The sequence below is a fragment of the Colias philodice genome, chromosome 7 (assembly GCF_061535455.1).
Source record: "Colias philodice isolate Cphi_HAF_F1 chromosome 7, ilColPhil1 Martin Lab GWU primary, whole genome shotgun sequence".
In the NCBI taxonomy this organism is placed as follows: domain Eukaryota; kingdom Metazoa; phylum Arthropoda; class Insecta; order Lepidoptera; family Pieridae; genus Colias; species Colias philodice.
This window is the reverse complement of record NC_143092.1, coordinates 1,494,782-1,566,870: the sequence shown is the minus strand read 5'-3', so window position 1 is coordinate 1,566,870 and position 72,089 is coordinate 1,494,782. Positions and strand designations below refer to the sequence as shown.

Sequence of the window (72,089 nt, the reverse complement as noted above, 5' to 3'; positions counted from 1 at the left end):
GAAGTTAAATCGGAAATTTATGATGTTCGAACTTCTGCGTGTGTTTACATAATTTAGTGTAAGTAAATGTGACTACGTATTTGATACTAGCTGCGCTCCGCGGCTTCACTCGCGTGACTGCACTTCTGTTGGTCTTCCTCGATATCCTACACCGAAAGAATTTTTCAAATCGGACCAGTAGTTCTTGAGATTAGCGCGTTCAAACAATCAAACTCCTTAGCTTTATAATATTTGTATAGAATATAGATGTGACTATTTGATATTAATTGGAGCTGCTTTTTAATTTTAATTTTAATTTTTATTTTATTAGTTTCCAAACAGCTTATACAACAATATAACAAACAAATTATTCAAGTACAATTAATAACGTTCTATGTATAAGCCTATTCTATGGATACACAAATGTTTAGAGTGTGAAAGATGTAAAAACAATTAAAAATACTGTTACCACAACAATAAAAAAAAATACAATAAAAGATATACTTAGGCTAACAAGATTCGACATAAATCCGTATGCTTCAGGTGCTACGCAGAGCAGTAGGTAAGTACTAAGCGACGAAAACTGGCTAGACTATTTGAAAATATGTCAATAGTGTTATCTTTATTAACTATTTCGTTATATAGTCGGCATAACCTATATACTGGGTTATTATAAGAAATATATAAGCGAATTAACCTTCCTTTGTTAGTTTTTTTTTTATTTTTCCTAAGTTCCATGCATGCTCAGTAGATGTAGGATGTATTTTGTTTGAATTAATTTCATAATAACGATTCAATAGAGCTATTCAAGAGCCAATAATATAAGTTTCAACTTGATTAGGTATATTTCAATAGGTAAGCTTTTTATGGAAAATTTTACGAATATAAAAGTAATATATTTGTGACTTTTTTCACGTGTAGGTACTAGGTACACCTTTTATGGAAAATTTTACAGTCGTAAAAGTATAATAATGATTCATGTATTCGTATGGCTTTATATATAATATTTTTATTATTTGACGTATTCTATATTATAACCTCGCTAAATCTGAAAATAAATCAGACTATAAAAGAAGACCATTATCAAGCTTTTGTCCAGTTTTCTAACAACTAATAAATATATTGTGGAATTTTATGAGATTCTATACTCATTACCATTGTTGAATTTCAAAGGATTTGACAAGATATGAAATTTTAATGGATTCAATACGACATGTTTTACGACGTCGTGAAATTGAGATGAAAACAAACTTGGTTGCCATAGCAACCGTAACGATCTAACTCTTTTCTGAACAGGGTGATTTTGTGACCTCTGCATCCAAATTTTATTATTAATTAGGTATAGTATAGCAAAGAATTTTCTACAATACAGTTTAAATTAAAAATATAGAGCTGATATAAGATACAATAAATATTCTACAATAATTAGTCTTGGTGTCGCAGTGAACATTTTTAGGCGCGTTGAGTGTAAAATTCAAGGTTGTGTCATGGCAAAACCGTCACGTCATGGAGTAAGGCGACGATTTTTATATTTTTGAATCTTGCCAAACAAGTTTCACTTCTGGCACGTGTGCTGCGTGTGCACACACGCTCTCTTTTCTTAGTATTCAACTAGGCAAGGTGTTTAATGATTTTAATAATAATACCGATTACAAACGTATTATTCATGATTCCCTGACCTTTAATTAATATGAACTAACATAAGTTTAAGCCATTAAGCTGATTCCACGCTAAGTTACTGAAGCTATAAACAACGTGCGGTCGCTTGAACGTGTCGTGCATATTTATCGACTGCTCTGACCTAGATTTTGTTTGTTCTTTGTCTAGATTTTTGGAAAAATATAGAAGAATATATGAATAACAAAAGGGGAGGTATTATTTCAGTGTTTGAGATTTAAGGTTTACCTATATTTGTAACTTTCGTCTCTGACGCCTCCTTGGTACAGTGGTTGACGCGTGAGCGTAGAACCGAGGGGTCCTGGGTTCGATTCCCGGTGGAGACGAAGAAAAAAAAAATGTCTCGGTCTGGCAGGACATAGAAGGCTGATCACCTACTTGTCCCTAAATAAAATCGATCAGTGAAACAGATGTATGCATAATGCATCTGCCCCTTACCCCAATTGGGGACATGGGACTTCACTTTTTATATTTGTAAGGTATAAACGCAAATAAATAAATATTTCAGGACAATTTTCACACACGGCCCGATCTGATCCCATACTAAGCTTTCGCTTGTGTTATGGAAACCAGATAGCTGATAAACATACATAGGTATCAACTTTTAAATAAATATACTTTTTACATAATTAACACCCAGGCACAGAGCAAACATCTATTTTCATCACACAAATATGTGCCCCGAGTGGGAATCGAACCCACGACCGCTGGCTTGGAAGGCAGGGCCACTACCAATTATTGTTATAGATGCAGAGAAAGACACACATGACATAAGGTATGGATAGATCGTGGCAAAAATATGTAGTAGGTAAGTATGTAAACTCCATTTTCAATTGAAGAATTTACCTTAAAATAATGAACAGATGCAACCAAATAATTTATAACTCCAACATCCAAGGAAACATTAGCGGATAATAAGTCCATCCTCGCAGTAAGTTAAAACGGCGTTAGAACCATTAAACGAACATTAAAACAAATTTCGGTCGCCATGCTCCTGTCTTGTCGGAAAGTTTGGGAATTTACGACACTGCTTGTGTCAACCGTTGTCTAGTTATTAACGGGATGTAGGACGTTAAAGCTATGAAATGTAAGACCTTTTATTTATATATTATGTATAGTGCTCTGCCCGCGGCTTTGCCCGCTGATGTAGGTGGTCAAAGGAATTCTCCATGGAAATGACAAGTTTCATGGCAGTAAAAAGTAGCTTACCTAGGTATGTCGCTGTTAAGCTGTCTAATGAAAAAAAAGCAAATTTTTCGGGGATAATAATGAAATATATGAAGCCTATGTGACTCAGGAACAATGTAAATGCATAAATAAATTAATAGAGCATCAGCTGAAGGTAAAAGAATTTTAGAAATCGATCCTGTACCTAGTTCTTATGTGAAGACATTCCACACATACAAACAAAACACAAATATTTCCCCATCATAATATCTACTTATATTGACCGCCTCCTCGGTACAGTGGTTGACGCGTGAGCGTAGAACCGAGGGGTCCTAGGTTCGATTCACGGTGGAGACGAAAAAAAAATGTCTCGGTCTGGGAGGACACAGAAGGCTGATCACCTACTTGTCCCTAAAGAAAAATCGATCAGTGAAACAGATGTATGAATAATGCATCTGCCCCCTACCCCACTACGGGGACACGGGACTTCACTTACTATAATACCTACTTATATATTAATTTAGATACTAAGAATTCGTTAATTATAAGGTCCAAGGCTGTAAAAAGTAATTCTTCATCCTGCAAAGTACAATAAACATTTACTAAAGGTTAGGGAAATAGTGGGGAAATAGATCTGTAATGCATTTGTCCCATACCCCACAGAGGGACATGGAATTCCACACATGTGAGACTCGCTTACAAAGGATACCGGGCCAATGAAAAATATTTGTCTACGGTACCAAAAAAAGGAATTGGTAAAAAGAAACTAGGCGGTTTACCATTCGGTTTTGTTTTTTGTTTGTTACCTCAAAACTCTATAAGGTAAACTTTTTATTTAGGTACTGAATGAATGAATGAAAAATACTTTCTTGTACACCTTATTACTGCTTTGTTTCGTGGGGATATTGTTACCGGTACAAAAAGTAAGGATAGATCGTAGCTGTATCCGTAGATTAAAAAAAATACAGATTAAAGAATCATTAGAACTTTCAAAAGCTTATGCTTGTCTTGGATTTTGGATAAAACTTTGTAACAATATAGTTAAAAAATAGTTTGGAAAATCCAAAAGTGCACGCCTCATAATTTTTTTTTAATAATTATTTATTAATTATTATTTTTGTTTATTTAATAACAATTAAACCACATCGAATCAGACCCTGAAAAATAAAAGGGTTCTATTCCTGAGCATACTCAAGCGTAAGAGAAAAAAAAAGACTCGATTAGTAAAGTATTTCGGTCGCTATCGTGTTAACAAGAAAAAGGATCCGCACATACAGACACACGGACGTCCAAGACAGAACTTTTTTAAACTGTTTTTTAACTAGTTTAAATAACAAAAATGACATCAAAAATATCATGAACGTTAAAAATAGTGTTTTTTCTTAATATGTGTGTGTATGTATTATCTTACAAGTGCAATGTATGATACATAAAGACATTTTAAGTTTGAAAAATCAGATGTTTTGCGCGAAGTGACAGTAGTACCCACCTCAACGCTTCGCTTATGAGGCGTGCAAAAATACCGATTAAAGAATCATTAGAACTTTCAAAAGCTTATGCTTGTCTTGGATTTTGGATAAAACTTTGTAACAATATAGTTTTAAAATAGTAAAAGCCAATTATGCACTTCTTATGTACCTATCTATCCTTCTTAAAATTACTAGAAAATTACTCAAAATACAATCTGAAAATACCAGATATAAAATAGAGATACAAAAACAAATTAACGCATTTAACAGAAACAAGGTTGAATTTTCATCTTCTAACAAATTGGAGCACAATCATTTTGTACCAGAACCCATTAATAACCTAAATGAAATCCTTTCTTGACCCCGAACTGTTTAATTAAATTGTATTTTTACTACTCTATACAAATCCTCAATTTGGGGCCTTCCGGACGTTTCATTTATAATCATTAGAAACAGTATTTTTTAGAAATAAGCTCGCTAATTGTTTTTTAGGCCTTTATTAAACTGTTATTCGTTCCTTATTAGATTATTCTGCTGCCAGATTTTTTTTCTTTAGGCGCCTACATTTTGAAGGGAATAAATAAGTTTGGTATACCTACTTTTATACTGACTTCAAAAAGGAGAAGTTTCTCAATTTAGTTTTTTATGTTTGTTACCTCATAACTTTCGTCTTAGCCGATTTTGATGATTCTTCGAAATTAAATTAAAATTCGTTTGTTTCCTTTATTGTTTTCTTTATTTGAAAGATTAAAATGTTGTTCAGTAACTACTGACCATAAGAGTGCGGTCTAAAAATATTTGTAGTAGGTACTAGGTAGGTACCTACCTATATGAAAAAAAGACGTGTGGCACTCGGGGACTGCCGCGGTAAAGCTAGGTATTGCATGCTATGCCTTCAAGCCACACCTCCGCGCCCGTCGGAGTGGGGAGCGTGAGGTTTTTTCGTTACGCAATTTCTAGATTCGGTCCCCGCGCTCAAGGCCCGCGATAGAAGCTATGCAATAGCTTAAAAATGTTCTGGTGGCATATTTCCAGTGTTAGTGATCTTTGGTAAATTTTTGTCTGTTTCTCATTTATGTAGGTACCTATATTATGTTTGTTTGGTGGGAACAGATACACTTGTCTCATAAATATTCAATTCTGAGACGAACTAGTCAGGATCTCTATTGTAGATAGATATATTATATAAAACTGAAAATTTATGCGTTTTCAGTATCTAGTTATTATGATTTATGACTGAGTGTAGATACATACTAGCTATCCGCCCGCGGCTTCGCCCGCGTTTTCAAATAAAATCTCGCATAGTTCCCGTTCCCGTGGGATTTCCGGGATAAAACCTATAGGTACTATGTGTTAATCCTAGTAACCCTCTATATGTGTGCTTTGCATTGTAATCGATTCAGAACTATTTGCGTGAAAGAGTAACAAACATACACGCATACACATCCATCCTCACAAACTTTCGCATTCATAGTATTAGTCTAGGATAGGATAGGATTATACCTACAGTCGAATTGTTTGAACTTTGTTTGTATGTTTAGTTGATTGAACGTGCTAACCTCAAAACGATGGGTCCTATTTGAAAACTTCTTTCTTTGGTAGATAACGCATTTATCGAAAAGACTACATAATTATATTGTCATCACGCTAAGACCACTAGCACTTCTAGCAGAAACAAGTAACCTAGATAAATACGAGTAAAACCACCAGTCAAAGTAAGTTCTCATGAAAACTATGAAGTTACAATACCCGAATACTCTATATTTACTTACTTTACCTTTTCACTGCTTTAATAATACGATTTCTATTATTACGATTCCCTTTACGGAAGTAACGAGCCCGAAATGGTCCCTAAATTTCAATTAAATTTCGGCATATTAATTCAAAATCAATTGACATGTTGAATTAATTACCGGTCTGTCAGTGGGATAGTCTGTGGTAGTTTATCAACGTCACACGCAAGCATGTGTTAATGTGTGCTATGTGTAAATATAGGGATGTCACGCACACATGTATTGTATTGTTAGAAAATTATTATGCTGGTTATTATCGAAACCAATTGGTTACGTATAAGACCAAAGAGTATGTAGAAAAAAAAGACGTGTGGCACTCGGGGACTGCCGCGGTAAAGCTATTGCATGCTATGCCTTCAAGCCACACCTCCGCACCCGTCAATTAGTACAAGTTTTATAAGTCACATTGACATCAAATTTCCTGAAAAACTGTAATAGGTACATATTACCTATAGATACCTCCATTTACTACAAAATTCTTAGTACGTCCCAATTTCTTTCAGTTTACAAGTATGAAGTAACCTATAGGTACACGGCAACAAAACAATAGCATATTTTATTGTGATTTAAATGTAGGTACCTACTTTTAAAAAAATTAAAAAGTTTTTTAACAGTTTCAAAGGTATCCAATCTGTTTGCGTTGTTCCTAAAGCCATACTTAATATCATAATATAACTTAGGCTTCCGCATATTCTTAAAAGACTTAAAAACACAAAAGAACACCTTAACGAGATGATACAGCAAAACACCATTATCATGACGCTACAATAAAAGCACATCGAACATAAATCATTATTAAAATTATATCAAGCGACATTTTTTCACAAAGTCGCAACTTGTCGTCACATTAATCACGTAAAATGTACGAAATAGCCATTGAGCGAAATACGGAAGGAAAATTAAAAATGAATACAATGAAATGGCTTCGTATTATGGACAATTTTTTTAATAATACCTACACTTATATGGTCATACTCTACATAATTATCAATGATACAATAATATAAATAATTTATTAAGTTTTAGACAAAGCGGTCGAAGCCACGGGCGGAAAGCTAGTTTACCTAGTAATATTGTCATGTGGTTAGGTTAAATTTTAAAGAATAATATGTACTACCTACTAAAATATTAATTCAATAGCTTTGTTAATTACAGACCTTAGGTATTGAAAAGAATCTTTCTTATAGGTAGAAGTCTTTTATTGTTAAACTAGCGGTCCGCCCCGACTTCGCCTGTGCTACATGTTTCGCAATAAAACGTAGCCTATGTTCTTTCTCAGGGTCTAAAGATTGTCTGTGCCAAATTTCATCAAAATTGGTCCAGTAGTTTATGCGTGAAAACCATACATACATACAAACAAACCTTTCCTCTTTATAATATTAGTACCTAATACCTGTAGAAGATACCTACCTACCTACTGCACATAGAATATGTTTATTTTACAAACTAATTGTGAAAATAGACCTTAAGTTTAAAACCAACAGCATTTATTAATTTAGAAGAGGTCTTAAGATAAGTTTTAATTAAATTCTGTATAATATCTACCAATCCTTTAGCAATCAAGCTTAGAAATGTAACTTTCCAAGTAGACACTAACTTCATAATCCTAAATTCCTAATGTCCGCTAAGTTAAACTTGTACCTAACTATAAAATCTATATAAAGATAAAAAACATGAGATAACAAAGTCAAAATATTATAATAGTCTAGGTAATTGAGAACCTCTTTTTTTAAGTCGCCAAAAATATAGCTCATTTCCCACTCTTTTTTTACCATTTAAAATTAAAAAAAACTAGAGTATTAAATCAATATAAAACAAATTATTTATTGTACCTACTTACACTAATAACCAAATCTGCTATAAGTATCCTTAAGCAAAATTAAAATACAGCCAGCCATAAATATTTTTTCCAAGATTCAGCTTACATTTGCGAAAACTGTCCAATATTTCATTATAATAAACTCCACCTAGCGGAACGAATTATTATAGCCCGATCTTATTATTTTAGGAAAGTATCAAAATACTTCATTCCCTTCCAATTTCGCTACTAATTACTTTGGAATATTCGAGAACATTTATTATTATGGAACTATCTTTTAGATGGTATCCTACCCTTTTCGTTACAACCCTTCTGATCACTAAATTATAATAATTATAAGTTATATTAAAAAGTCAACAAAATCGATAAAGAAACAGTATCCAGGTATAAGCCATAAATCTACATAATAATATGTAACGAACTGGATTGGATAAGGTAAAAGTAGCCAATAATATTTATATATAACTACCTAGGTATTATTTGCTCATAATTAAAAAGAAATTATTATGTTCCATTCAAACCATAAATTATTATCTCACTCCACACAAACGGGGTTTCAATACAATGTATTATTTTCCAATACGAAAAATAAAGAAAGCACAAGGCAATTTATTAGCAATTGATTGGTGAATTAGCATGAAAACCTCGTTAAGGTCGAATGAATTGTAACTACAGTCGACTCAGGCTAACGACACAATAATTACTCATGAAAAATTGATGAAAAATTCATCAGAATGTAATTAATACCTTCCGTTCAAATAGTTACTTTTCTTGTTATTGGATTTCTGATTAATGTTCAAATTCTCATAGTTCAAAGTCTCTTAAAATTGTTTTGCTAAATTTCAATGATAAGAGGATATTTACATGCAGTCTGTAGGTAGGTACACAAAGTTATGAATTCAAAACACGTGAGTGCATGAATGTTGCTCTAATTGAACATTTTGAGCAGAAATTATGTTTATTATTAATTGTATCTAAAAATTATAACAGCATTTTACCTCGATTAACGGCTCAATTCACATTTCTAAATTCTCATTGCTACGCCGCACACAAGAGGCAAGCTACCGACATTTTTCCAATTTTCCTCCATACAATATGCAGCAGGTTATAATATGCAATGCATTACATCCATTATAACTTTTATCACGCAAGGTGCATGCTCGTTTTGTCTTTAAAATTGCTAGCACACGGTAAATTACGATGCTATGAAACATACGCTTTGTGCTTAAACAAAACACACGGCGCCTTGAAATTTAATTTAGCAATGTCGCCGTGCCGCGCGGGAAATAATAAGCGACAAAAGGCGTTGTAAAACCTTATCTGTGCTATCAGAATTCCTAGAAAGGTGTTATTAAATTGACTATGGAACTATTAATGAGTATATGTTAAATTTCTTTTAAAGGTACTATTTGTAGGAGCTTTTAAATTGACATTATATATCCTATACCTAGGTAGGTATAGTACCTATACAGGATCTAAATTTTGGTCATGTTCTTGTATGTTAGTTCAGTAGGTAAATCTATAACTATAAGAGTTATAAATAACTAGCTTTCTACCCGCGGCATCGCCCGCGCAGTCAAAGAAGTTTAAACCGCATAGTTCCCGTTCCTGTGGGATTTCCGGGATAAAACCTATCCTATGTCCTTTCTCGGGTATCAAAATATCTCTATACCAAATTTCATGCAAATTGGTTCAGTAGTTAAGGCGTGATTGAGTAACAGACAGACAGACAGACAGAGTTACTTTTGCATTTATAATATTAGTAAGTACTTTATATTCCCGTCGGTATGAACTATAAACAATTATTTTAACAGTTTCATTCCAATAAATTAAGATTATAGTCCACTTAAAATAAGTAAGCACTAAGCAGCCGCGCAAATTAGCAACAATTTCCAAGCCCCTACTTTACGTTAAAATCAGAATGAGCTCAGTAAATAAGCCAAATAAAGTGAAACCTCGTAGTTGGGTCGAATGCGCTAATTTTTCGCTCGCTAAATCAAATAATAGAGCTACCGTTAAAGTGTGGATAACAATGTTGGCTGTGAACTTCAATTATGAGGAAATACCGGTGGAGCGTTTATTTTCAGTTTCAAGATGTTCATGGTTGGAGCTGTGGGTTGGAGATTTATCAGTGGTAGGTATTGTGGTTTCTATATATACTAATATTATAAAGCGGAAATATTTGTTTGTTTGTTTGAACGCGCTAATCTCAAGAACCACTGGTCCTATTTGAAAAATTCTTTCGGTGTTGGATAGCCCATTTATCGAGGAAGGCTATATAATATAGGCTATATTATAATACATATCATCACGCTAAGACCAACAGAAGCGGAGCCACTGACGCAGGTGAAACCGCGGAGCGCAGCTAGTAGTATCTAGTTTGAAATATGGGTATTTTAAAGAGTTAGGTATAATATTATAATTTTTCAACCGACTTCCAAAAAAGGAGGTAGGTGTAGGTACTTAATTCGACTAGGTATTCCTTTTTTGGGTTTGTTACCTCAGAAATATCGACTCATTCTGATTATTCTTTTTCTATTTGATTGCTTTTCCGTTGATCGAATTTTCATTGTGTCAAGTTGTTATTTCCAGGTCTAAAGGTCCTGGTTTTTCTGTGAAAACTAAAAATCCTAGAATTAACATTATGCACACTGAAGACTGAAGTTCGTATAAAAATTTCGAATATTTTATACCCATTATACTTAGGTAAGTATTGTATACAAGAAAGTACTAAACTAAACTATACAATCTGGAAAATTCGACCCGATTGTATCGCGCAGCTATTTGTGTAAATTGTACCTATAAGTAGTAGTATTAGTACGTGATCTTATTTTTGTTAACAATTTCATATTTATTCTGTTTTCTAGTAGGAATTCCGGAATATGAAAGAAATCGTAAGGTATTCTGATTAAATAACAGGGAAATATTATTAAATGTAGGTCCTGGATAAAGATTTTCACGCTTATGCAGCACTTTTTAATAAGGGCGTCTGTAATACATTTTCTCGTCCATTTTTATCAACGATATGAAATTATCAAGTATCATTCGCTCTTATTAAATCATAGGTTTTTCTATAAAAATAATGTACCTACCTTGAAAACAGCGTAGGTACCCTAGCCTATTAAAGAAGCCTTTCTGAATAAATCGAGTTGTAGGTAGCAGTTCCTGAGATTAGCGTGTTCAACCAAAGAAACAAAAATCACATCGGGTTTTTTTATATTAGTTGACCTCTTACAATGGCCCTCTATACGTAACAATGTGGTAACAATAGAAACTATACCTATGTATAAAAATATTATAAGACCTTTTTGTCCATTAATCTGCAGCTTAGATAATTTTAGTAGGTAGGTAGGTAAATAAAAATCTTTCTCAATTCACAAGAGAATTTGTTTCACAATCTAGTGTCTCGTTAGTATAAAATTGTGAAATTAAATTCACTTTATCTGCATTAAAATAGATTGGAATAAATGAAATGAAAATCTTGGAATCGACAAGGCCAAAGTAGGGTGAAATTTGCGAAATTTTCAACAGGAATATTTGGAATTACTTACATGTCTATTGCTGTTTTATGTAATAAAGTGTCCTTAGTTCCACAACGTTCCCATAGTTTATTTTTCTCGTCTATATATACATAATATTATAAAGCTGAAGAGTTTGTTTGTTTGTTTGTTTGAACGCGCTAATCTCGGGAACTACTGGTCCGATTTGAAAAATTCTTTCGGTGTTAGATATAAGTACCCCTTCATCGAGGAAGGCTATAGTCCTATAGATGCTATAATATATCATCTCGCTAAGACCAACAGGTGCGGAGCCCTGCGGGTAAAACCGCGGAGCACAGCTAGTTTCAAATCAATATCTACTTATTACAACAAGCGTTTTCCGCACATCATAGGTATCTACCTAGAAGTCTAGTAGGTATGTATTTCTGAAAATAGTAAAACGATTATAGGTAACTTCACTATATCCTAAGTAACCCTAAAGTATCCTTCTATTTCAGTCCTTATTCCCTAAATAAATCAAAGATAAGAAACTCAATTTTTCCCCGTCAAGCCGAGGGGCAGCTATTGATGCGTTTGCCTCATTGCCCCTCATCCACTCCGCGGAGCAGGATAATTTATTCACGATTTTAATTTGATGCCCCGAAGCATTTTTGCGAATACTTTGGCTTTTTTATCTGTGATGAAATTCTGGTATTAACCTCTATTGAAAACCTAAAGGTTAGTGCGTGAGCAATGGATTAATTTCCGGATTTAGTAATAAAGTCTAAGAGCCCCTGTTTATGTACATATTTAGATATCTACTTGTAAATTTTTAACATATTTGAAGCATAGGTTGGTTGTTGTGCCTACTGCCTTCTAGACTGTTTTATATCACAAGAATATTAATAATTTGAATCGCGCCATCTAGGTTCCATTACCTGAACTAATTATAATGTGCTGTTACAAATTTTGTGACTTCGCTGCAGCAGTTGTTGATCATTTAATTAATGCTTACCACGATGTTCTTTCACAATTTTAAATTTAAAACCACAATTAACAAATGAAACCAATAACGCTAATGAGATTATATTATATTCAAAGTTGTAGTTCAAATTGTAAAATACAGATGGCGCTTTTATAAATAACAATAATATTAGAAGCAGCGGACATAATCTGTTGCAGGCAGCTATAAAATGGCGCTTTATGCTTACTTTAATATTAAACATAAAAATTCAAAACAATAGCTTTAAAAAAGAGTTAATTAATTTTTAGATAGGACTCAAATGGAAATACAATTTTACCTAGAGTAGACTCTAGAGAAATGGTAAATCTTTATCTATACAAATATTATAAAGAGGAAAGGTTTGATTTTTTGTTTGTTTGTTTGTTTGTATGAATTGAATAGGCTCCGAAACTACTTGGCAGATTTGAAAAATTCTTTCACTGTTGGAAAGCTACATCATTTCTGAGTGACATAGGCTAGGTTTTATCCCGGAAATCCCACGGGAACGGGAACTATGCGGGTTTTTTTTTGGAAACGCGGGCGAAGCCGCAGGCGGAAAGCTAGTAATTTATACGGAAAAAAATAAAAATAGACACGTTCCTTCTCTTTGGGGACGTCACGTACATTGCGCACCCTAATAACTAGATAGGTAGCTAGTAACTAGTATTTTACAGGCTGAGGTAACAAAATCATGAAAATACAGAGAAGACGGCTAAAATACTTATATTAAAATAAGTAAGATTTGAAAACCAAATGAAAACTCAAAACACACAATTAGATACTTAATCTTTCTAAAATTCCGCGCAAAAGTAAAATAAAACATACTGTAGGTACTTTAATAAAAATATATTTCAGTATTTACACAAAATATCATACCTTTCTAATAACTGATGAAAGTATAAATAGTACAAATATTATAATTAATGAGATATTGATAACACGCGGTTACCATAATATATTATACATAGGTACATAATTAGACCTCTTATTATAAATCTATAAAAATAGTTATATAGAAAAAATCAGTTCGAGAAACATTAAATGTATAAAACATTACATATATAATCAGCAGATTTCCCTCAACCCTGAATCGAGGATAACATCCTGAAAATATATCAATATACGAAAAAATCGCTTTTAACATACATGAAGATGCGCCAAATTTTCTTAGAACTACGTAAGAGTCGAGACATACAGAAACAACATAACATACCACAATAAAAATGATATTGTGAAGTAACTAAGTGTTTTAAAAAAATTTGATAGCAGTAAAAAATCGTCTATACATACATACTATTTAAAATTCTATTTCTTGCTTAAGATATCCTCCAAAATTGATAAACAGACAACAATGCCAAAGTATGCAATCTATGTTTTAAGGTAAATTTCGTAAAAGGCGGGTTTCCTCTCCAAAACCTTACACACTATAGAAGATCTAATTGAATTAGAAAAAAATACGACCTAATATAAATGCAGTTCCATAGGTAGAGTTCATTAGTCTAGTGGGATTTTTTAGTTGCTCTCTGTAGTGTTTCTTCCATACTTCGCAAATATCTATTCAAGGAATCGGATGTGTTTTGAAGAATATGTAATCCTAGCCTATATTTAAAATCTACGAGTCGTTGTAAAAAGTCAAAGAATCCGGAACCATTGGACGGAGGTGGGTAAGTTAATATTTCTGGGAAGAGAGTTGGTCGTGCGCTTGTAGTTTGTGATTTTGTTGGTGTACGTGTTGAGACATCAGATTTAAATTCAGTAGTTGTTTCTGTGTTAAATGTACTCTCGGTTTCGTCATTGGAAACTTCGTTTGTTAAAGCAGCACTTTTATCTGTTGAATATACTTCATATATTCTGAATTTGTCATTTTTTGCATCATCTACAGGCATAGTTGATACGCTCTCTACAATATCATTTCTCATTGTAGTCGTATCTGCTTCTGTTTCTTTTGGATCAACTGAAACAGCGTAAATTGGTACTACCTTTTCTTCTTCTTTTGGTACGTACTGTAATGATGGCAGATTCATTGGGATCATATTTAGAGAATCATCAATTTCATTGCTTAGGAAAGCATCCTTTTCCTTTTCCTTTGCTTCTTCTAAAACTTCCTCGATGGCAATACCTCTTCGCTTTCTATTCAACTTTCTTGGTCCATGCTCAGGAACAACGGCCGGTGTTGCAGAATCGGATAATTCTTTAGGCACATTACCTACTACAAATTTGTTATCACCATTTTCTGAGTCTTCTTCGGTCTCATCTGCATATTGATTATTATTGGATTCCTCTGCCTCATTGTTCGAACCTAGATACATCGATGTTGGTGAATGCGTTACAGCACTACTTGTAGTTTCGCTATAGAATTGATTATCGTACGGATAGACTGGTTTAAAATCAGTATCAGCAGCAGGTTTTACACCGTACACAACAGATCCAGAGGTATCGCTTCCATATGAAGATATATCTGATGGTCCTGTCTGTGGCGCAGCATAAATAGGCTCAACGGCGGGATATGATGTAGTGTAAGCGTGCCTTGTTTCATATTGAGGCGTTGTATAAGCGTGTCTTGTGTCATACTGGGGACGTTGGTGGTAATTCAGAGGTTCATTATAAACGGCGCCATGTGCAATTCCTGTTTTTTGTTGAGGATAGTGGGCATTGTAATTTGGTTCATACTTTGGTGCGACGTGCCTGTATCGAATATCTTGTTGTTCTTTTTTAACTGGATACCTACTTGTGTAAGCGGTTTGTGCGGCATATGGATTTAACTTATGTTTTGCATGCGCAGGCATACCAGCTATTACAGTTGATAACATTTCTTCTTCAGGTTGACCATTTCCCTCGTTAGCATACTCTTCAGCATTATTCCTGTAGATGTCGTCTTTTTTGTCAACTTCGAAGGTTCTTCGTACGGGAGTTGCGAATGGATATAAGAAATAGCTAGCAAGTCCTACTAGTCCAGCTAAACCAATAACTCCAACACCAACAGAAGGCATTACTTCCCTTGAGAAGTAACTGTAAATTTGGCTTGTGAAGGGTCCTGAAGCAGTAGTCGGCTTCTTACTCGTTTTTGTAGATTTCGTTTTATTTGCAGTTTTAAGTTCAGCTGTCACAGCCGTTGCAGCAGTGGGCTTAGGCTTAGACGTTTTGCGTTTCTTTGTTTTAGTCTTCTTCTTCACTGAAGTTCGTTTAGGTTTTTTCGTAGTAGTCGCTGGTGTACTAACTTCCAATTCAATTTCTTGTTCTTTTGGTTCCATGGGTAGCATTGCTGATTCATTTGGAATAGATAACGTCGTACTGGTTTTATGCTTGATTTTTTCCTTCTTTTTGCCAGGTTTAGAAGTTACTTTGATTACAGGAATAACCACACTTGGTTCTTTAGTTACTTCTTTCTTTACAGTTGTTTCAGTCGAAGGAGTCGGAGTTGTAGTTGTGGTTGTGGTTCGAGGTGGACTGCTTTTATTTTTCTGTACATTTGTCATTACTGTGTCTTTAATCTTATTGTATACATTTTCATTTATAGCTGATCCACTTGCAACTAAATCTGACTTATTTGTGCTTCCAACAATAGGTCTTTTAGGTAATGATGGTTTTGTTGGTGGTCTTTTAGTTTTGTTTTTGGTAGGCTTCGGTTTCTTATTGTCTTCAATTTTGGTAGGTTCTGTTGTAGAATTATCCTTATTTGGTGGGTTACTCAATAATATCCAGGTTGAAATACCTTCGTTGGATGTCGATGATTCAACTGCAGGCACTTTATTTTCATTTTCAAGCTCTTCCATAGTGACCGGGACTGCAACACCAGCGTGAGAATATTCATTTTGTTCGCTATCCTCGTTTCTTGTTCTAATCTTTTGCTTTTGAATGAATTGTGTTTTTATTTTAGGTGGGACTCTTGTGTCGGGAACTGCTGTATCAGACGAATCATTTGTTGGTGCTTTATCTAAAAGCTGATTGGCTACTTTTGTGATGGAGTCGCCTATTGGTGGAGATTTAGTCTTAACGTTTCTTGAAGTGCTGATTGCGTCTGGAACAACGGCAGGAAGCTCCACGACTTTGGAAGAATCTTCTGACGTTTCTGGTTCAGCTTGTCTGTAATGAGAAAAATAAATTGACAGCTATTGTACAATTTTATTCACAGAAGTGATGAAAATGATGTTTCAAACAGTGTTTATATTTTATAAGTCACAAGGTACTCATCATTGGAAAACCATTACGTATAAACTAATGAAATTTGAGTGCAAATTTTACAGTCAAATATTGTAAGCAATTGTGAAAACGAAAACAAAAAATATTATTAAATAGGCAAGTCATGAGAAAATATTAAACTAGATTATTATTAACGAATTAACTTTTATTAACATTCTCTTTGTTTGATATGACTATTACTGATTATTATCAAAGATTATCTACTACTGAAGGAATGAAGGAATTAGTAAAAACAAACAACATACAAAAATAAAACAAAGAATAACTTTTTAGATACTTTATTAAATACGAGTGTGCTGAGTAAATACTACTTAAATGAAATAAATTAATAAATAGGTATCTTAAAACTACTTAAATAATATATTTTGTATGTACAGTTTAATTAAATTTTATAATATTTTAATTAGTAATACTGTCACGCTCTTATTCCTAATGAAATCAAAAATATTATATAGGTGTGAAGAAGTTTAGTTATAAAAATATTAATATAAAGATCTAATGAATATTCATTGCTTTCGTATTTGTGTACTTTCATATTAGTGTTGATACTTCTGAATATTTTTATAACTATTGGTCTAGAAATAAATTATTTTTTTAAATTAATAATTTTTATTATTCATAAAAATTAGCTTAGAATAGAATAAATATCATTGATATAAGTATATTTAAAGTTTCCTATTAGCACCTTAGTTTTTGAAACGGTTATTAAAATATCACGTTTTCTGTTTTCCTTCAAATATCTCAGTTAAAACTTTAAACAAATAAAAGTGTCAGTCAACTTCTCTTCATGAATACGATAAATAAATACAACATACGTACGTTTATTTATTCTCAGGTTAGTAAAATTTAAGTACATTGAAATTACGATGAAAGGTTTTTAGGACGAGGAGTTTATATTTTATGTGCGAAGTCGGTATCGATTATTTCTAATGCCTAATCTTGCTAAATGGTAACAAAAGCATGTATATTGTATATCATGTAATACGAGTTTAATGTAGAATATAAATTTTATAAAAAAATAAGCCTCATTTTTTCTTCCTACTTTTGCGATTATTCAATTTAATTTTGTTTGTCACACTAGTTATCCATTGTTGAACTTTATCAACCCAACTTTGTCTCTCATGTAAAGTTGGGCGTCCTATTTTTCTGGTAAGAATAGGAAGATCTGGTCTCCATTTTCTGTGAATACCGTTCGTATTAAGATTCCAAGTTTTATCATATTCATCCCATTCCCACTGAGGTCTATAAAGATTCACATTTGGTGCTTCTCTCGCGTAAGATAACGCCCAAGGCGCAAAGAGGGTAGCAATTCCCGATGTACTAGCTACTATAAAAATTAACGGTGCCAAAAGAAAAGAGAGGATTGGAAAACTCAATGGATTTATGGACGCTAGCCAAGTAAAACCGCTAATTGCTGGACGAAAGAAATCCAGCATACCTGACAAGCCAAAGCCATCATCATCGTCGTTTTCACTTGGCCGGGATAAAGCAGAACTGGGGGAATTTGGTAAACTAGCATAGTTAGCAGATTCAGATTCCGCTTCTAGAGAATTCGCAGCGTTATAATTTGATAGTTCTAAGCTCTCTATCGGAGCACTGTCTTCTTCCGGCTCATCGGACTCAGCGTAATCATTAGCAGCTTCTTCACTTTCGGAATTTTCCTCCGGTAATCCAAAAATATCGGTTAATGTATCCGCGTCGGGGTCTTCATCGGATTCGATAACGTTATTTTTGTTTACGACATTTGTGTTGACCGCAATATTGAGATCTGGACAAGCTTCCTTGCCTTGACCTTGGAATGTGTTATTAAGAGTTAGGAATATAGTGGGACAGTCGTCAGAAGCGCCAGCGTATTCTTCTGGCCTGATGACTATTCTATCAGTGTAACCATTTGTAGGTGGGAAAGTAGTAACTTCAAATATATTACCTGGATATTGTGGGCGATGGTTATTGTATGGATTTTTATACGTTGTTGATTTAATTGGTTTAACAGGCCTTCGATGAGGCGTCTGGCTTTCAGGCCATGGTTGAGGATAACCGACGTTAGTGATTATTGGTGTTGGAGTGGGTGTGTTGAATATGAAGGTTGGTCTTGTCGGTGAATTGAAAGGATGTTTATCTATAATATGTACGTTACTTGAATATACGTGAGTTTCTTCAGAATAATCTGATTGTGGGTGATGATGGTATGTGTAACGCTTATTAGATGATTGTTTTACATCTTCTGTTTCATCGTGATTCTCTTCTGAACTAGAAAAATAGTTATTTGAGTTGGGATAGTTAGCTTTTGTATTACCGATTTCTTCACGAGAAAATTCAGATGTTTCATCTTTTACGTTATCCGTCCATTTTGTTATTATTTTTTTGATGACAGGTTTGTTTTTATTTTGGGTTGATGATATTTTATTATTATTCTTTACTTTATTAGAATTAGAGTTATGTTTTACTTTAAAATTTCTACGAATCAATCTATCAGTACGAAAATTAGGGTTTGTATTATTTGTAACATGTTGGTTTTGATTTGAATAAGGGTTTACTAAACGAAAGAAACTAAAATTACTATTACCGTAATCAGACCTGATATCGTAATAATTATTACTATTATTTATCCTAAATCTATACCTTAGAGGTGAACCTGTAGTTTTTTCTTCGGAACTTAATTCAGTCGGTACAGATTCTTGAGGTCGCGAGTAAACTAACGGACACACAAATAAAACTAAAACTAAAGTCCACTTTGAACACACACTTTTTCGCCGCGTCATGTTGAATACCTGTAAAGAAGAAAAAATATATTAGTTATATTATATTACTTCTCAAACATACAAGTCAACACATAGAAAATTTTCATAAAATCGCTTAAAAATATGGGTAGAACTTTGTAGTTTTGCACGCCTCATAAGCGAAGCGTTGAGGTGGGTACTACTGTCACTTCGCGCAAAACATCTGATTTTTCAAACTTAAAATGTCTTTATGTATCATACATTGCACTTGTAAGATAATATATACACACACATATTAAGAAAAAACACTATTTTTAACGTTCATGATATTTTTGATGTCATTTTTGTTATTTAAACTAGTTAAAAAACAGTTTAAAAAAGTTCTGTCTTGGACGTCCGTGTGTCTGTATGTGCGGATCCTTTTTCTTGTTAACACGATAGCGACCGAAATACTTTACTAATCGAGTCTTTTTTTTTCTCTTACGCTTGAGTATGCTCAGGAATAGAACCCTTTCATTTTTCAGGGTCTGATTCGATGTGGTTTAATTGTTATTAAATAAACAAAGATAATAATTAATAAATATTTATTAAAAAAAAATTATGAGGCGTGCACTTTTGGATTTTCCAAATTATTTACATCTAAAGTCAATTAGATATTTTCTAAGTAAGTAAGGTGGTAAGGTATATTATAATAATAAGATATATTATAATATGTAATAAGATTAGAAAATTTGTAACTGAAAGACAATTCTAGTTGGTAAATATGTATAAATTAGTACCATGTATACCTATGACTTATATTAAAACTTTCAAAGAACTTCATAATTCAAACTTATTTTTATAATATAGAAAGAACAACAACCTTGAAATATTTTAATTCAATAGGAAAATTCCAAAATTCTAGAATATTTTAAATTCAAATTTAGGTAGGTACTTTAAACTTGTTCCAATCGTGAACCGTTATGTTAACGAAATAACAAGTTAAGTTAAAGTTAAACTGGAGCTTACACACGTGTTAATGTTGGCGTAACTTTGACGTCAGAATTAACTTAGCTAACTTTGGCTTTGAATTTTTGTCGAGTGCTGGATTACCTAATATTTTTAGTGTGAAATGTTGTCATAACGAGACCTTTTTTGAAGTCGGTTGATAACCAAGTATTCTCTTTATTTTATCCTTAAATCAAATCCATACAATAATAATGAATCGCCAGATAATAAGCGCAAAACTCGAGAACGACTGAACCGATTTCGTTTATTATTTTTTAATAATATTCCTTGAAGTGCGAGGATGGTTCTTATGGAGAAAAAACTGTGCCTCGCGGTTTTACGCGCATTGCTCCGCTCCTATTTGTCATAGTGTGATGATATATAGCCTTCCTCGATAAATGGGCCATCTAAAACCGAAAGAATTTTCAAATCGGATCAGTAGTTCCTGAGATTAGCGCGTTCAAACAAACAAACAAACTCTTCAGCTTTATAATACCTATTAGGTATAGATTAGTACATACTTAATAAAAATTTAAAACCACAATCAAACAAAACAATACTTTTACATTCCTGTGGTGTTTATTTTCACGTGTAAAAACCACACAGTGAGTCACTTTCTTTGTCACGGATTTATAATAATTTCCTTAGATGCAAAATATATTATTCTTGCATGCGACGAATGATAATCGTCTACAAACAAAGGTAAAATATAATGCCTTCCTATATTATGTTTATACTGATTACTGAAAACCGAATACATAAATGTAAAATGTATTCTGATATAATTCGTCAACCATTTAATATTTAAGTTTTAGAAATTGATTGATAAAATATAAATATGAGTTTAATATTTTAATTCAAAGGTATTTAATGGGAAGAATTCCATATCCCAGATACAAGTTACAACCATCTATTTACGACTTTAAAATAAAAAATTTAACAAAAATAGGTATAATTTGAGTATCATTTTGGGTATTACTTTAATACGAATGTATGTAGAGGTAATTTGAATAAACTAAGTTTTTTTTTTTGGTTTTGTAAACGTCAGCTGAAACCATTCTTAACATAAAAATATATCTCAATATCTATAATTATTAACACTTCCCATAATTAATTACGTAAATATTAACAACCTTTCTATTGGAAGTGATCACAGATACACAAAGGTGAACGCCCTGGCGGCCATGACACAGACCTCAGCGTCACTGACCTACATTACAACCGGTAACCGGTTCGATGTTTTTCCGTTAATTCCTTAAAATCCTCTTGTTGTGTTTAATATTTATTGATTGATGATTTTAAAAAGTATTTGTATAGTAGTATGTATAATCATAATGAAAAATTATGCTCTGCTTTGAGACAAATTAAGTAAAACTAAATTGTAATTAACGAACATATTTTCATGGCATTGTCACAAAATTTAGATGCTTCAGATTAAATTGTATACCTACATATTTTCGTGAAAATATAACGACAACAAATTTAAGCATCAAATCAGTTTTGTAATGGAAAAACAATAAGAAAAATCTTAAGAAAGAACATTTTATTCATAGATAAAAAATATACATTTCATTAAGAATTACCTACATAACTTGTAGAAAAATATTGAAAACTTACATCTTTATTATCTTCGACCTTTAAACTGACTTAACTTTTTGCAACTTTTTTTATAATACCTAAGTACTTACATTTTTTTTTGTAATTTGCAGACCCTAATCATCCGACCTCATCTTAAACAATCCAAAAAATACTTTGACAAAATTATTTTTCCCCATTTCAAAGAATTATTTTTAACCTCTTGAATGTTGTGGGTTTTTTATTAAGGATGTCACATAATAACGGCTATAATTTTATGAATCCATTAACCTACTTTTACTTTCACGAAGTCGTTACCTACATTTTTGGATATTATTCGATCGATTGAGAACGGTTTTTATTCAGACCAGCCTTCACAAAAACTTATGGGAAAAATTCTCAAACTATGAGAAAAAACCGGGCATTGTATTTCTAATGCAGTTCTGCATAATAATATGAATTTTATTTAGTGTGTAGGCAAACGATCCTTACTTATGCGAAACTAGGATCTCTGTTATGCTTTCACGCTTAAATCACTGAACCGATTTTGATGAAATTTGTAATTAGGTGTTCATATGTAACCTCTCAAATATAAAGACAGTTTAAAAATAATTCTTAGTAGGTAAGTAGGACACTTTGTATTAAAATATCGACCCACGAACTTTGTAAACTTATTTCATAAGCATTCATATTATTTTTTAAACAAACTTATGAAATCATTTAAGTAACAACTGCGGCATTTAATTAAGTTTTTGATAATAATTTATGTTTTTGTCCAAATGAAGCAAAATAGTTATAAAAATAAAAAGAAGATTCTTCATTACTTTATCGAGAAAATTTTAATCGTAAAACGGGTATCTTGTTCAGCTCTTGACCGTTGCTACCTTCAATATCAATGTTATAAGTCCAAGTTATAAGCTTTCCAACTTATTTTAATTAATTTCATTACCTATTTTTTCGGTAGCTTTTTAGTGGTAAAGTACAAACGTCAAGTAAATCAGACAGACAGCGGGAAATTACTTTGTTTTATAATAGACATTCTTCACAATCGAGAGCGTTTGCCCAACAATAATTGATGGACGTATTCCAGCCACTTGGTGGTACACCACATCGAACGGCTTGGAGCGAGCCCAATTGAACAATCAGACAACCCAGGATAGGTCATCCTGGCGCATGAAAATAAGAGCCGACCCCAAATAAAGGAATGGGGCAAAAGATAAGAATTACACATTTAGGCCATCTACACTGTTGTGATGGCCTCTACTCGCCCAACGCTGCCGATTTTGAAGAGTTGTAAATTATAGCCTTTGTAATTAGTGTTGATTATATGTAGTGACTAGTGATTGTGTATTCATCCTACTAAATATTATAAATGAGAAAGCTTGTGAGGATAGATGGATGGATGAACTGATTAAAATGAAATTTGGTATGTAGGTTATAGCTAATGACCCAGAATAAGACATTGGCTACTTTTTATCCCGGAGATCCCAGGGAGACGGGAACTATGAGGGTTTTTCCTTGAAAACGCGGGCGAAGCCGCGGGCGGAAAGCTTGTATAGAATAAAATCGTGATCGCCCGTCCCTCAGAGCAACTATTATGTTAATGGCATAACAGTGACGGCATGCGTGCTCCTTTCCACTCGGCCGCATTCTGCTTCCAGACGCGGAGGGAAAACTGCATCGATATTTGTGATACGTATGTTAGTACACTTTGGGTTGGATAGTTTTCCCTATGAATTGTTTGTGGTAGGAATGAATGATTTGGTTTTTGTAGTTTCGTATAATAATAATACCATTAACCAAAATTTTCAGAAATCGTTCAATGTCTACAGCAGTCAGTAGACACAAAAACACGATTTAGGTACTAAAAGGCTGAGTAGAGAGCCTTAGCTCTATGGGAATTGGCTAAATATTATTGCCAGCCAATTATTATTGAGGGACACAGGGAGGGACTCTGAGGGACAGGTGATCATCTAGATGATCACCTAGGTCCCTCAGAGCAATAATTGTTCCCATAGTAATTTAGAGATCCCTTTTATGAACATTTATATGATAACATGACAGTGAACTAAAAATGCAAAACCGAGAATATGCCCATGGTAAAGCAAGTCCCTATTAGCAAACTATTTAGTAATCTGTCCTATCTATTACATAAAATAATAATTCGCACACACACACCAAATCCACGCAATCCTACGCTACACTACACATAGACCTATATAATTTGCGACTTTACCAATATGACATAAAGTGAAATCGGTTTCCGCGATGCACTCTACAATTTTCTAAGACACCATTAAATGTTGCCAGTTGTGATGTTACGTTTTAATGACATGGTAATACTTTGCAAGACTGTATTGTTTATTGATCAAATTGATGTGAAAATGGTGACGAAGTTTTTGGGCGTGGTTAAACCACGGTGGTTGGCGCTTGTGAAAAATATATGAAAATAGGAACATATGTGATGTGGGTTGATCATGATAATTATGATGATGTGAAAAATATATTGCACCTACCTAAATATTATGACCAATTTTACAATGATACATTTTAAATGTTATTTGGGTGTTTCCTAACTTATTGTTTTGACGATATTTTTTTACAGGTAGTTTTTTTTACAATTTTTGCCCTATATTATGGTTTAAAGTCATCCAGCTAATTTTCAAAAGGTTTGTTTCTGGCATTGATTGATTAGGAATTCCTAGGCAGTAAAATATCAAGTAACTTAAAATAAATACGTCTGTATAAAATCTAACAACCACATTATCATTCAGAAAATAATTTTAATTATTTTTCATAATAACATATGAGGAAAACTATTTTTACTCACTTCCGTAGGAATTCTACATGAGCCTACAGGTGACTGAACGCATCTAAGCAAAACCAGATTAGCGGTATTACCTGCTCCACAACATTACAGTCAAGGGATGTTTAAAAACATTATTTTCCAGAAGAAATAACTTTATATGACTCAAAGATTTTCCTCTTTCATATCTAAGATTTGGTTTGTAATAATATATTTCTTATAGAAATATTAAAGTTTGTTTTCCAAACGGAACGTCTAATGTTCTACTTACGGTGTGCATTTACATCAAACGAGTGAATGCTCATTTTAACCCCACTATGTCAAATTATTTTAGTGTAAACAGGCGTGGAGCATTCTTTCGTTGGTCTTAGTGCGTAGTCGTAGTCGAAAAGATTCTATGCAATGTTCTAATACTGAACAACACTGAATACGAGTTTTCGTTTACAGTAAACAATCACGAAATAATGCTCTTGCTCTAGCTCTAGCTCTATGTTCGCTTGATGTAAACGCACCGTTACATTGAAAGATACAATGAATCAATAAATTAAATCCTAAAAATTTAACATTCTAAGTAGGTAATCCTATCAAAAATATCCTTCATCCAAATATTTGGTAGCTTCTGAAAATTTTCAATATAATAAAAAAAATATATAACTAGTATGAATAAATCACTAATTTATGACACTAGTAAATCTAATTGGCCTGCACTAATTTTGATTTCATATCGTTATTAGAAATGATGACCGTAAAATTAAACAAGCGTTGCAAATCATAAACAATGTTAATTACTATGATTTTTAAATTTGTTATTTGTTACGTAATGTTTATGGTATGTTAAAAGGATTAGCTTAAGGGTGCGTATAAAGCAAAATTACCAATCTTCTATTAGATGATACGTGTAATATTCGAGACCAAATCTAAAAAATAAAATATATATCAAACTAGATGATATGTTCAACGATTCTGTTCAATCAAAAACATAAAATATTAAAATTTACTCGATAAAAAAAAATCACCAAGTTAGCTCTAATTTTCACACTTTTACGTTTTCTACTTGACATGGTAATACTTATTATGATTTTTTTTTTCATAAACAATTATATTAAAACATTTGCAAGATATTTGTCAGAGCATTTTGTGTAATTACTTTTAGTTTTGGTTTTATCTGCGATAAACCACTTTTATCGTGACAAAACCAAACGTTTATCTCGAGAAAAAAAGAGCGCCATGATTAATAAACTTTAAAGCGTATTATGTATTTAGTTTTTCTTAAATAGGTAACTACCTATATTTATTATTATATTTTATAGGAACAACTTAGGTACATGTGGTCTACATCTCCTAATTATCTATGGCGCAGCTTTCACTAAAACTGTCAAAGTTAATTCTATTGTTTATGGATAAAAGGTCAAGTGTGATCGTGACGTAAGTACCGTTGCTCGTGTGCCGGTATTTGGGACATGCCTTTGGAGGCTTCGCTTTTGTTTTTTATAGGAAAGTGGGTTGGTTATTTTTTTTCTGTGGTTAAGAATTAAGATGTCTATGGTTTTGAGTTTGTTCTTGGTAATTTATACTCTGTTGTCTACTGTTTAAAGAGTAATTTTAAACTTAATTTTATAAATATTTATGGTCTCTAATTAAGAAATTATAATGAAAAGTTTAAAGTGTGTTGTTTTACCGTATTAATTGCCTAGTTAAAAATATAATTGAGATTATATTCCGTTATTATGCATTCATAATTCATATAAAGTTTATCAAATAATGAACTAGATCTTGGGCACAATGTGTGAGATAGTTTAAATTTTTAATTTATTTTCTCTAGGAAAATTTTAGTTTGGGTTATTGAGACCGAAATTATTACCTATATGAATTCTTATTTGCATGCTAATTAAATCTAATTATTATTTGGCAAAGTGTTGATATGATTTCACGCTAAAAATTATCATCGTGCTGCAATTATTATTATTTTATCCAGCATAGTAAGTATTAAAGAAACACATGTGTATCAATCTACAAAATAAGCCTATAACCCAAAACATTATTAGATAATTTATCTGATATACAATAACTTTCGGAACCACCATCCCAAATCAATCACACCAAAAACACTATTAATAATTCAAAATCTTCTCTCTTCTAATACCTAGAATCCTATGAAACACTATCACGTTATCTGATACCATATAAAACTCAATATCAGGCCAGTGAGAGTGACCTTAATACCCAATTAATGATATACATATAATATAATATCTATAACTAGAAGTATCGGGAAACTGCACAACACTGAGAATGCACTTTCTCCGCCATTTTGTTTAGATGCTCAATATTTGTGTTCTAAAGTAAAGTAAGTACTATATTTTGTTATTAATTAAGGTTAAGACCTATTGTTTATTAATATTTGGTATTACACTAAATCTTGATAATATGTTTCATAGTCTAATTTTTTACAGTATTTTGGCACAGTATTACATATTTACAATATAGGAAATATTGTAATACTGTAATTTTGGTTTCTCGGTATCTTTCATTTATTGGTTTTATATTCATGTTTGCAACATTATTAGGTAGGTATACGGTCTAATTAAAATGTTTGGTTAGTTTTATTTGTGTGTGTTCTGAATTAGGTAATTCAAGTTTATTTCTTTTTAATATTGCAGTTTTAGTAGGTACCTAAGCAGTAATTAGGGTCTCTATGATTGATTGACAAAACGCTTAAAGGTATTTGACATTTGTGTTTTTATTGACACTAGGTAATTAAAAAATATGGTACTATGTACAACAATATACCTACAGTGTTTTAAATAATTGAGTTATGAAACAATTTCTTTATTTGTAGTTATTTATGGACGAATTTCCTTGTTATTTAAATACATTTGAATTCACCTAACAAGTAATTATTGTAAAAAAAATAATTATGCATAAATAAAAAAATTGCATCCGATTTTAATAATCGATTTCAATCAATTATTTACATTTTACATAGATACTTAATTAAATTTATTACCTACTAGCGGTCCGCCCCGGCTTCGCCCGTGGTACATGTTTACGTTTTCTCTACTTAAGAACCATCCTCGTACTTCAAGGAATATAATAAAAAAAGAATTATCGAAATCGGTTCAGCCGTTCTCGAGTTATGCGCTTACCAACACATTTTGCGATTCATTTTTATATATAAGAAGATGTATATCATTTACCATATTTTATAATAATGATTTATGTAGGTTTCAGCTACTAACTACCTAGCTAAGTAGGTTCTATCGTATTCTAAGTAGATCTTTCGTATTTTTCTATGTTTAATACTAACGTGTCTCATATAGGTAATTTACAATTCTTCAATCCTTCTATTGCATCCTTCTAACTCTATCCTACACTACACAATTTTGATCACCTTACACCTATCTACAAAATAACGGTTCCGATACGCATTTTTATTTACCCGATCTTTATTACTAAAAACTATACGTTAAAAAAAACACAAAATTGTCTATTCCATCTACGCATCACACATCAACATTTCACTAAAGAAATGGATCTAAAAACGGTATAAAACTAAAAAAATAAATAGTTCCCGTTACTCACCACTAGATCGCGCTACTATACACACACGCGTCAAACGCAAGAGTTCGAAACAGACTGACCGGCGAACGGTATAGTGTACCACTTTGTGACAGTGGTATAGTGGTTATACCGCTTAGTACGTAGGTTCTTTGGTGGGTAATAGTGTATGGTAATTAAATATGGAATATTTTAAATTAAAGTTTAAAGTACGCTAATTAGTAAAATTACCTACCTATGATAACTTGGACATTTTTTAAAGTGCTTTTTAAAGATATGAATGAAAAATAGTCCTATTGATACTAATTATAACTTAATATTTATCAGTATACTTACTGTAACGATGTCATACTGTACTTATTTATGAAAAAAACTGAAAATAAAAAAAACGTTCAGGCAAACTCTTCGTGTATCTAGGTACCTTATAGTTCATTTTATTATAAGCTATCCTACCTATCTTGCAAAGAACTACACCTAGGCTAAAACTATTTTCAAACGAATGATTTGTAGATAAACTATATAGAGTTACTATGTACTAGGTACGTAGTACATAGTAACTCAATGGTAAACTAGCGCTTATTTCCATAATTATTAAGGAACGTACATAGGTACCGTATGATTTTTTTTTTCTATTCTACCTACTCCATATTTTTAGATTAAAGATTATTCATAATATTATCATGGTACAGGTACTGTAAAAACACACTACAAGTACAAAGTTTGAATTAAAATTTTTCTTGTAAAGTGGGTCAAAAATAAATCGTTATAAATCGTTTATATAAAGAAGTCGGTTACAAACAAAATAAAAATACACACATGATACACCCAGTATTCAATTTTATTCTATCTGCGAAGGCATTTGTGTATAATTTAACAAAAAAAAGAAAATATTCAGAATAAAGTTTTTATAAAAGCGTCATCTATTTGAAAACTTTAGAACAAATGTAATGCTGTATTTTTGCTTTTGTGAAAGTTAATGCTACCGTCGAATAGATGGCGCTTAAAGAGATATCCAAACATAGTACCCAATATATAACAGAGATGGCGCTGTAATAAATAATAGTATTATAATATTTTTGTCCGAAAAAATGTCTTGGATTTTATAGAACTTATAAATCTAATAATTTCTGATATTAATTTCAAATACTTTGTCATACATATAAATAATAAGGTATTTTAATTAAAAAAAATCGTAGTTGAAAATTAACCATATAAAGCTAAGTACCCACGTAGGAAAGCGAGCTTAATCGCATTAAATCGCTCGTCATACTAAATCACGGTAATATCTTTATTTCATAATTCTACATCGGTGAAAGTGAACATAGTTACTTAAACGACAAAAATTCTTTTGAATTTATAGGTCCTTCCTAAAATAAAGAAAATCTTTACCTGCTTACTATTCGAGAATAACTGGAATTCTCATAATAGCCAATAGATACAAGTTTTTAAAAAGTATCTTTCTAGTATGACACGATAAAATAATATTATGTAGGTACGGAAGTATTTTTTGGAACTAGGTACCTACCTTATAAATTGATAAAATTTTCAAATATTATTAAATGCTAAACCGATGTCGTGAAATTTAACCTCATGGCAATTCTATTTAATCTATTGAAATGCTAAGATATTTTTAAGAAGTATTTGTATCTAAAATGACTTCAAAGCGCGATAGGTACTTATGGCATGCTTATGGTCAGTTTTTACTTTACACTTATTTTACCAACATTGCATTGTAACGAACCGTGCAACCGAAGTAGTTACCTAAACAACCACAGATAACAAAAACTCAAAATAACCACAAAGAAAGTGAGGAAAGTAAGATGCTATAAATACCACACTTTTGTGAGACCTATCTCAAAACTGTATTAGTATAGAAAAAGCACTTATATATTTATAAAAAAGCGGAAAAACAATATATTTCAATAAATAAATAAAATATATTTCTGGGTTATAACTTAGTTATAGAAAACCCAAAAACATGGTTCGCATGAAAATGCCTCATACGGCATACCTAACTACATACGGGGCCAAATTCAGCGTTTTATTTTTTTTAAGTGACGTACTTTATAAGAATTGTGAGTGTGAGGTGCATTTCTTAATTTGTAGCAATTTTTTTATTTGTTTAATATTTTGTCATAAGTAAGGAAACTCAAAACTGCTCTCAAGCTCAAAATTATCCTTTTGATCGAATTATAGACACCTATTGAAGGCTTATCTATAAGTAGGTAGGTATAAATTATATCATACCTTACACTTAATACAAATGCTAAAGACAATTAGGTATAATAATTAATTGACAGATTATCAATTTCGTACCTATACGCCTAAAAATTGCAAAAATGTTTACCGCAAAAATAATAAATACTTTACTTTTTGCCGTAAATATTTTTTGTCTTTATCGAGATTCGAACCTGCGATCTCCCAATAAGATACCAATTACGCAAACCACTAAACCGATAACAGTTAAACTGTGACAAGTTAACAGTATTCACATAAAAAAAAAACTAATCATAATGCGTCTCGTGAACAACTGAACAATAAGTGAGAAAATTTCTAACATCCATCAGAGAGATGGAACATGGAACAAACAGGTGTTATTTATATAATGGAGTTTGAGCACAATCATTAGGAGCTAAAATTACTTAATTACGTATTTTAGTTTAATTTTCAAAATTGGTAGTGTTGAGACTTGAGATGGCATCGAAAAATTTTTCGTAATTCATTTAAAGTCTTATTTTGGATTTTCACTTTTGCTTTGTTATTCAAAAATAAATTATAAATAAACGATTTTAATTAGATTAACCCAAATATCATTGGGAAATAGATTAAACTAGCTTTCTGCCCGCGGCTTCACCAGCGTTTTCAAAGAAAAACCCGCGTAGTTCCCGTTCCCGTGGGATTTCCGGGATAAAACTTATTCTATGTGTTAATCCAAGTTACCATCTACATGTGTTCTAAATTTCATTGTAATCGGGTCAGTAGTATTTGCGTGAAAGATTAAAAACACACACACACACATCCTCACAAACTTTTGCATTTATAATATTAGTAAGATAAGATTAATAAGAGATTGTCCGTATTTTTTTTAATCGTAGACTTTTTCCAAGTTAGTTCCACAAAACATAAACAATCACAGATAGTATTATAATATACATATAGTAAGATATTGCAAAGTGCAAATATGACAACTACAAATCTATTGGATAGGTTATGAAAACAATTGCACGTTACAAATGCTATAACAATAACCCACTTTAGACACCTCATTTTATAATCATCAGCAGAATCCCTGGATTGTTTCTTTGAAACTTCTGAACCGATTTTGATGAAACGTAACAGTGAATAAAACTTGTGGCCAGATCTAATTCTAATCGAACCTACCGTTTAGGTAAAAACATCTAAACCTAATGTAACTTCGGTCCACAATGATAGACAAATAAAAATAGCTAGACTAATCTTATAGACAAAGCTTTAGTAACCGAACTAAAACTATTTAAAAATATCTTCCACACGCACTTTCATCTCCACTCATTTCCGTGTTCACATCAAAAATCTTATTTTATCTACATTATACAAGCAGAACCCATTCATACACATAATTATGGAATAAAAGCTACTTACCATGTGACCATCTGACCTTTACGCCAACATAATACTAACATCATGGGATCATCCGATACGATCTTTACTTCCCCAATTACGCAGAAAGCTATTATTTATGTATGTTATATCACTATTAAATAATAGCTGTGAATTCGCTTTTACTTTTCTGGTCACTGTTCATGTAAAATTTCGATTCATATCTCTCCGTAGTAAATCGATTAGTCTTCATCTGTATTTCATTGTTTGTTTTATAACAGTTATATAACTCCCATGTGCGTCCAAATTTAATTGAGTGATGTAACAATCTTTGTTTTAAACTTCATTGTTTTTAAAATCTCTCACTGCTTTTTTCGGCTTTTATCTAATTGTCTTTTATTATTAATTGCTACATTAGATCATCTAATTAGTCCTGGTTTTCTTTTCGCTGTTATATATTCTTATATTTAAGCAAATTTGGTCTTCTTACTGCCTTATATTTATTTAATTTGTTATTGGTTTCCTCGTCATTATATTCTTTTAATTTTGTCTCCTTTCATTTGATTATGTTTCTTATTACATATTTGTGTCTATCGTCACGAAGTATTAAATCCTCTTGAAATATCTACAGAGCTTTCTTCTGTTGTGTTTCAATGTTTATCTATCTATTATGGCTATCTTCATACTTATGTAATAATGTATGGTAAAGTGGTAGAAACTTGTCGGTTCCCGCAATTTGTTGAGTCGCGGTTTTTCTTAACGACCGCTGGCGTGAGCTGTAATCACAGAATTATATGTGTTATAATCATTTCACTTTCATTTAATATATCATTGGTTATGTTTGAAAATAACAGGGAATTTTGTGAGGAAAATCGTGGTACAAACATTACTATAGCTGTTAATTCAGTCAATGATTGTATGCCTTAAAGTTATTATCACGGTATCACCTATATCATACAGCCAATGTAATGATGTCCTGAGATAACGTTCTAGTACACAGAAATACACTTAAGGCTTAATGATACTTTCAATTTTGCCGGTTATTAAATCCGTTTTATGTCGTTTTATAACATTGAGGACGTAAAACGCACGACTGATATTTGATTCGGGTCAAATATAATCACGAAATAAAACATTTTGTGACGGTCCCAGTCACGAAGGCTAATAGAGATATTAAGTTATGTTTTGATCTTGTTTCGATTGTGTTTTGATCATTATCATTATTGTTTTCATATCATTTAGATGGATGGTTGAGGTTGAAAACAGGTTGTGACATTGATATTTTTGTCTTGGATGTTCACTTATCTTCTATACTAATATTATAAATCTGAAGAGTTTGTTTGTTTGAACGTGCTGATCTCAGGAACTACTGGACCGATTTGAAAATTTCTTTCGGTGTTAGATCATCCCATTCATCGAGGAAGGCTATAGGCTTATAATACCATCACGCTAAGACCAACAGGAGCAGAGCTACGCGGGTTAAACCGCGGAGCGCTGTGATGGTACGTCTATTTAATTTTTCTGATATATCTACGCTGTTTGGTGTTCTCTTGACTATCTATTCTAAAACTTTAAATACTTCAATCACACTGTGCAATGTAAAGAAGTCATAATCGTGACAGCTTAATAATATGCAAAGCTGTAATTAAGTGTTAAAATGAGATTATTAATGATCAACAAAATTAACTGGTACCTTATCTTAGTAGTTAAACGTGTAATTACAAATTTCACTTTGTATTAATTAAATGAGATCGATTTCAGAGTATAATGCAAAAAGAAAGGTACAGTGTACCAATTAGTCTGTCAACACCGTGACGTATGTAAATGTGTAGAGTCAGCAGAGAAAATTGATTGGATAGTAAAAAAAATAATCGTTTTTAGGGCTGCAATGTTCTGTAGTTAGATGGGTTAGGAAGACGTTTGACGTCTCAATGATTGCTTAATTTATCTTTTTTTGATGTCATAGCATCTCAAACTATACAGGCATAATGTTGTAACTATGTGTTAACGATTAATGTGGTTATGAAAGGAATAGTTTAGTAGTTATATCTATACTTAATATTATAGAGCTGAAGAGTTTGTTTGTTTGAACGCGCTAATCTCAGGAACTACTGGTCCGATTTGAAAAATTATTTCGGTGTAAGATAGACCATTTATCGAGGAAAGCTATAGGCTTTATGTCATCACGCTAAGACCAACAGGAACGATTCCACGCGGGTGAAACCGCGGAGCGCAGCTTTAAAATAAATGGTTGGTTTTTTTACGTTTTTGGTCCTGTTGACGCACCGGTATTGTCTTATAGGTGTGATGTGGACAATGGACTTTCCTGCAAACATATTTGGTTCGCTTATAACTAATCAATGTAGGTACTAGGTACTCGTACTTTAAAACTAATTCCTGTCTTGTTACATTCTTACATACATACATATTACATTAGAATAAGACAATGTTACTTTACAATATTATGTTAATTAATTTTCTAAATAATTAGTATTCCTCTTGAACAAAGTAACTCATTAGTCATTAGGTACTCATTTAACTAATTTCTAATAGTTAATAATATTATTGAATTAAGTCTATTTTCCATCTATAAATATGCAATAGTCCATTGTGATCCCGAGAAAGTGTATGTTTCTAGGCCAGGCAATACGGTGCATACAAAATACACCTATATATACGGTGATATATGGTTATTCTGACAAATGGAAATCGAAAACAGAGCACATTTCTAATATAAATAAATCATATAAAGTAGAACTTTACTATAATGTTCGCGACTCTCAGTAAATTGATGTATTTTAGAAAAACACATCTTGACATCAGCTATACTTTTATATTATACTAGCGGCCCGCCCCGGCTTCGCCCGTGGTACATATGAAAAATAGATGTTGGCCGATTCTCAGACTTACCCGATATGCACAGAAAATTTCATGAGAATCGGTCCACCCGTTTCGGAGGAGTATGCAGACTAACATTGTGACACGAGAATTTTATATATATAAGATATTGTAAGCTGAAGAGTTTGTTTGTTTGTATGTTTGAACGCGCTAATCTTAGAAACTACGGTCCGATTTGAAATTATTTCCCTGTTAGATACCCCATTTATCGAGGAAAGCTATAATATATTATCATCACGCTAAACAGGAGCGGAGCAATGCGGATAAAACCGCGGGGCATACCTAGTACCTATTTAAAAATACAACAATATGACAAATATGTGTATATAATTCAAATAGGATAATCCAGAGAATATAATTTTATACATCTATACTATATTATATAAAGCTATAGCTATGCAAGGTATGAAATAAAAATAAATGACAGTTCATAGTTTTGAAATGTCGGTGTCAACAACCTTTTCAATTTTCTTACAAAAAACTGTTATCTAAAAGTTGTGTTATTATAAGTTTAAGTTTTAAACGTCGCCAAAGCAGTTAGATTTAATCTTTGCCGCAATTTGACATTTTAACAAAACAATGACGGTACATAGTTACATGCAAACGGTAGCATTAGGATAGTTTAGAATGGAGAGTAATTTAGGAGAATATTTCCAGTTGAGAGGATTGTTGATTATAGAAAGATATACAGGGTATCCCACCATCGGTATACTAAGCTCAAAGGAGGTTATAGTTTTGCGTACGCTGAGTACGTAAAAAATACTTATAAAATTCCAGATGCATTTTGCCTAATAAGCAACCTGCCCAACTTTGCCACCCGCACGTGAGCTTTCGTTTAAGATTATGATTTCATAGACAAAATCGCATCACATTAGCGAAGCGGTATATGCCGGCTGCGCGAAGCTAGAGAAGAAAACATGGATTTTAAGGAAAAATGTAGCAAAAAATTTTTGACGTGATTTTGTTTTTTCAGTATTTTTTACGTGATCAGTGTATGAAAATCTACGAGTCCCTTCGCGCTTAGCATACCGATAGTGGGACACCCTGTATATAAATATATCATGAAAATGTAGAGTTGATTATTATAACATTCTTTGCTACAGAAATAATAGGCTATATAATAGGCCACATACTAATTTTAAATTAAGTACCTACATAGGAATAACCACAATGCATATAGATATATTCAATATTCATGTCTTTCACGTAATAAAGATTGTTTCATGGGACCAAAGAAGTTGGCTTTACAATAAGTATCTACTAGTAATAAGTAATACACATTTTATAGTAACCCTAGGCTTGGTTAACATCTTAGAGCATTAATGCTCTAAGGTTTACATAATAACAATTGTAAAACTTATGTAATCTTGTATTCATTTCAACATTTTGGCAATATATTATTACCTACTTTTCTATCTTAAATTATTCTCTTGGGCCTTTTAATATAAACTTGGTCAAAAGGTAACGATGTTTTGTAATGAACGTCGTTGGAAATATTCTGGAAACTTTTAGAATTTCTATATTTATTTTGATTATTAACGATAATAATAATATAATGGAAACTATATTATTATTGAGAAAATCCCTTATAAATCAGTAAGCAGGACCTGACTATCACTTTTAGGGGAGACCGAGGGGAGTTGAAACAATTTTCACGTTTTGTTTAATATAACTCATACTATTATCAGAAATCTTATGGTACTGGTACCAATCGATAGGTTATTCTATACCCTTGCGAATGGTTAGCATAAATAAACGGTAAGCGTTAAAAATGATGGTGAAAAATTGACTTAATCGCAACAAGTCAACTTGTTTCAATTCCCCTCATACCGAGGTAAGATGAAACAGAGGTCGAGGAGAGTTGAAACATTATGATTCTGGGGAGTAATAGGAGCTGCAAAATAAAAATGTTGATTTGATTCAAAGGTTTTAATTAAAAGTTATATTTTCAGGTAATCAACGACCTTTATAAGTAATATTTTAATGACATATCAGTCAAGTAGGTCTAATACAAATAATAAACACTTAAATTAATAAAAATAAACATGCGTAACATCAATTATAATCAGTCAAATCAACAAAATGTTTTACATTTTTATAAAACTAAATCATTGACATAAAATAGTTAATTATCAGTCATTTTTTAAGTATTACAATCAGTACCTACTAACTATTAACTATTTAAGTAACAATAATTTAAAAAATGTCAAAAACAAACTTCTCCCAGCACAAGCTTCATGAGCCCACAATTGGCATTTAGGACATTGAGCCCACTTTTCTTTGGATCTGTTATTTGAATATGATTCCATACAGCAAATGCAGCAGGATTCCTCTTCTTCTTCACCACTATCTTCTTTTCTTGACAACCTTAACCTTTTTAGTTTTACAGCCTGGTTTTGATCTTTTTCTTGCTTTCGTTCCTCCAGTAGGCATGCTTAAACAAATAAACACATTAAATCAACAATAAAATCCTATAATATTCGTACTTTTTAGCTATAATCAGATATTAAATTGAAAACAAGGAGAGTTGAAACAGTCTGTTTCAAATCACCTCGGTGAGAAAAAACCTCCCAATTTTTACTCAAATCTCGATCAAGCAGTAAATACACAGAAATCAAATTTACCAAGTATATTTCAAGAATCTATAGATAATAAGTTTTTAAAACGTATATAACTCAACCCAAAAAACAAAACCAATATTAAAGTACAAGCATCGTAAAAAATCATGAAATACTTACTTTTTGCGATTTTCAGCACATGTCATTCAGAACTACAAAACTGCACAAATGACGCCGCCGGCGTGAACTGACGCGATAGCTGGTGGCGGGAGGTGGTTAAAAAAGACGTTACCAGATCGCTAAAGGTTTTAAGTTCCGAGAAATCGGGACTGTTTAAACTCACCTCTGTTTCAAATCCCCTCGGTCTCCCCTACTTCAATCTGCGCACGCGCATAATTTCCGTTTCTACGTATTCGGTAGTGAAAACAAAAACGGGTTATAAACGAACCTACTTTTCTTTAAACTCACAGAAATTTATAAAAATGAAGACCGGAAAATATCGTTTTTTATCGAATTACTTAATGATGTATATTTTTGAAAGAAACAAAATTGGAACTGTCTAAAATATAATAAATGTTTAAACTTCTGCTGTTTTAAACTTGACCATTGCTTTAGCAAATTAGTTAGCAGTTAGCACGCAAGAATAGAATCGAGGGATCTCGGGTTCGATTCCAAGTGGAGATTAAAGGTTAAGAATTGATCATATTATTATCCTTGTCTTATAGTGGTAAGTGGAAGGTAAATTTTTGCTTTTCATAGAGAATTAATTTTTGAAAATCAAGTTTTTTTAAATCAATCATCACTCTTTAGGCTGTACGTCATTTAAAATTCCATTAAAAACAGAATAGATCCCGACTTCCCGAGTAAGGAACATCCATAGATATATTACCTACCTACGTTTTTTCTTTGACTGAAAGCCGTAGGTACCTACTTAATTGGGATATTATTTTAAATTTTATATCAAAATAAATATCCTGTTTTAATCTCTTTATGTCATCGTACTTTTTATTTTGCAATTGCACAAGAATTTCTGATTATAGGGATAAAATAATTAGATTTCGACAACATATTTAGAATGAAACTAAAAATTTATTCATGGAGACTAATACTTAGGTACGCGCTATGAAAATTCAAAATTCCTGCAGGCAATTTTTATTCATGTGAGGACAATTGATGTCGGTTTTTCACATACTAACAAGCAATTTAAATAAAGAGTTCTTCAAACGAACTACACCGGTTTGTTTTGCAAATTTCTTTTATAACAACTATCTCCTTAGAAACTTTATCTAAACAAAGCCTAGCGTTGTTATTTACGCGACAGTTTTAGCAATAACTTAGAAAACTCATGCGGCTTCGCCCGCATTACATGGCATTTAAAATGTAAAACAGGTGAACTAAAAACTAGAAAAAGTATTGTTTTCCAAAGCTCGCCGGTTCGCAGCATTTTAACAAAAATATTTTTTTAGAGTTGTGTGTTTACTATATTTTACAGCATTTACTTTTAGTTAGTTAGGTAGGTACCAACTGTGTTTTACATAAAAGCCTATTTACAATAATCTACACATCGCCTGATTAAAAAAAATATATATAATCCCATTATAGTCCTACTTATTATTGTAAGAACTTCTTCCCGCGAAAAGCAATTGATACTTATGTACCTACCAGAATAACACAAGTTATAGAAATAGGTAGGTACTTGATTGTTTAGTACTATTATCTAATCTGTGATTTTCTCCTAGATAGTATATATAATATATAAATTAATCATTTATGAAGTATGTAAGTACATTTTCTTCATTCTTGAGTAAATTCAGGTTACCTACTAGTTTAATTTCGGTAAAAAACAAACAAAGGTAAATATTTACCACCTACAAACGATATGCGATTATATTGATTTTTGCAAGTAAATTGAATTTCCAGACGTTTAATTTTCTTCTTATTAAGTATATCTCATATCATATAGGTAGATGTAAACCAGGTTACATGCGCATGCGACAAATTACACTCATTATTGTGATTAAATCGCTTAGTTATACCTATACTTACTTTAGTTTAATTTTAATTATTTTTTCCCAGAGATAATTCATTTGATTCGTATTTAGACGGTCAATATTGATTCTATGGTTTAAACACCGTTTAATTAAGTCACAATTAATATGACAGGCGGTTAAGGTTTTTGAACTTTGGTTAAAAATTAAAATTAAATTTTCAAATTCCTATGATAATTTTTTTTTAATTTTTGGGTTAAAAGAAAATAATCTTGTTTTGATAAGAAGATAATCACATTGTAGTGATAATAATTAATAATATGCTTTTAAAGTATCCGGTTATTTAATATCAATTCCTTGTATTATTCAAGTTATTCATGTTTAAACGGTTGAGTTTTAAGATTTTACAAAACAAAAACAAATAAAATATGTACTCACACGAAGTTACAAAGAAAAACCAAAACCGTTCAAAAACACATCACTTTCACTCTCTTTGATTATAAATAAAAAATATAAACAAATATTATTTATTTTAAAACAAACGTGACGTCTGAACTCCACTGATCACAATGACACAATGATTGTAACTTGCAAAGGAATCTACAAGTGCATTATCTCTGTGCAGTTAAATTTAAACCTTAACACGTGGAAATAGGGTGTAAAATTGGATAAGTACGTTAAATTTCAAAGTTATGCATAGCTTTAGGGTTCTGTGGAAAATGTTTAGTGTTTATTAGTAACTAGATTTTCACGTGGAATCGCTTGTGTTTGACATTATCTTGCTGAAAAGCATCAGGCCATTTTCCATATTTTTGGACTTTGTGTTACAACAAAAATTAATTGTGGGTATGTTTAATTGTATTTTTATACATTAAAAAAATCATATTTTTATCGCAGTTACAATTAATATACCTACATAATTGACACCTTTTTTATGCAGGATCAATGACGACAAAACCATGATAATCGGCAATTACTAAAAAATATATTGATATTCCTTTTAATTCATTTTCTTTTCCATGTATGAAAATGAAGAATAAACAGACATACAAACAAAGTTACTTCCACATTAATTTAAAATGTATACCTTAGAAGTTAGATTACACGGTAGATAGAGCCATTTATCGTCCATGTTTTATGTTTAGTATTTATTGCCTTTAGGCTAGAATCTAGAATCTAGATTATCATCTAGTGATTTACTTCTAGCCTATAACATTGTCTTCTAAAAGCTCATTATATTTTCATTTATGAAATAAATTTTGATCTTTTAAAGGCTTTTTAATCATTCCAACTATTAAAATTTGGATCAAAATGTTTTAGAGTAAATATTTTCTCTACGTTTATGTGCATAATCCATTTCAAAAAAATGTCAATATCAATCAATTCAAATCGGTTGCGTAGAGATTTGTGTGAAATAAAGGCGAATATTCTAGTACCTATACTTATAATATATTTATATATTTTATTATTAAATAAATAAATTAAATACTTTTCTTTTAGCAAACAGTGAAATGAAAACCCAAGTGGCTAATAGAAAATTTAGAAATCACTAAAACTTTTCCCATTCATTTCGAAGTCATATCACGAAGCTGTTTAATATTTGTATACGTTTTCATTTATTTTCAATATCAGTTAACTGTTTTATATAATTAGATTCCATATTTTATAAATCTATGGTTTTTTGTAGTTTTAGTAGATAGGTACTAGCGGTCCGCCGCGCCCCGGCTTCGCCCGTGGTATCTACATATTTCGCAATAAAAAGTAAAGGTCTTTCTCAGGGTCTAAAGATTAATTATCTGTGCCAAATTTCATCAAAATCGGTCCAGTAGTTTATGCGTGAAAACCATACATACATACATAATTACAAACTTTTCCTCTTTATAATTCTAGTATAGAAGTATAGATGTAGATTATGTAGATTGTATGCAATAACTACAGTTCAGTTAAAGTTGCGTTTTATGTAGTCGAACCGTTAACATTACATTTTTTGTTATGATCTAGTTGGATTCTAATAAATCGTGAATAATAAAATAATTTTGATATGCATTAATTATACAAAATACGCATTTTTGTTCCGTATTACAAAGATCTACAGTTCTGTACCTACCTATTACTAGTGTTTATGTATTTATTTTCAAGAAGTTTTTACTGTAGTTGTCTGGTTACAATTTACATCTGTACAGCACAGTTTCTTTGGTCATAGCTTTTTTAACTAAAAGCTTAAATACGCAAGTAAAAGCGAAAGCAGGATATTATCTGACTTTCATGATCCTTGTTAGGTCGAAATGTCAGAACGTGATTGTATGAAGCGAATTTGGCGGGAATTCGCGAGAAAGTCACTTACCTACGTAATAAATAGCTACCTACATGTACAAAATATAGTATTTTTCTTAATTGGATCTTGTTGTAACAATATCAGAATTAAAGGTTTTTTGAAAAATTCATCGAGTCTAAGTATTGTAAGTATGGGAATATTATGTACTAGACTATAGATATTTTGCGGTCAAAATCCATAATAATATGTGTAGGTATTTACCAAAATTCAGATCAATCAGGGCTATGGGCTAAGCGGAAGTTTATCCCAGGAGTATCGAATATTTATCTATACTATCTATACTAATATTATAAAGAGGAAAGGTTTGTACCTATGTAATTACTAATTATGTATGTATGTATGGTTTTCACGAATAAACTACTGGACCGATTTTGATGAAATTTGGCACAGACAATCTTTAGACCCTGAGAAAGAACATAGGCCACCTTTTATTGCGAAATATGTACCACGGGCGGGGCGGTACCGGGGCGGACCGCTAGTATATTGATATAGTCAACATAAAATAACTCTTCAGACTATTGCGAAATTAATAATCCTCAACGATATTGTTATAGAAGATATGTTACTTTCATATTAAACGCATGAAAAATATTGTTCCGTGACGTGAACCTTCGTTTTTTGATAGATTATAATTATTGCAGTCACGAATAATTCGATATTTTATATTATAGGATATTAAAAGTGAAATTAAGAAATGGCAATTTACTGATTTTTTTTTAATTATCTATAGTAAACAAATATTTGGAGGTATTCTAAATAGTAAATACCAATTACCGATTACTTTAATGTTAGGTAGTAGTTTATGGTCTTTTAGTAATTTTAATAAAAATAAATGTATCTCATGAATTAGTGTAAACTGTTAAGTACATAGTTGATATTTTAATTTTCATATCTGAGTTTCATAGGTATGTAACAAATATTAAAATAATCGAACTTAAACAATTGGATGGCAAATCGACCCTTTTGAAGTTGCTCTTTAGCTTAATTTTACGGAACCCTTAGCGTCACGAGTCCGACTTGCAGTTGACCAATTTTCGTTCCTTACTCCAAAATCTACCGGGAAAACACAATGTTTTGATAATTTTATATTCAACATTTTTATTTATACTTCTCAACTCAAATCTATGAGAATTACCATTTTTTTATAATTTTCATTTTTACTAGGTATTAGACCGTACAATAAAAATATTTTTTTTTATCAAAATAGCTCTCATTAAAAGTCATATACATCGACATCTAGCGAAAGAATAACGTACTAAAATCAAACATTCTAGTTTCTTTTTGACAGAGTGAGCAATAGTAGTTTATAATAATGCCGCTAGATGGCAGTTTTAATGGAAATTTTAATTTAATTGTATGTTTAATTAAAACTGAAAACATAATAATTATGTTATTAGTAAATTATTTTTATTTTTTGTTTTTGAAAAAAAATTAAAAATAATTAAGTGTGTAAAAATGAATAATTAACAATTTTGTCTTGTTTGTCTTTGCTTGGTCATAAAAAAATTGTCGCAATTTTCGTGGGTAGGTAAATAAATAAATTTGGTAGACTTTTTTTAATACCTAGCCAATGGGTAAGTTTTTGTGTTGTTCTAAGTTACAATCACAATTTGTACAAAAGTTTAAATAAAGAAGTGTTATTAGGTTATTAAAATGATAATAATCAAGACAATTAATTACATCATTATTTTTAATATACATACCTGCAGTGTAAGTACTATTATTAGGTGTCTATTTTGTTAATAATCTGTGCTATAAATCTATAATGCTATAAGCTAAAAAAACGTGACTCCTCTTTTTGTGTAAGCTTATTCACTTAAAGGTAATTAATCTTCTTATTAATGTAATAAATTAGCTTAAAATGTACCTGCTTAGTTTTAAAATACCTACAGCAGATTGTTGAAGTAAGACTTCTTTAGGCGCGTTGAGAATAAAATTTCAAGTTAAGGCAAGTAAAATTTGAGAGGTCGCGTAATGGCAATACCGTCACGTCATGGAGCAAGGCGACGATTTTGGTATCTTTGAATCTTGCCACGTGTGCTCGGCACACACGCTCTTTTTCCATAATATACCGGTGACGATAAGTACATTATTACTATATTTATCCCTGTCTATTTTCCCCATTTTTCCTCGAATTTATCATACAGAATCCGTGCTCAATCAGCGCGCAACATCAGAAACTTTGAACATAATGTATCATTGTTTGTTACACGCGATAGAAAAACTTTCGGGAGCCTTCGAGAACCTTCCAATCTTGATCGGACTTAGTTATTTAATAGAAAAGGTATTTTGTGTTAGTTCTATTAGGTAATGTTTTTTTAAATAGAAAATCGTTAATTAATTATTTTTAATAGCGACTTTACTTGCTATTTGTTGGTATTGTATTATAATATACCAGCTGTTTGGAGTTTGTTTGTTTGTTTGAACGCGCTAATCTCAGGAACTCTGATTTGAAAAATTCTTTCGGTTTTAGATAGCCCAATTTTCGAGGAAGGCTATAAGCCTATATCATATAATATGTCATCATGCTAAGACGGTTAAGACCAACAGGAACGGAGCAATGCGGGTAAAACCGCGGAGCACAGCTAGTTTTACATAAATCAATCAAAGCAAATATTATGAGGCGACTCAGTAAATGAAATTGGCTCGGCATGTCAACATGAAAGGACCAAAGAGGCAATTAATATTCAAAATGGACACTCGAATTTTCCACTTTTCATCGTATTAACAGGAATGAATTATGAGATTGGTTTTTTGACACGCTCTTAACAGTGATTTTTTATTTTTTGATGATTTTTACAAGGTCTATAAATCTTTATGACGAAAATATCATTCGATGTCCCAGCCATATAGAAATAAAAAATAATAAATATTCCGTAAGTGCATACAGATATTTCTCTTATAACTTTTATTATGTCCAGTCCACGTCGCGTATTTACAAAGTAATTACAAAGTTTGCGTACTGATCGTGTATACTTTGTAACGCGGATGCTTGCTTCTTCGTTCCAAACTATACACGATCAGTACGCAAAATATATATATATATATAACTAAATATACCTACTACACCACTTACGCTTGAGCGAAATAATAAATAGGCGTAGGCAATCAAAGACTCAAACTCAAACTCAAACTCAAACATTTATTTATTCAATTAGATTTCTTCTAGAAGCACTTTTGAAACGTCATTAAGTACATATTTTTAACATTTACCACCGATTCGGAAAGCAGTATCTACGGAGAAGAATCGGCAAGAAACTCCATAGTTGCTCTTTTTAATCATGTCAGATTTACAATTTTACAAATTACATATGTAATATCATAATATATTATCATAATATGCCAAAGAAGAGACTTGTAAAAAAGCTATATCTATCTACTTTTATTCTTCTTGATTGATTCAGTAAAATATGGAATAAAAATATTATTAGGTGAGCTTAGAAAAATAAATAGGTAACAGATATAAGGGTTACCTATGGGTTAGGTTAGGTTCGTGTTTTTTTTAACTACACAAAAATAGCCGTCGCCTCGCAACCGTCTTCTTCTGGACTTATTAGATTCTTACATTTTAGCACTATTGTCAATTGTAAGTCGTGCAGTATAGTCGGGAACGAAGACACAAGCATCCTCGATACAAAAAATATACGATCAGTACGCAACATTACATACACAATACACATGCATTTTAATAATAGATTTCAAAACAGCAATACAATAATATAAACGCGAGCAATGGAAAGACGCCGCGCTTACTCCGAAACATACACGATTACTGATTAGTCCGCATGCGTACTGGCGCTGTATATTTTGGAGCGCTATTCTTACTGACTTCACTACAAAGTATACGCGAGTACTTGCGTACTGCTGTTGTATAGATTGGAAGAACTTTGTGAAAAAGTTATTTCCAAACTATACGTGATTAGTTTCACACCGTTGCGTACTGGCCTTGTATAGTTTGGAAAGACGCGTCCACGTCATTGCTTCCTATTAAATATTTTCACATTTTTACAAGATGTTGGTAGGTTACCTCATTCCTGATTATAAAAAGTATAAAGTATGAACCTACATATTAGGTAAAAGAAACACACCGGCCGAATTGATAACCTCCTCCTTTTTTTTTGAAGTCGGTTAATAAAATTCAAAAGCCTGATTACCTATAATATACAAAATCGAGATTACCTTTAAAAAAGCTTATAATAATTAATTTTACACGGATCCCTTACCTAAAAAATATATCAAGTTCTTTAGAAAATTGACATATATCGTATTGTTATTTGTTACCATTAGGGGAGCCTCCAAAGGGCCGGTCTATTGTTTTCATAATATATTGTGTCATTGTTAAAAACTCATGTTTTGTTATCATGTTTGTGTTAAAAATAATTATTATTTCCTTTCTGAGTATTGTCTAATGTCTTTATTACCCTTTTTATGGAATTGGGAACGTATTTAATGTTTAAAACTTGTGTTTTTTTTTTATAAACACATTTTTTTTACAGTACAATAGGGGAGCGCTTGGCCACGAAACATACATATAATACCATAGACTAATAATAATTAATAATATACTACGTATACAAATATTTTAATGTAGATTATAGAGGCGTAATCTACATTATTTAATCATTTCATTACATTTTTAGGAAGACCGATTTAGAAATATAAATATAGGATAAAAAGGATATTGTCCTATACAAAAAGTTCTAAGAGTATCTACCTAGTAACTTTTTAGTAAATTGTGCTTTTACCGTGCACACCGGAATTTTTCATTTAGGTATGAATACAGAATTAGTATGTAATTTTCAATTTTTAAGGTTTAAATTGACCTTTTCATTGCGACAATATAATAATCAAGCTGTTCATTAAATAATTGTGTATTCAAACTTTGTGTCGACTTGTAGAGTTACCAAAATTTTAAGTAAACATCAATTACGAAGGTACAATTCGTTCTCAGTCGGATAAACTTTGATAATAATGTATAGAAAGAACGGGAAAACTTTATTTATAGCTCAAAGGATTTGTAAGTGTCCTCGAAAAGGGTTGACGTAGAAATATTGACCTGCTACTTGATAAATCGTGACAAATTATACCATCTGATAAGAGTTTTATAGGCTTCCAGACAATGATAAAGGGTTGGCTTTAATAGATATAAGTACTTTAAATTTTATTATACTATGATTGTTTATAGTGCATTTGTAGAAAAGGAACTTGGTTGCATATTTATAGAAATCAAAGACTTTTTACAGATTGGCAGATGTTAAAAGTATATGTAGGAACAATAACAGTAACTTTAAAAAAAAAATTTGAAGTTTCTTTAGGCGCGTTGACAGTAAAATTTCAAGGTCACGTCATGACAATACCGTTACGTCATGGAGTAAGGCGACGATTTTGGTATCTCTGAAACTTCACAAAGAATTTTCAATTCTGACACGTGTGTCAAAACACGTGCTGGTTTTTTTTTTATTTAGTTGAAATAGGGAACGGCACAAGTTTCATTTAAATATGTTAAGCAGTTTAACATACATTATTGTTTGAACACGGCTTATATTATTTAAAGGCCAGCTTACTATTTTTATAAACACTACATTTTTTTTTCTTTTCTTAGTATAAATTGCCTTATTTACTTATCATTTGCGCTAATTATTTGCTTGCTAGGTACATTTTAATATAAGTAGCTACTAGGGTTGTTAGATGACCTTCTATGAAAAGCAATATAAATTTTGTGCTATGTTTTATATACAGGGTGGAAATTTGTAATAGGACTTGGATAGAAAGTACCTACTAGTACTACTCCAAAGAAATACTCCATTAATTTGGAAAAGAAAGAAAACTACGTTTAAAGATTTTGGTAAATTGGCTTATCGGGAATCGCATGACTGACTAAAATCTGTTAAAATTATCAGTCCAATAAAATCTGAATTAGAGGCTTATTCCACGAAATTCCACCAAATCTACGTATATTACAGTTAAACTAAATAATAACTATTGTATTTATTACATGTTCATAAACGTATCCAATCGAATGAATGTACCTATCATCACAAAATATGAGCGTTATCAATCACGCAACAAGTGGAGCTTTTTTTATACACTCGTATACAATTTTACTGATATATATACTGTGTTTATGTAACAGTTATGAAACACCCTGTTTAAATTACCTTTCTATTTCCCTTTTTAAATAAAATATATGAATACCTATTTAATGTTAAAAAAATAATTTTCAGTTTTTGTTGATACTAAAAATGGGCATTCAAAAATGTAGGATACAAATAGGCCAATATTTTGTTTTACAGTATTTTTGGCTTAATATCTAAACGAACGTGTTTGCGATATGAAACCAGCATTTTATAGTTAAAACATACGCATATAATCACAATGCAATATTAAAACAGTCTTAAAACCCACAGTTAGCCTTTAAAATTAATGGCATACTTCAAAACAAACATCTTACAAGGGCTCTTAGAAATTAACGTAATCCTACCAAATCCTGTTGTAATGTGTTTCATTATGTCGACTGGGCTTATCCTGAGCACTTGTAACAATGCGCATTATAATAAAATATAGCTTTGAATTGAAATGTTTAAATGACCTTTGGGTAATGATTTATAGAGTTGGGAGTTGGGACGGTGCGCGGTGGTCAGTAGTATTGTGTTGGCACAGATAATAATATAATGCTTTGTATGGCTTACTTAATATACGTTATTGAAAAAATATGTAAAGATGTGTTTTTTAGCGTATGTGTATACTATACTATTATCAATAACAATTAACAGCTGACAAGTTTGTATGATCGCGCAAATATCATAGATTAGTTGTCCGAATTAAAAAGGTATTTTGGCGTTTTCTAAACCATCAATGTAATATATTTTATTGTACAAAAGTTAAACACAGTTTATCAGAGGCTTTTCTTCTTTATACGTAGGTATATTATGATTATGAGAAATTAGTAACCTTTAGCAACACACTCATCTATTGTACCAGCTTTTGTTTTAAAAATATTTATTAAAGCAGAACAGAACAGAATTCATATAATATATACATATCTTTAAATACAGAAGATCTTTAAAGTATATGAGCCTCTTCCGTAGGTAATGGTCCCAATGTAATTTATCAGGAAGTCGAATGTGTCCCTTGATGTGAAGAGATGCCGCCCATAAATGTTCGCACAAAAAATAAATTACAGTACAACGTATAGGTAGCCTTTAGGATACCAGCTATTTATAGCTATTAAATGAATTAAATAGTATCATTAACAGCTATGAAATAAAAAAAAAATAGAAAATATCACACTTCATCGAACAATTTACCACACTATGTTTCATACAATATTTAATTATCATCAAATTAAAAAAAACAACATGACAATTTTGCATTACTGAAATCCATAATTTGATTACGTATTTATAAACCACTCATGTCAACAACTGATATATGACAATATCATTTACTAAATTGCATTCCCTGAAAGCCGCTGAAAACTTAACATAACTATTCATTGATTCCCGAGCAATCTATCAAATTAAATTGGACCATATATCACGTTCATAGAGTTTAATTTCAAATGCCGAAGTGTCATAAAGGGAGCTGGAGTGATTTATACATCGGATATGTCAATTTGGACTTTAATACCCTAGACTTAAGATGTACATTTTTGGTAAAGGAAACGCATTCCCGGGCGAGTGAGTCTGTACTCGCTCTCGAATAATCGATATCTGACGTCTGGCCTCCCCTCAGGTGCCCGCATCCTGGTAGGGCCTGTGGGACACTACGACTTTGCGATTTTTATAAAAATATATGTGAAAGTTGACGATAATATTTGTAAACACAATATAAGTTGGCTTATCACTACATAGTATAAAATAAAGTGGCTTTCTCAGACCCTATGTACCTAAGTATGCTTAAATTTTTAAAACTACGCAATGAATTTTGATGCAGTTTTTTTAATAGCGATTGTGATTCAAGAGTAAGGTTTTAGTAAGTTATGTAGACTTTATATTTTTTTGACTTTAAGTTTTTAAAATGTGAAATATTTAACAGGCAAGCAAAATATGAAAGGAAAATAATTCTTGTGACTTTATTCATCAATATTTAATGTTGGCCTTTAAGAAATTAGAAAAGCCTTCAAAAAGATGCAATTAATGAGACATTTTCAATGCACTCCTTTCATAATTAATTACGGGTCAAATATTTTATCTTTATTTTAAGAAATTTTCCAGATAACAGATTTGAGATTTAATTGAAAATCTATACAGGATGATATCAAAGGAATTAAACTTTCATTGAATTTTCCCTGCCTTAAGAATTTTTATCCTTATGTTTTATCCAGATAACTTTTTTGGAACCATTTGTAAGGTTAAAAGATATTTGTATATTAATTTTTATTTAAAAATGTTTAAAATTAAAATTAAAAATCAGAATTGTTTTAACACTTTAATTCGAGGCTAACGAGTTTAACCAATTGCAAACTCGCAAATTATACGAGTACCTACATACTTTTAATCATTGAAAATTTGTCGGAAAATATTATAAAAAAAAAGACGTGTGGCACTCGGGGACTGCCGCGGTAAAGCTATTGCATAGCATGCCTTCAAGCCACACCTCCGTGCCCGTCGCGTCGGGTGGGGAGCGTGAGGTTTTTTCGTTACGGAATTTTTAGATTCGGTACCCGCGCTCAAGGCCCGCGATAGAAGCTATGCAATAGCTTAATAATCCTGGTGTTTTATCTATAAAAAAATCGCAGTCGCAGTCGCGTCGCAGTCTCACACCGGCCCTTAAAGCGACAGGCTCTCGCATGAATGAGCTATGTTGCTCACTGTACCAATCTATATCTAATTGGGGCCTTTCCAAGAAAACTTCGCGAAATGCAACATACTGTATAATTGCATTATGACACGCCTTTAGATGATTTTCTACTATTACCTGTCTATTGAATTATGACTTGAAAATACCTTTGTTAAATTGTAATTTTTTTTCGATTATTATAAAAAAATTCTATTGATATTCACAACATATAAAATAAACAACTTGATTTATTTTTGATGATTTTGTTTGACTTTAAGCGATAAGTTTGATTTAGCTTTTGGTAGGTAATTTAAGTTTGCTTTTATAAGGATTCTTTGTCTTAAATTTCTTCTCAGTTAGGTATACGTTACTAGCCGCGCCCCGCGGTTTCACCCGCGTGGCTCCGCTCCTGTTGGTCTTAGCATGTTGATAGCTTTGATAGTTGTCTTAGCCTATAGCCTTCCTCGGTAAATTTTCTATCTAACACCGAGAGAATTTTTCAAATCGGACCAGTAGTTCCTGAGATTAGCGCGTTCAAACAAACAAACTCTTCAGCTTTATTATATTAGTATAGATTTAAATCTATCTCATTGCTCACATATCTTGATAAAATACTAAAAAAATAATCTTCAAACTACTTAAATAATTTAATAGCATTTAATACACCATACCTAATCTTATTGAAGTGAACACTCAAATACGTTCAATATAACGCAATATTACCAAAGATCAAAGAGACCGCCCTCAAACAGAAAAGTAATTCCGGAAAACAATAAAAAGAGCGTAATAAACAAAAATATACGAACACGTAGCTTCATCTCATTATCACCTGCAGATGCTGGGAATTGGAGATAAAAAACACAGTGGATACGAAACATCGTATCCGTAAAGTTCCCTTATTGTAAATAGGCTGTAGTAGAATATGACAGAATATATGTAGGCTTTTATCAGTTTGTGGGCATATGGGGATAGCCTCTGAGAGGTTCATGGTCTATTTTATACCTATTGGGTTGAGTAAAACCCAATGAAATGAAATTTAGTATATGTATATTGTATATAATTTACGATATTTTTTTTAACGGGCGATTCCAAAATGAAATTTTTGATTTGCAGATCACCTTTTACTACCCAGCTATTTTTACTTTTACATTAATATTAAAGGTAACCTTTCCAAATCATCATTATTTAATATTACACTTTCACCTTTTGAGCCCCCAAACTTCAAATATTTTGTAATGCACATAAATTTTTGCTACAGCTTTCTTCCATCCCATCTAATTATCATTTTCCTCTTATTTTACAAAAAGCTCAAGTAAAATGGAAAGTCTTTGGAGTGAGACGGCTTACCGGCTTATATTAATTAAATATAATGTAATTAATTTTAAGTATTGGATAGCTGCGGTTAAAAATTTTCTTTGAAATTAGATGATTCTATAATATTTTCTTTAGCTAAGTCTTATTTCCTCAAATTACAGTTTGATCAATAAACGCTTTGCTTCTCTCGAGTGAAAGTTCAATTAGGTAAAGTTATATTTGAAGAAAAAAAATCCATTATATAGATAGAAAGCTATCTAAAATCTCGAACTAAGCAATTACTCTGCATGAATTAGTAATTAATACCCAAACTATATTGTTTGTTTGTAAATACCTACTTTATAATCTAATATAATATATTATAAAGGCGAAAGTTTGTAAGGATGTCCATACAACAAACATCCATACATCCATATGTATGGATGTTTGTTACTCTTTCACGTAAAAACTACTGAACCGATTACAATTAAATTTAGCACACATATAGAGGGTAACTTGGATTAACACATAGGATAGTTTTTATCCCGGAAATCCCACGGGAACGGGAACTATGCGTGTTTTCCTTTGCAAACGCGGGCGAAGCCGCGGGCGGAAATCTAGTTTTTATATACTACTGCTCTACTAAAGAAAAAATTCTAAGAAGGTACGTCACAAATAAAAGTGTACACATTAACCTAAAATATTTTACCACATCTGTTACCAACATAATCTTTGATAGTTTTCCCCCAGGCTCTAGGCTCCATACCCTAGCACTACTGAAATAAGTGAGGGTAGTTTTACAACGCATGAGGGAAAACTTTACGTGTACTTGCGGTACCTTTTATTCAGAGGGATAGCTGAAATGGACGATATTAATTGAATATATTATTTTTGTTTGGATGCATTTTCATGCGTAACTGAAGCTGTTTTTATGGTATAGCATTTTAGTCTATTGATTTTTAAGAATTTTCCAAATATTAATTTTAATATCATCAAAAGTGGATCCCGGTTTCCACATAGTATTTTTTTTGTTACGTAATACAGACGTAGGTTGTAACTCAAAATATATCAATTCGAATATAGGTGTGTGTTAAATATATTTTTGTAGATATTATAATTGTGACGTTTGGTATAAAAGACCTTTCATTCTTCATAATTAAAGGCCTTTGTTAACGTTAAAAATTCACTGTAAATCCCTCGCATTCGCTACCACCCAATCAACCACCATCAAAGAGCACTACACAGCGTCGATTATGCTCACCTTAACGTGAACATCATCCGAGAAAATTGCTCGAAAAAGCCCTTCAGACGTGAAACTCGTAATAAAAGATGCAAGGCATATAAGCGTTCATTTCGCATAATTCAGCCTGCAATTACAATTAATTTGTGTCGTAGGGGACAACTAATTACCCAAAGGGTTGTAGAGACTTCATTTAAATTTTACTTTGATGTGCCCGGGTCAATTAATTGAATATGTATTTGAAAAGTCGTCAACTTCTGTTTTAGGATTGCGTTTAACTTTGTGACAAGGTTTGTTCAACGAAGTATGGACTGGACTGCACCCTTGTTGGAGGGTCGGATTGGCTTTGGTTGGTTGAGTGATGAACAAAAAGTGGAGTATTTACATTTTTGATTTGAAGAGGATATACCTAATGATAATAATCACTACCTAGACCATGATTTTGATGTATCTATAGATATAATATAGAAAAAAGTTCGAGAGCCATTTGCCTTTTTAGGGTTCCGTAGCCAAAATGGCAAAAACGGAACCCTTATAGTTTCGTCATGTCCGTCTGTCCGTCTGTCCGTCTGTCCGTCTGTCACAGCCGATTTACTCGGAAACTATAAGTACTACAGTGATGAAATTTGATGGGAATATGTGTTGTATGAACCGCTACAAAAATATGACACTAAATAGTAAAAAAAAGAATTGGGGGTGGGGCCCCCCATACATGTAACTGAGGGATGAAATTTTTTTTTTCGATGTACATACCCGTGTGGGGTATCAATGGAAAGGTCTTTTAAAATGATATAAAGTTTTCTAAAAAACATTTTTCTTAAAGTGAACGGTTTTTGAGATATCAGCTCTCAAAGTCGTAAAAAGTATGTCCCCCCCCCTCTATTTTTATAACTACGGGGTATAAAATTCTAAAAAAAATAGAGGTGATGCATGCTAATTAACTCTTTCAACGATTTTTGGTTTGATCAAAGTATCTCTTATAGTTTTTGAGATAGGTTGATTTAACTGTAATTTATTATATTTGCTGCTACGGAACCCTTTGTGCGCGAGCCCGACTCGCACTTGTTTCTTTTTTATAGTACATATAGGTATTTAATTGAAGTAAATTAGATTCTAATAGATAATATTATATGACGGAAGAAGGGCCCAAAGGCTATTTTTAAAAAGAGTGACGTCAGCGATTCCGACGTCACCATCATCAGAGCAGGCGCTCATACTCGAAGTAGAACGCCTGTAGGTATTTTTTACTGCCTTTTTAATCTACGTGGAAATTATAGAGAGAGAGCTCCGAACGCTCCGACGGCCGGCGAGTGAATGAATGTGCTCTGTGCCGTCGGGCGATCGCATTTAAAGCAAACCATGACTCACAAGAATTAGTTTGAGTGTTGCCACTCGAATTTTTACAATGAATTTTTATCATTTTTAACAAAGATTAATTATTTCGTTAATTTAATTACTTCATTAGTGGTTGATTAATGAATCAACCACTTATTTAAAAAGATCAAAGTAAACTTTAGCTAGTTATAATTATTTAGTAGTTTGAGGGTAGTCGTTTATCGTCGTTGCGCCGACACGGCCATACTGACAGGCGGTGCGCGCTCTGCACCAGCCTCGTTGTAAATGTCTCGTTGTAAAAGCAGGTCATTAATGCGCTGGACTGACCAAGTGAAATCTGCTATAGGAATTTGTGTATCAGACTGCACCAGACAGTCTAGTAACAGGAAGACATGGCGGGAGATCGTGCGGAAAGCTGTGTCCGCCTCCACTACCAATGTGGATGTCTCAACGTGACCACGACCACTCTGCCAAGAGTGAATCGACAAAGAAGAAGAGAACGATTCTCGGCGTATTTTGTGTCGGTTCTCGGAGAGTCTCGAAGGTTCTCGTAGATTTCTCGGAGGTTCTCGTAGATCTTAAGTCTAACACGGCCATACTGACAATCGTACGTCCTCGTACGCCTTTTCTCGTATTACAACACTACGGTAGTTCATCTCGGGATTTCAAAAACACACTGCCTCGGCCACACTGACCTTTCAGAATACTGAACACTCCACATGACAGACACAGTCCGTTCGCGTATCATGTGATCAACACCTACTCATTTGTGATATAGGCAGATTCTCGAAGGTTCTCGTAGATTTCTCGGAGGTTCTCGTAGATTTATGCTTATCACAAAGAGAGGCGCAGCTCAGATAACACACACAATTCCTTCGATGAACTACACTCCCGTTACAATTATCCACGTAACAAACTTTTACTTTACACAACGCACGAAAAAACACAAACGCCAGTATGCCGTTACAAAACTACGTAAACGTTTAACATTTTAAAAGAGTGAGCTTGAATTCTATCCAACTTCTGATGACGGAAGAAGGGCCCAAAGGCTATTTTTAAAAAGAGTGACGTCAGCGATTCCGACGTCACCATCATCAGAGCAGGCGCTCATACTCGAAGTATAACGCCTGTAGGTATTTTTTACTGCCTTTTTAATCTACGTGGAAATTATAGAGAGAGAGCTCCGAACGCTCCGACGGCCGGCGAGTGAATGAATGTGCTCTGTGCCGTCGGGCGATCGCATTTAAAGCAAACCATGACTCACAAGAATTAGTTTGAGTGTTGCCACTCGAATTTTTACAATGAATTTTTATCATTTTTAACAAAGATTAATTATTTCGTTAATTTAATTACTTCATTAGTGGTTGATTAATGAATCAACCACTTATTTAAAAAGATCAAAGTAAACTTTAGCTAGTTATAATTATTTAGTAGTTTGAGGGTAGTCGTTTATCGTCGTTGCGCCGACATATATAAACAGACTTAGTAAACAGATATTTCTGTTCAGGCATTATTTTATTCTTTATTTCAGACGGGACTGTCTGACTTAATATTTTGTTCTTGTAAATTTTATTACAATTCATATAGTTAGGTTTCTTAAGAGCGCATATTCTATTTAACGCAAGTCAAAAACTCCGCGATCTATTACGATAGATCGCGGCTTGCGCTATCCTTTTACTATGAACAGCATAGGTCCACAGGAGAGCGCCGAGCAACATGTCCTCTCTCTGGAAAGGCTCGCTGCCGACTGATTTTAATCGGGTCGCGCGCAGTGTTTTATAGTACTTTAAAAAAAATTGTAGAAAAATAATAGAGGTACCTTAGTTGATTTTTTAAATTTTATCTTATAAGTAAGACATTCTTTTATTGCAATATGTATAAATTATATTCAATAAAGTCAAATATCTTGGTGAAAATAATCATTTTGTCGACTATAAATTCTAAAAAAATTCACATTGTTCGGATTTTAATTTCGTAAGTTAGGAGTCCAAAATAAAAAAATCTTTTAACTAACTATTTTAATAAGGATTTTTGCAGTTAGTTAAAAATAATTGTGAGTTAGATCTGTCAGCAATTTCAGATATTTTTAGCTTCGAAATTGACACTAAAAGTGAAATCAAGTAATCATCGGCTCAGTTATCTTGATGGTATTCAGAAATACTGTATTAATTGAAAAAAACTCTTAACTAACTACATAGACAATAAAATTTCCTAAAATTATTAGTAATTCATATGTTTGTAAGATACGTGGTTGATGGACAATCTGGTTTGAAAAATCACATATTTGAGCCAAACAGCGCACGGACCGCGTACACGGCCTTAAAAAATAAATATTGGAAACATATAATTGTTGTAAAATTTTAAACTGAGACTAGGTATACGATTTATAATATGCGCACGTTACAATATGTACCTAGTATACTTACATATATATATAGTATCTCCAAACTTATGTTTAAAGCATCAGATATTAATTAATTTCAACTCAATCACTCTCGATTTAAAAACAAATTTTCAATCACAACTTATCCTCTCAAAAGCCCAGTGCAATAAATCCGAAACAGCTTTCAACCGAGTACCTCAGCTTTAAACTTTGTTAAAGAAAAACAAAACAAGGGCCAGATGGATGTCGGCCATTTACAACGACTGTTAGATTAAAAGAAATCTCTTCAAGTTGGCCGCTTATTTAACTTGCCCGTTTTATACTTGAATGGAGATCCTCCGTTGTTAATGAATTACTCTTTCTGTATTGACTTTATGCTTTGAAATTTCAATTTTGGATTGCAAATTTAAATTTTCTTTTTGGGAGGTTGTAAGAATAGATTACGATCTATTATAGTGCAGGATATTGATACAGAAATGTATAAAAATATGTCAAACGAAAGTTAACTTGAATTTGTTGATTGACCATTCGCTCTACTAGCGCGGTGTGTACCTACAATTATGTTTCTTCAAAAACATAACCTGAGCCGTTTGCAATGATTCTTCTTTTATATCCAACTAGCTTACCGCCCGCGGCTTCGCCCGCTTTGTCTAAATCCTAATAAATTATATATGAAAAACTTCCCCTTGAATCACTCTATCTATTAAAAAAAACCTCATCAAAATCCGTTGCGTAGTTTTAAAGATTTAAGCATACAAAGGGACATATAGGAACAGAGAAAGCGACTTTGTTTTATACTATGTACGAGGGCGATTCAATAAATACTTAGCCTACAAAAATTATACGAAAATTTTGGAAAAGTGGCAATTTATTTTTCAACATAGTCTCCTTTTAGGTTGATACACTTAGCCCAGCGATGTTCCAACTTTTTTAACCCGTCCGAAAAATAGGTTTTCTCAAACTCTACAAAATAGGCCTCCGTGGCGGCGATAACCTCCTCATTTGATCCATACCTATTCCCGGCGAGTGATTTTTTCAGGTTAGGAAACAAAAAGAAGTCACTAGGGGCCAAATCTGGAGAATACGGTGGATGAGGCAGCAATTCGTAGCGTAATTCGACCAATTTGGCCATGGCAACGGCAGACGTGTGAACCGGTGCGTTGTCGTGGTGAAACAGCACCTTTTTCTTAGCCAGATGGGGTTGTTTTTTCTTTAATTCGGCGTCAAATCGGCCCAGTAAATCGGCATAGTAAAGCCCTGTAATTGGTTTACCCTTCTCGAGGTAATCGATGAAGATCACTCCTTGTGAATCCCAGAATACGGTGGCCATAACTTTTCCGGCCGATTTTACAGTTTTCGCCTTCTTTGGGGCACGTTCCCCGGTCTGGATCCATTGTTTTGATTGCTCCTTGGTCTCTGGTGTGTACCAGTGAACCCAGGTTTCATCGACGGTCACAAAACGACGCAAAAACTCCCCTGGATCCCGCTTAAACAGCGCCAAACACGTCTCCGATGTGGACTCACGGTTGCGCTTGTTTTCCGGTGTGAGTAAATGCGGCACCCATCGCGCCGACAGCTTTCTCATGCTGAGTTCCTCGTGAAGAATATGATGCACTGTTCTTTCTGAAATGCCTACTGTCTCAGCTAGCTCCCGAACCTTCAATCGGCGATCTGTCAATACGAGATCATGGATTTTTTTAATGATTTCCTCCGTAGCAGCTGTTTTTGGTGCACCTGGACGTGGTTCATCAAAAACCGACGTACGGCCACGTGCAAACTCGTTGAACCAATTCTTGACGGTGGCTATCGATGGAGAAGAGTCACCGTACACAGCATCCAAGCGGTCTATGATTTCGATGCGCTCTTTCCCGTCCAAAAATAGGAATCGAATCACCGAATGATATTGCTCTTTTTCCATTTTTGTAAAACCGATCGACACGTTCGCTTCCATAGGTTGTCAAATTAAAACAAATGAAGGGATTGGAATGAAAATTTAAAAAAATAATTAAAAAAGAATGAGCTACACTGTGGTAAACCTATTTTGAAATAATATCGCCCTCTGGCGATGAGGCTAGGTACTTATTGAATGCACCAGGTAGTGATTCATTGGTTTAGATCGTATATCGTAAAGACATTTCTATTAGAAAAATAGTTATAATATTACATAATAAAATGTAACATAAAGTCTGTATTTATATACCTAAATCCTCGTATTTAAACGTTGATTACGAATTTCGAGAATTGTCCCAAGCGATATTGCCTCTTGTGAAACTGTAAAGGTGATATTCGATTAAATCCCTTCACGGGCGACAAACAAGAAATTACAATTTAATTGAAACAACGTCCCGATTCAAACTCAAACTCAAACTTAATTAAAGAATTCGAGATTTTAACATTATTGTTATTGTCTTTTTAATTAAAAACTTGATTTTAAATTTTAAGTGTAGCGTAGATTAACGTCGTTTGAGTATAATTAATCAAAGTGATGACACTTTAGATTTATTTATTTGTTTAGTTAAAGAAACCGTATATTGTATTGTAAAAAAACAGTAAGTACATTTTTAAAATCAAAAGAAAATATAAGCATTGAAATGTTGAAAGTACATAGTTACCTAATAAAAAAAACAGCTTTATATGTAGTTCATAATTGATGCATTAAAATCAGATTACAATAAAATTAAACTTAAACTATAAAGAAAGATGGACGCGAGTGAGGCAACCGATTTTATTTATTTACAAAAACAAGATTAAATGAACAGATATGTTATATACGATACGTTCATACAACGATCATTTAATATTTATTTGAAATAACATTATTATAAATAGAAGAGGATCCCTCGCATTAAAACAGGCATTTCTAATATGCCTGGTAATAAACTGCACTCTCCCGTCATACTTTTAAAATAGACTTTGTTAAATATAGAGGCCCCAATATTGTTTATTTTTATTTTCTGTTTATTTTTATAATATTTCCATTTATTTCATTGTACGTGCACAAAAATTGAAACATTTCAAAAGATGCCTTTCAAGTTATCCTACTACTAATATAAATGCGAAAGTTTGTATGTTCGTTTGTTACTCCTTTACGCAAAAAATGTTGAACCAATTTTCATGAAAATAGCTCTCTAAACCAGTTAACAAGTATTTATTTGTTATCCAATAGCTTCTTATTTAAACGTATTTATAAATTATACATGGTACGCTTACACGTATTTCTTCAGCGTGTAAAAAATAGAACATTATACATAACAATCAATAACCAACAACAAAAAATCGCTTATTTCAAATATAAAACGAATATCGCTCTAGAGCGCGTCACCTGTCTGCCCTAGGGCAGACAGGTTATAAACTGTTCAAAAATATTTCGTCCCTTTTACAAATCCCAAGCTGATCTAATCAAAATAAAAAGGTATTTTTCATGGGATTAATGTGTTCGTCCGGGGCCCTTTGAATATTATACTGATCCTCAATTTAAAGATAGGTGACTCGTGCGAAAAATTTGTTACCAAGGCTTTTATAGAACGTTTTTTGTTTACCACACAATAGTTCGTATTTTATGGAATAAGAACATTTTCTTGGAAGATTCCTGAACAAAACTCAGTCTTAAGGTTGGTAAAGGTGATCTTAATAATATGTTTCCTCGTTTTTGAAACCAAATATATGTTAATTATTGTTGGATACTGATTACTGAATAATTTTACAACAATTTCTTAATAAAAGAACCTTACACTTTTAAACTTATTCATATCACGCTTATAATAATGTCCTTCCAGCTATTTGCATTATCTATAAGTAAATGAAAACTACAAAGTTGCACTAGGTATTATTTACTTCTATTTAATTCAGCTTTAAAAAAATTGCACCGTCTATAACTTCCTAACACTACATTCCCATAGTCACCTGAATACTTCCTTGTATAAAACGTAATTAATCAAAAAGTTTTACATTCGATCCCCTCAGCCTTGTGTCTGGAATGTTGCATTCGGATTAGAATTTAGGGGAAAATGCTTTGAAAATTGCTCATTTTCAACGGGACTTGTCAAAAATCGCGCCAAAAGTTGGAGCTAATGGGTGTTTGTTTGCGGTTAGATAACAAGTTAATTTGTCATATTCTGGCGAGAAGTTATAAATACTTTTGTGGAGGATTATGGTAAGGGAAGGTTTTGTATACAATTTCGGAATCGTTTTAACATTATAACTGATAACCCTGAAAATAAAGTTTTTTTTGTACTGTAGTGCAATTCTCTTAGTTCAGCAAACATCTCCATCTTTTAGTCAATTAGACTTCTTAATAATACATAATACCTACATATAAATTACCACCAGCAGTGCAGTTAAAATAACGACTTAAAAACCCTGTTACCTACTCTTTATCTTTAAAACCGCATGTTTATCACACATGTTTCTCAACAAACTTCCTAACACTGAAGATTATCACACAATCCACAGTTTAGATTCAGAAACAAAACACTTAATATTCCGTTCACTCCGCAGGTGAACTTCCAAGTCATTGGCAAGATGCCAAACGGTATGGCTCAGTGTTGTCAGTTGTCAGTGAAATTTTATCAGCTAGTTAGCTGTGCTGCGCGGTTTCACCCGCATTGCTCCGTTCCTGTTGGTCTTAGCGTGATGATATATAGCCTAGCCTTGCTCGATGAATGAGCTATCTAACACCGAAGTAATTTTTCAAATCGGACCAGTAGTTCCTGAGATTAGCGCGTTCAAACAAACAAACTAAATCTTCAGCTTCATAATATGAGTATATGACCATCTATAGACGCTTTGTATCATCTCGCTAAGACCAACAGGAGCGGAGCAATGCGGGTGAAACCGCGAGGCACAGCTGGTGTGTTATAAACTACGCGTTTAAGCGTAATAAGACATGTTGTTTATTTCCTAAAGAAAGTATTAATAATCAATTCTCTACATTCCCCTTAATAGGAACTTTAGTCAAAGTTGCATATGATAAACTAAACACTGAAATAAAAAAGACGTGTGGCACTCGGGGACTGCCGCGTTAAAGCTATTGCATAGCATGCCTTCAAGCCACACCTCCGAGCCCGTCGGAGTGGGGAGCGTGAGGTTTTTTCGTTACGGAATTTCTCGATTGGGTCCCCGCGCTCAAGGCCCGCGATAGAAGCTATGCAATAGCTTAAAAAAAACAGAATTCATAAACATTACGTATAAATTGTAAAAAGCAAATGGGTTTCAGCGACTAAACGGAAAAGTAATAACGGAATATTTGAAACAAACAGTTCTAAAACACAATTATTAGTTCCAGTAAATACGCGCCATGTGCGGCCAATGTGCAAACTGAGCAATATTGTTCATAATAAACTAATCGTTGGATTAAATAAAATGTTTATGTTATTTGTTATCTTGTTCTTTTATTCTATACATTTGAGTAGAGAATTTCCCAGCTCTCATAAGATTTAGATGAACTATTTTATACATTTTATTTTTATGATAATTTACTAGATGCTAAACTTTCGGATAACATAATTACGTTTACATAATATGTACCTATGGAATACATTTTCTAAATAAATCCCTTTATGTTATGAAAGTAACCAACTCCATTTTTATCCGTTCAATTTTTGTTAAAAACATTATTTACTTTTATTTCTCTATTATAAGTACGTGTTAAACTAAATCTAAAGATAACTACTTGATCTCAGTTCAACAATGCTAAGCTAGGACTTGTTGCTTTTAATATTAATTTATAGGAATAACCTAGAAACAGAGAATTAAACACGTTTCATGAGTGGAGTAAGTTTTGAAAAAAAGTAGTTCATTTACTAGGTATGTGTTACACTTAATTTGAACTAGGTATGCACTATTTTGAAATTTCTTAACTTATGTTATAAATCTATAAACAAAATTTTCATAGCACAGATATATACTTATAGTATACAAATACAGGCATTTTCTTTCCAAGTAGCAGATAACTTTTCAAAAACTGTTATTCTTAGTACATCTTATCACCATTTTTATTCATTCGATAACCTCAAAATAAACAGATATTCAAAACAACCAAAATGCGATAAAGCTTACAAATCCATAGTGTGGGCGTATCGAATATTGTCTCTTGGGTGTTTGGTTTGAGTCCGTCAGTGGAAGCTTTGTATTGACGTATATCCCTCACTTTAAAAGGTTTTAAATCCCTTTTAGTTTTATAAATATATTCTCTATGATTTTAAATTGTTTTGACGTGGTTTAAGTTCGTATTCAATAATTTACTAGCTTTCAAAAAAGTATTTTTGTAATATAGGATAGTATTATATTAGAAACCTTTCTAACGAGAAGTTCTAAATTAAAAACAATATTTTATTTTGAATGCTTTTGTTTCACTTAAAATCACAATGGTTGTCTGAAGTTCACTCTGTCACAACAAGGTCACAACCATCTTAGTGGATAAGTCTTTCTCAACAAAAATTATAAATACGTTTTCAAATTATATTTTATTTGCTAACTTCGATACAATAATATAATAAATTGAATCACACATTGATACGCAATATATTATTTTTAACCGACTATCAAAACCATAAAGAAGGAGATGGTATTTTCCTTTGTATCTATTTTTTATATTTAAAACAGTAGATAACAAACGACAAATCTAGAAACAACAACCACTGCATGACAATAACAATATTCCATTACCTAACAAAGGGTACCATAATTCACCAACTATAGCACTTCCAGATCCTCAGGGGTCCACAGATAGTCGTATCTAAAGTTTGACAGTTGGAATCACCGTAACGCAGGTCCTCCTCGGGGAAGGGAAAAACCCGGGAAGACTTGACGGGAAATGCAATCCTTTTTCTTTATAAAACGATTGTTTATTTGATTGAAGTCTGTTATGGGATTTGGTTACTTCAAGTGGTTATCGATTGCGTGGGTGTTAAAAATTGAGATCTTAAAGTAAGATTGGTAAATAAAAAAGCAAATAAATAATACAATTAAATACCAATACCGCTTATTTGTGTATTTACAATACATTTCGTTATCACAGATAATATAATACTGATATTATTAATTGAGCGAACTTCATTCTTATCATTACAACTTCATCTTTATTGACATACATTCTAAGAGCTAGCGCGCACGAGCAACTTTGTCTCCGCAACTTTTTTGTCTCCGCAACTATTTTGTCTCTCCCACCCATGGGCTAGTATGAAAGTGCGCGCACGTAGCGACGCAACTCCCCATACAAATTGATGGGAGAGACAAAATAGTTGCGGAGACAAAGTTGCTCGTGCGCGCTGGCTCTAAGAAATAAATATGTTTCAAGTATAATTAATTGAGACAGGCGGCTTATGTAACAATAAAGACGTCAACACAATCAAATTACAAACCCACATAAGCATTTATTTAAGCTCGAAGAAACACAGTGAATCGAAACTTATTTTCCTAATCGCTCCCCAACAATACCAAAAGGGTTAGAGAAAAAATATATATTTTCCGTACAGTACAAAGCACTTTCGCTCCGGGCTAAACGCGTCAATCACCGACGGGCCGGTAATTGGTGTTTTTACCCTACGATTATACGTCAGATGTTGCCGACGGAAATGATATTAATTCGGGTAAAAGAACAAATGGTGGCATACAATGTTATTGTGATTTCTCCTTTCCGTTTTTATGTTAAAACACTGTTTGGATTAACGCCTGAGATTAATCGTGGTAATATTTATTGTTTGTGATGTGATATTTATTTGTTCTTGGTTTTAGTATGTATTATTATGAGATTATTGTGTAAGTACATGTTTTATGATGATATCTTATTATAATTTATACTATTTATAAAAAATGTTTTAAGAAATAAGTGAAAATTTTGAGATTAAAATCCAATTTTCTTACTTTATAGGAGACGTTGATGGAAATATGCAAATCACTATTTCGATAATACGAATATCTATAAACCCAATCATATAACATATTATATTACACCCCATAAAGATCTATCAACATAACATTACAATCTCACTTATATACAGAAGCTTTTCATAATGAAATGTTGGTATATGTATGTAATGCTAAGCCACCGCTGATAGTCTAGTACATAATTTGATATTAGCTGCGGAGTACACAATATCAAAATCCTATTAAAGAGGCTTATAGGCTGAGTTCAGCCTATGTCAGCGAGAACGGAATTATTCTGAGCATTATTTTTGTGAGTAATATTTTTATACAATTATATTTATAAGCATCGTTTCATAAAATTGATTATAATCGCTAAGAATTAGAACCTAGGTAAGGTTACGTATACAAGGCTAATTTTGATTGCTTATAATATCTACTAGCTTACCTACTAGCTAGCCTACTAGCTAGCCTAGCTTATCTACTAGCTGTGCTCCGCGGTTCAACCCACATTGCTCCAGCAGGAGGTGGTCTCAGCGTGATGATAGCCTTCCTTCCTCGATAAATGGGCTATCTAACAACGAAAGAATTTTTCAAATCGGACCGGTAGGTAGTTCCTGATATTAGCGCGTTCAAACAAACAAACTCTTCAGTTTTATAATATTTGTATGGACAAGGAAAATGCATTGTTTCAATTCAAGTAATTTTCAGCGCCTAAAATAACTAGAGTTTGCTAAATCTTACAAACAAATATACGTGAAATACTACTAAGTTGTATGCAGTTGCATAAGAGGTCCAGAGGTAAATCCCCAGGGGAGACAAACAAAAAAAGTTCATTCTATCAGAACACACAAGGCAGATCACCTAATTGCCCGTGAAGACATTTGACCAGTGAAACATATGTGAGTAATGCTTCTGTTACTTTAAAGGGAGCAACTACGAAAAAGCTTTTTTATTAACATGATGAATTGCTTAAATTAAAAAGACTTTTTGTAAGTATGTAAGTGAAGTGAGAAAAAAAATGATTTTGTGTACAATTCGCAGTCAATAACAATAAATCATTTCTTCCAGGCTCAGGCATTTTTTTAAACAATACTTAGAAGAATAGTAAAGAAGTAACACAAAATGATTTACCAATAAACACATTTACTAAGTATATAGGAACTAAAAATAAATTATGTTCTCTTTTTTGATACATAATGTATTTTTATACATAAAATAGCTTACCGCCCGCGGCTTCGCCCGCTTTGACTTAAACCTAAGAAATTATATTAAAACCTTCCTCTTGAATCACTCTATCTATTAAAAGAAACCGCTTCAAAATCCGTTGCGTAGTTTGAAAGATTTAAGCATACAAATGGACATAGGGACAGAGAAAGTGACTTTGTTTTATACTATGTAGTGATAAGAAATAAACAGTATTTTGAAAACAGTTCATAGTTTTGCCTCAAGCGTTGGGGAAATACTGATTTGATTTCTCTTGGAGGGTAACTCCATGGTTACTAAATGGTAACTACCTATTGATATTGAAGATAACTGGTCCATAAAAATAAGTTTCTGTCTTGATAATAAAATATTTGTTTTATTTCTTTGTATCTATTGTTATTTTATTTTTTGTAATATTTGGAACAGCTGAACTGATTTTTATTGGGTTCAGAAATAGACAATATAGGTAAATAATAATTATTTAAGGATGCAGGTATTCGATATATTCTTCCATAGAAATGGAAGGTTAATGGATTATATTATTAACCTGCGTTAAGTCGCAGGTTAATAATATAATGTAATTTCTATTTGCAACAATGTAATTTATAATTCAATTAACATATGTATTAAGAAAAAACAGGAAAATGTATTGCTCATTTAACTTTTGTCAATATTAGCATAGCTTTGACATTTAATATTAATAAAAATAATATAACATATCTTTGAGTGTTACGAAATCCCTACTAATATTATAAATGCGAAAGAACTCTGCCTGTCTGTCTGTTACGCTTTCCCGCTTAAACCTCTCAACCGATTTTGATGAAATTTGGCACAGACAATCTTTAGACCCTGAGAAAGAACATAACCTTTTATTGCGAAATAGGTACCATGGGCGAAGCCGGGGCGGACCGCTAGTTACTAATAAAAGCATTATTAATATCTCAGAATAACACCGTTACATTTTCAATCCAGCATTCAGCAGTCGTCCTTGCTATAGATTTTCATTTCGTTCGGATGTAATTTCTAAAAATCCCTCAACTTAGGATTCGTGACAGGCTTCGCTTTGGGCTGGCTGATATTCACATACTTTTAAGGTTACACAGGTATATTGAACCTTATCTTATCTTTTATAGACAGATTTAAATAAAAGGTTTTCGATATGTGCTTTAAAAAAGCTTCAACTGAATATTTTCATTAAAATAAATAAGATATTATTAATATTGTTTTTAAGTACGTTCATGTATTTAATCGACATTATTAATAACACGTTTTGTGTACAAACATGTATTCAAAATGATATTGTACCCTTTATTTTTTTAAGCGTTCACTTATTTAATCAATTAATTATTGTTTTTTTTTTCAAATGTCTTGTATTTAATTCAAATTTGATAAACAGTACCTACCTAAAATTATTCCCACATACATAATTAAAAGATACTTAAATTATTGTTTGCTTAACAATAACTTAATAATCAACTCAAATGAATAGAACTTAGACTAGCTCAAAACAGAACACTAATATACAAAAGCCCACAGAGCTTTTCTAAGGTACCTATACCTACAAATGGAGGCTTAGACCTCTCTAACTTGTAATTGAAAGTTAGATTCTGTTCGCAAGTTATTTTGAGGGATTACCCTCAGGCTTTAGTACTAGTATTTTGTAATACTGTACATGTAATAATTGGATGTTTAGGTGTTTAAATAGGGTGTACATGTTTAAGTCGTTTTAAAAGATGAAATGATGAATCGATTTTGATGATGTTTTTCATAAAGATAGAGAAGGTTTTAACATTCATATGTTATGTGTGATTTTTAGTGTAGTTTTTATGGGGAATGTTAGGTGATTTTTATTTGTAAGCTGTATGTAAGATGGTAATAAATACATAACCTTATAAACAATTAGAGATTATAATATCTTCTTCAAAGCACCAATACGCAAAGTTTATATACAGTATTATAATCAAGTTGTTAAACTATAATTAAATTAATACTCAATTTAACTTTATAGTTGTGTTACACATAACGCTCCAGATTAGACAGCGAATAACAGTTTATACAGAGTGTTCCAAAACCACTTCATAGGATACGGAAATTCCAATACAATTAGAATTTATTTCACAACACACTCAAATACCTTATTAGCGGAGCTGCCACATAGTAGCTATAGTAACGTTCTATGAGGGTTCCGTGTAACAAACGAAATCTCAATATAGTATAATAAATAATTAATTCAGATCAAATAAGGAATTGGGTGCGTCTATCAAAACTGAACGTGTCGGCCGACTAGTTGCCCGATTTGTTGGCCGACTTGTGGGACGAACAATTCCGAATTTAGTCAACAAATACCTATTTGCTGGAGCTTTGGAAGTTTGTCATTTCGTGTACATGACGGAAGGTTTGCTTCACTTTGTACTATTGTTTGGCGGTGTTATTAATGGTTTGTAAGTTTTCTCCTCAACATAATGTATAAAGTATGAGTTATAGTAAAGTTAAATGAGTTAGTTGAACTTGAAAATAGGAAGAACACTCTGAATTAAGTGCAGATAAATTTTATTGAAATAACAATAAATGAAATAAACAGTAAAACTAGTAATTAAATAGTAATTAAATAGTATAATTTTCAAACCTATGCTTAAAACTACAAATAAAAAACAACATTCTTGAATTTGAAAAAAAATGAATACAGAAAAAATGTTGAACAAGGGGCGATGTGAGTGGAAAATAAGATCTATACTTAAATTATTCTTCAAATTTCATTTCAATTCCTTATATAACCAATAAAAAAGCAACCAAAACACAGCTCGTTGCACGTCTCACTAACTTAACAATAATGTATTTATCATAAATTCGTTAGTTGAAGAAAAACTTAAACTAACATTAGTAGGTACTTATATTACATTCGCACCAAGCGGAACCAACCAGGGTGTCGGCGGGTGGGGGGTGAAGGAACGCAGCGAGAGCGCTATTAATTATATTACACGGCTGTGACAGCGGCAACTTTCCGCGAGTTTATTAAGGACCTATCATATAATTTAAACAGGGTTTAATCTTATTGTATATAAATCTCGTGTCACAATGTTTGTCCTCAATGGACTCCTAAACCACTTGAGCGATTATAATAAAATTCGCACACCATGTGCAGTTCGATCCAACTTGAGAGATAGGATAGTTTAAACATGTAGGTACCACGGGCGAAGCCGGGGCGGACCGCTAGTTCTTATATAATTTGAAATCTTCTCAATTTCGTACTTACAAAATAAAACTCTACTGCAGACTCTACCGAAGCAATATTTTTAAAACAGCTTTTTAAAATGCCCTACCCAAAAGCAGTTCCCAAAAATACTTCGTTATTCTGACCCCAGTTCACATAATTAAACAATATCAGCGGCATTAAATATCTCATTAAACTCAAACTGAGTTAGAGTGTTCAATGAAAAATTTCTAAGAAATTCCAACCGTTAAGTAATCTATACGAAACTTGAGAAACGCTACAAAGGCTATTTGAAGGGCTGAATTAACCGAAGTTTCCATTAAATACAAAAGCTGGAAGTTTTTAATTAAAGCCCGTATTGATGTAAGGTGGGGTAAGATTGATACAGATTCTCTTCCAATTGTTTACTTTTATACGGTATATTGATAACTAGCTGTTCTCCGCGGTTTCACCCGCATTGCTCCGCTTTTGTTGGTCTTAGCGTGATGATATAATATAGCCTTACTCGATAAATGGGCTATCTAACATCGAAATAATTTTTCAGTAGTTCCTGAGATTAGCGCGTTCATACAAACAAACTTTCAGCTTTATAATATTATTAAAGTATAGATTGGATGTGGTATGACTATAATTAAAATTACAATTCACTTATTTAATATTGCCAATCACAAAAACTAAGTTAATTCTAGTGAAGGTAATTCTTACAATCTTTATCGCTACTTAGTACATTTAAAACAAATTCGCTTTACGTCTGTGTGTCTCTACGCTTAAATCTTTAAAACTACGCAATGAACTTTGATGCAGTTTTTTAAATAGTGATTCTCGAGAAAGGTTTTAATATTTTATACTTTAATAGGTTTTAGACGAAGCCGAAGGAGAAGCGGGTGGAAAGCTAGTTAGCTATAAATAGGATATACAAAAACAAACTTCTCTTGATTTTAGTTATCATATATTTTTAGGTTGAAATGGGTCTCATTACAAAGGGTCTAGACGTACACCCGTCAGTTATTTCACAAACAATCCTAAAAAGATACTAACAATAAAGTTTTCCATACATAAATAATAGAGATATAATGTATTTCTAATAAAAAACAACGAAAAAATAAACATATTATATAGCTATACCACTCTCAGCGGGTACCTATATATGCAGACAGACTGATAAACAATATCTGTACTAGAAACATTACCTCATTTATAACTTACTAGCTTTCCACCCGCGGCTTCGCCCGCATACTTACCGTTCCAAATCGGTTAAGCGGTTGAGGCCTGAAGAAGAGACATACAGACAAACAGTGAGTTATAAACCCACGATAAATTGTCACATCTTTATAATAATACTAGCTGTTCCCCGCGGTTTCACCCGCATTGCTCCGCTCCTGTTGGTCTTAGCTGGATGATATATTATAGCCTATAGCCTTCCTCGATAAATGGGTTATCTAACATAGAAAGAATTTTTCAAATCGGAAGAGTAGTTCCTGAGATTAGCGCGTTCAAACAAACAAACAAACTCTTCAGCTTTATAATATTAGTATAGAAAAGGATTCAAAAAACTATAAAGAAATGTTAACCTGGCCACATCTTATAATCCATATACAGGGTGTTCACATTGATCGTTCAGTGGAAGGTACAGGGAGTTAATATTAACTTAATTAAATTAAATAAACAAACACATAAAATGAAGCGAAATAAAACAAACCTTTCACAATAATAGTCATTTTATTTTATTAATATAATATACATCATCATCGTATTCGTACTGATATTTCCAAATCTCAACCTACAAAAAATTGGTGACAATTCTTTATGTGTTTTGACAAAACCGCATCTACGAAGCATAATTGAATTATTGATTGAGTTTGAAAAGTCATCATTAAAACCACTAACACACTTTTGCAATCATCACCAATCACAATAGACCAAAGACAAAGACAAACTGAAACCAAAGTACACTCCAAACTGACTCGGTTAGCACGTACAAAAGGCCAGTACTGTGATACTCGTTACAACAGCCTACTAAGTGATTTCCATTCCACCTTCGCTACATGGATGTAGCGCTACTGGATGTGACAATAATATTTTAATATATTGGTAGGAAGTTACATTTAAGTTCATATAGGTTCGATAACACCCATCCATATCATTGAAGTGCTTTTCTGTATATATTACAATTGTATATTATCATACGATGTGAAATGAACTACCAAAAATACTGTTGGTCAAGAAAAAATTGATGTATGCAACAATTTATTAATAATTTTAAACTTAATTGTATATTGTACGAAGATCATTGAACTTTTTAGATAGGTATGTAGGTTGTATATAAATGAAATGCAGGAAATGATTTTGACTAAAATTAATATGTATTGCAAATTCGATTAATCAGCTTCAAACGAATAATTTCCTTTTAAAAAATAGTTCATTAACTAAACCAGTCTATGGTCTATAACAGTGCATAAGATAACCGATTAACTGTTATCTTAAAAAAACGTTACACATACCTAACAAAGTTACAAATCACCTTGTTATACATTAGAATACTTCAAGCCGCTTCCATCGAGATAGAATGTACTACGTACTAGAGAGGCGATCGCTACTACACTCTCTTTAACACGAGCTAGAGGTAAGAATCACAAGTCTCTTTAGTCTGTGTCGGACTGTGCCCCCCGCTTGCCGCGTCAACACGTGTTATTGCTCTGTTCAAAATGCCTTCGTGTTTGCTTAGATATTGTTTTAACAGTTCCCATAATACAAACAAAGCCCGAGGAGTGACTTTTCACCAGTAAGTTTCCTTATTATGAGTAAGTCATGCATTTTACTAATATTGTTATCATTTTGCGAAAAATCACCACGCGTTCTGCGTTTCGCGCCATTTTTCATAGACTAACAGCACAGACGTGACACTATCGATGAGTCTGTTAAAAAAATGTAACTGGATTTTTTTAACTATGTATATACAATATCTACTAGGAAAGATTACCGTGGTGTAGTACCTAAATATTTATACTTTTACCCGACTACGCAAAGTAAAACGGTAGGTTATATTAAGTAATATTTATTTATTTACCTATTTTTATTTATTAAAAAAAGCCTAATCAATAGTTGTTCCAATAGGATTTATAAATTATTATGCACAACAATTACAAATAAACACAACATTCACAGAAACTAATACAGTAAAAGTTCC

The 72,089-nt window shown here is 32.3% G+C and overlaps 1 protein-coding gene across 2 annotated transcripts; it reads right to left on the bottom strand.

Moving 5' to 3' along the window:
- Positions 1-13,215: 13,215 nt before the first annotated feature.
- LOC149486911 (uncharacterized) lies at positions 13,216-39,824 on the bottom strand. Of its 2 annotated transcripts, XM_089696978.1 has the most exons (4): positions 39,694-39,824; positions 31,854-32,587; positions 19,209-19,357; positions 13,216-16,469 (listed from the first exon to the last, which is right to left on the bottom strand). In XM_089696978.1, exons 2-4 carry the CDS (start codon positions 31,854-31,856, stop codon positions 13,886-13,888), a joined length of 2,736 nt encoding a protein of 911 aa, XP_089553104.1. In that variant the 5' UTR covers positions 31,857-32,587; positions 39,694-39,824; the 3' UTR covers positions 13,216-13,885. The 2 variants fall into 2 exon arrangements, with proteins under 2 accessions (XP_089553104.1, XP_089553105.1); XM_089696979.1 differs by lacking the exons at positions 31,854-32,587; positions 39,694-39,824 and adding an exon at positions 28,257-28,367.
- Between the last annotated feature and the right edge of the window lie 32,265 nt (positions 39,825-72,089).

Excerpts from the sequence above, each read along its gene's own strand:
- LOC149486911 (XM_089696978.1), bottom strand. Across the intron at positions 16,470-19,208 it reads ACTACAGGTTCACCTCTAAG|ACAAGCTGAACCAGAAACGT; the intron begins GTATAGATTTAG and ends TTCTCATTACAG.